The 71,788-nt window shown below is 45.8% G+C and overlaps 2 protein-coding genes across 2 annotated transcripts; one reads left to right on the forward strand and one right to left on the reverse strand.

Moving 5' to 3' along the window:
• Positions 1 to 15,635: 15,635 nt before the first annotated feature.
• On the forward strand, positions 15,636 to 18,273 carry GPR27 (G protein-coupled receptor 27). The gene has a single exon (XM_061362103.1). The coding sequence runs from the start codon at positions 16,254 to 16,256 to the stop codon at positions 17,394 to 17,396; it is 1,143 nt and encodes a 380-aa protein (XP_061218087.1). The 5' UTR covers positions 15,636 to 16,253; the 3' UTR covers positions 17,397 to 18,273.
• A 10,788-nt stretch (positions 18,274 to 29,061) lies between these two features.
• On the reverse strand, positions 29,062 to 36,868 carry PROK2 (prokineticin 2). Its single transcript, XM_061362104.1, has 3 exons — positions 36,608 to 36,868; positions 32,808 to 32,933; positions 29,062 to 30,004 (listed from the first exon to the last, which is right to left on the reverse strand). Exons 1-3 carry the CDS (start codon positions 36,704 to 36,706, stop codon positions 29,879 to 29,881), a joined length of 351 nt encoding a protein of 116 aa, XP_061218088.1. The 5' UTR covers positions 36,707 to 36,868; the 3' UTR covers positions 29,062 to 29,878.
• Positions 36,869 to 71,788: the final 34,920 nt, after the last annotated feature.

A 71,788-nucleotide genomic window follows, 5' to 3' on the forward strand; every position in this document is an offset into this window, starting at 1 on the left:
CAAACTGGTGAATAATATTCTCCCAAACACTTTCATCATGCTCACTTTCCTAAAGCATATATGGAGCAAGGTACAAAAGAGTGGTATCAAATGGCTGCTATTTCAGACACACATACCAAGAAAGGCTCAGCACTTACGGGAAGTGCAGACGCCCCATGACATGCGAAATAATGGCAATGAACCTGAACCTGGTCCCAGCATCCCAGCCTCCCCTGAGTGCCAAGGCACTCACAGAAACAAGTGCTGCTGCAGATAAACCAAAGGCATTTACTTCTAAAGCAGGACATGTATTGAGTGACTCCATGATAAAAACAAGGTCATGAACCCCAAGGGAATAATTGGTAGCATATCACTAGCTGTTATAGAAAGTACCATTCAGCTGATGGGTATTTATTTTAACAGTGTGACTTAATGAAAAGATACATTTTGGAGACATTAAAATGTATGCCGTGGATCTCTCACAGTAATTTAATAGAAGAAGATTATGTATCCATCTCTATTTATCCTTAAGCATCATTTCTCCCTGCTTTTCAGTCCAAGTAGAGGGTAAAATGTAGTAGCAGTCAAAAAATCAATACCAGCTCATTAGGAAACATCACTGCTCCACACTAGGAGTGGCTAAAGTTTAAAAAGTGGCCACACTTGTGTTCTGTGGCAAGTCCAGCCTATCCAAGTCTAAGCAACGATCCCACCACTGAACCTCAGTGGGCACACCAATAAACATCACAGCCACTTCTGTGGGACTCTGTAGAGCCATGAACCTCCATGTCTCCACACACTGTGTCTGTGCCGTTGAAAAGTTACAAAACAAACCAACAAACCAACGCAAAACCCCCAAACAAAGGAGGGTTTTACCAGTAGTACCAGACAATATGTTCAGCCGCAGAAAGCGTGAAAAGGAGAAAACTCCTGGAGTGGGAGGAGAAGAGAAATACAACTGAAAATTGAGAAAAAGGAGCTGTAAAAGATTAAAACCAAGACGTCAGAAAACACACCCCAGAAAAACAGTATCAGACTCAGGGTTTAAACCTGTTTCAGTTCTGACTTCAGGGCTTTCGCCCTGTACCTAGTTGCAGGCACCTCGGGGGTGAGCTCCCTCTGCACCAGCTTTCCGTGACCATTAGAGAGTGGAACTTCAAGCGTGTGAAATGCAGTGTGAACACTGCCGTTCGTTAAGAAATCCTAGTTAATCCTTAAAAACAGATCACATCAGATTTAAAGATCTCCTTGTCTACAGGAGCCAAACCTTGCTGTTAAAGCATTATAGGGGGACCTCGGTCCGTTTGGGCAACGCACCAGAGCCCCCAGCCTCCCGTCCGCAGGGCTCGAAGCATCACCTCTAAATTCAGCGTTTAAACGGCCACTGATGTTGCCTAATCAGTGCTCACCCGTTCAACTACAAACCCGAAAGCGTTTCCCAAACGCGCTTCATTCACTACCCCCCAGAAAACGCTAAGGCTCCCCCTCGATGGGAAGGAAGGAACACCGGCTGGCTCCGTCTCACGGCCGCTTTTCCACTCGCAGCACAACATAGTCTGCTGGTGTCCCACAAGAGAGCCCGTCAAAGCTTCCCACAGGCGGGTTTTGGGGGTTCCCCTCCGTAAGACCCCCCCCCGCCGCCCCCCGACCCCACTCACTCCTCCAGCCAGAAGGTCCATGGCGAGTGGAGCGGCAGCCTCGGCCGCCCGCAGCCTCCCGCTGGGGGGGCTGAGCGCCGGCTCCCCGGTCGGGAGGGGGGCGAGGGGCGGGCCGGGATGCGGGGAGGGGACAAGGGACGCGGTGGGGGAGGTTGGGGACGGGGAGCTGGGCGAGGGGCGGGACGATGGAGGCGGGTGAGCAGGGCTCGGGGACTCGGGATAGGGCAGGGCCACATCCGGAGGGACAAGGACACTGGAGTGGCGCAAGGACAGAAGGATGGGTGGTGTGGAGGGAGCCACGCTGATGGTGACAGCAGTGGACATGGGCAAGGCCCATCTGAGGGCATGGGTGGCTCCAGAAAGGGGCACTGACCCAGGCCCATGTGCTTACCCCCAGCCACATCAGGGCACAGAGGACTGGAGGTGTTCATCCGCCTTGTTAGACTCTTACGAGAGCCCAGGGCCAGAAGGTGTTCGGGTGGGCAGGGTGCCCTATGGTGCATCCTGCACCATGCACTGCTAGCAGCCCCTGCACTGCGCATACACAGATCTCACTAGAGACCAAACCAACCTCTGGGGCTGCCTTTCTGAAGACAGTGTCCTTTGTGCTCAGTTTGGCTTGGCAATGCTGACCAGAAAACTAAATCTCTCTAAAAATCCAAGTTTTGGGACACAAAATCCTTGCACATTCACAAACTGAAGGAACGAATACCATACACACTGACCATGGATGGGATCAATAACGTAACCATGAACCTTTCCAGACTTGGGGAGATAAATTATCTGTCTTCTTCTTTGCAGCCAATTTAATTTACATGCTTGGTTTTATAGGGAGATGCCCCTCATAACCCAGCATGGACATGTGCAAAAAACCTCATGTTATTTTTATGATAGTATTTTTTAAATTAAGATTCTCCCCAGTGGGACTATAAACAGTAGTAAAGTTAAACACCCACATAAGTGATAGCAGGATCAAAGACCATGAATCACATGGGTTTCCTTGCAAGCACATTTAGCAGGATTAATAGCTTTGTACATACTTCATCCTAAAAGAAAAAAATCAATAAAGACCCACTGCTTTAAAGAGAGAAAGCTGTAACAGTAGGAAAGGCCAGAGATCACCCATAAAAAGCAGCCTGTACAGTGACAATGAAGAAACAAAAAAAGTTAATCATTATGTTGTGCAGATGGAAAATGCTAACTGCTAAGCCAAATTAAATAAGATCTGGAAAACCAGTTGCACCATCTCTTGCAATTTAATTTGCTCCTCTTTAAATAGAAGGCAAGATAATGACGATTTGGGAGAGCTTGGAGTCTAAAAACTCACTGGTATGCCCACTCCGAGACTTTTCTCTTTATCTTGATGGTGAGGCCACCAAAAATATTAATCCTGGAAAAAAAATAAATCACAATCAGTTGCGGTATCCAGGCACAGATTTTCTAAGAAGGGCTGGAGAAGAGAGGAGGAGAGTGCTACTTTCTTATAACCCTAAAGGGCCACATCTTGCCTCTGTGATGGAGCCTCCATACCTAATACATAAAGCCAAATACACCAGACTGTAGTACAAAAACTAACTTTGAATCCAGCACCTGCCTCTGATGGGAACCACACACTTGAGTGAAAACCTCCAGATTCCATTATTAGAGAGCTGCTCATCATTTAAAACGTTATGGCTGAGGGTGAAAACAGATTATTCTGTATAAACAGCCTGAGCTGCAAAGAGCAAAATAGAAGCACAACCCCCTCACCTCCGAGACACAGAGCAAGTACCAGGCAGCAGAGCCTATACTGTTATTCCAAATGAGACATGTAAAGCCTCCATTTATTTCTTATTTACATCAGTAAACACCAGGCTTCACAGTGGCATAAGGTACATTGTGGGAATCTCAGTTAACAGTAAATTAATCTGGTTGTGGAGGAAGGGCAATCATAGGATGCATCAAATTAGCGCATCCTTTGCCTACAGAGATTTCTAGGGAGTCGTGACACAGAGGCAAGAATGAGCCTCCTGAGATGGATGTCATAAGAAAAAATGATCGTGAGAACAGCATCCCGATTCTGCTCAGCCAGCTCACACTGCCAGCACACCCTGAACTAAATCAGCTGAGATTGAAAGTCCCAGGAAATTACCAGCATTTTCAGAGAGATATTTATAGGACTTTAATTATTAAATAAATATTTATATTTGCATATGTCTTGAAGGTTGCTTTTAACAGAAACCCTGGTGACGCTGTCTCCTGTGCTTCTGTACCTTCTTATGCACATTTACCATAAACAGTGTTACGGCACAGTCCCATGCTACAGGATGCTGCAAAGGTGAGATCAGTCGCTTAAAGCTCACCACGATAGAAACAGCTTCTGGCGCCATTCCTTATGCCTTCTCCCAGCCTTTCACATGCAGAACTCTCCAGGTGAACAAGTAACTTGCTGCTAAGGCCTTATAAAGCAGGGCTGAGTGGGTGAGAGCAGGAGTCAGCAGTCATTAGCTCAGCTGATTTCAGATGGGTAACAGCTGAAATGTTCCCAGGTAATTTCTCTCCCAGGGGAGAAAAAAGCCCCAACAAACTGAAGCGGGGAATGCCATTCTGCCCCATTCTGGGTGTCCTAGCACTGCTTGCCTGCACCCAGTTTCAGGTACCAATGTGGCACAGCAGTCACTCCATGCTGGGGCTAATTAGAGCTGAAGAAGGCACACTGTAACCAGAAGAAACAATAAATACTTCATAACTCTTTCCATGGTTTTACTTGAGATCTTAATCCCTGCTGTTATAATCCCCGTTGATCCCAAAATCTTGACAGCAAGGGGTACATTACATATGCTTGAAAGATTATTTGCCTGTTCCAGTAGGTTTTCCCACAGCCCCTGCATCCAGCCAGAGAAGGAAATCCCTGTGATATAAGGAAGGGCGTTTTGAAGGGGCAGATTTACTCTTGAAACCATCAGGACCATCCTTTTGCCACTGACAGCTGTGTACCATCACTGTGGCAACTGCAATGCCTGCGTACATGAGAAATACTAGGAAAGCATTAGGCTTATTTTAGCTGTATTCTCATGCAATGTGGCACCTGGGAGGGAGGAGGGGAACAAGCACCATATGAGCAGTCATATTGCATTTCCACCCTGGAAGCATTTCACAGCTATTTTTGAGGCAACAGGTACCTCGCCTTAGAACAGATCTAATAGATAACCTGGGTCTGTTAGTTCAGTGCTCCCGATGCAAAATGAACTGTGTGAAATGTTGGGCTTCACCTTTCCCCATCTGAAGCTCCTCTTTCTCACTCCGAGGCACCTTCCTGGACTTGAGGGATGGCTGGAGCAGAAGCCTTGGCTGCTGTGCCCAGCTGCTGCTCCGCTGCCTTGCAGGCTGAGCCAACAGCCATGAAATGGAATTTCTCTACTAAACGCTGGTGTCACGATCACTTGCTCTTGAAACACTGCCTGGGACTTTGGAAGCATATTAAGTAACACAAGAGCTGCTTCTGAAAGGTTCCCAGGAAGATGAAGTGATCAACCGAGAGCCGAAGCAGAGGTGAGGATGGAGGTATTTTAGTCGATATTTGCTTCCAGAGGCTTAAATAAATGTTTTTTTTTAAACCTAAAACATGATATTAAAGTGTTGAATCCCAATGCTTTTGGCAAAAGCTCCCTCATCTAGGAATGATTTCATATCAGCCAAGCTGTTAAGTGGAGGTTGTCATGGAAACCAGTTATATTCAAATGATAGGGCCAGAGATATACTGTGTTTAGTGAGTTCTTCATTTGCTGCATGTTGGGAACATGTCAGAACTAAATGATATTGCGTAACTTTGTTTTGTTGAAAACAAACTGGCTCACTAGCCCTGTTTTGCTCGCAGGCTTGCGTCCGGTCGTGCCTGGGACAGAAGGTTTCCAGCACAGAATCAAGCACTGCTCCAGAGGAAAGGCTCCTCAAACAGCTGGCTCCTGCCACCTCCCATTCAGAGAAGTCTTCCTTCAAATACATGAGCCTGACAAAGTCAAACAAGCAGAGGAACCTTGCCTTAGCTTGTACAGTTGACATAACCCACCACTGTGCCAAAAAGAAGTCCAGTTCAAATGGATCTTTTCTTTCCTTACTATAAAAGTTCCTACATACACATTGTGAAAGTCTAAAAAACCCCAACCCTATACAATTACATAAAAGTAAAGCCAGGTCATGCATTCATGGACATCCCATAAGTGTCTATGAACTCCTTGCAAAAACAGGGCTCCTATTAACTGTCTCTGAGTGATGCTAGAACAAATCTCAGGAGAGGACCATGTGCATATTGAATTTGCATACCTGCTTTTTAGCTGTGGAACTGTTAAAAAGTGCAGGAACTTAATTCCACATGCTAGTAGCAAATGCATATTTTTTATATTTAAAAAATAATGGAATAGTTCTTGCTCAAGTTATAATCCACAATCAAATCATCTTTGGCCAGGACACTGTGTGGAAACTTCATCCTGAAAAGAGAAAATAAAAATGAGAGACAAAATTGGCTCCAAAATCGCTATCATGGGAACTGCTGTGCAGCTTTTACAGAGCAGTGTCCAAGTGCTTTAAGCAATATCCCAAGGGGTAACATTCCCGATTGCCCAAGAGAAGCTGAGCATTAAGTGAAAGTCAAACAAAAGTAAAACCTTGCCCTTAAAGTTACTCCGTAACTGATGTACATACAGTAAAATACTTCACAGAAAGGTGATGGCATCTCATAACCTCTTGGTCTGGGGGCCTGTGAAAATGGAATGGAAGCTTGCTAACTTTTGGGGCAGGTAATCCTAGATTTCTCCAAGCTTTCTCTCTATTACAGTTTATAAGGGAAAAACCATGGCCAAATAGCTCCTTGGTATATGGAAAAGCAAATCACAGGATGGGCTTCTGCCAGATGTGAATATGAAGGCGGCAGTACCAGTCCTCTACCTACATCAGATTGGTGTTCTAGCTGGAAAGGCATCGGTCTCTCCAGGATTCCTGATGCACTGCAGAATCACACTTTCTGGTTACCATCACTTGTGAAGGAAGGCTGAGCCTCATCCAAAGCCCTTTACAGTTAAGTAAAGGCATGTAGTGACTTCAATATGCTTTAGATTAGACCTTTATGCTTTACCTAGTCACCTTTGGGGAGCTGAACTGTCTTACCTCAGCATTCAATCCATGCATTGGGTATTAGGAGTCTTGAATTCCTTACTTACGTTTGGATACTAGGCTTTTTCTTTCATCCTTATACCTTCCCATTCCCCATGCTTGTAAGGCACTGGAGCTATCTTTGGTATTAAAGAGATGCCCAGCAAAGATGAAGTTATGGGTATTAAATGCAAGAAACCTCAAAGCTAAGTTGTATAATGGAAACAAACTCCAAACAGCTTGCTTCTCCTTATTTCCTAGTAAAATATCTGCAGAGGGTTTCACTTAGATATCACTCCCCCAAACATGAGGATCCCAAAATAGCACCGTCCACAAGGCTACTATGTGTTACATAAAAAAATAGTATTGGCACCACATCTGGCATTGGCTTTGATGTGGAACATGAGCTTAAATACTGATCTTTTTTTCTACAGGCATCCCACTATACAGCTGAAGGAAACAATGTGCAACAGTCACATCCTACACACCAAGCAAACCACTTTAGTCGGTACTGCAAAGCAAGCCTGGGATGGAAAGCCTCATCTACTACTGATACTGTAAATAAGAAATAAACTATAAAATATTAACCCCACCAAAAATATTTTATAAGTTTTATGCTCATCTCTTGAAAATGATGAGCTCGGTACTGCTCTACGGTTCAGCTCACAGGGGTCATCCAGCTTTCAGCATCACATTATGAAACCTGGTACCTGTCCAAGCCGGAAAGGCCAAGGGCCCCTGTGGAAATAAACCACTAGAGGGAGACGGATTGCAGCGATGTATCACCCACAGGGACAAAATCCTGCACGCTGCTTTCAAACACCAAGGCTCAGATCAAACGTGCTCCCTGCAGCTCAGGTCAAAATCACTCTTTGTGTTTCTTCCTCAGAAAGAAAAGTGGCTGAAACTAATAGGTCAAGTTGGTCTTCGTTACTGTAAATTGAGGGAGCGTTGTGTAAACAGAATCAGTCACGTATTCTCCTCCTGTTTGTAAGAGAGGTTAGGCTGACTCTGTTAAAAAAAACACACCAAAAAAACACCCCAGCCACTGAAAATACTAATAGCTGTATCCTAGCAACATCACGGATTCCATGTGGACTTTGTTCTGGAGTCTACAGTCTTATTCCATCAAAATTATTGACTTTCTCAAAGTCTCTGAACGACCATCAAAAACCAGTTAGTGCTTAAAAAACACAAACATTTAATTAGTCACATTAATATGAAAAAAAAAAAAAAGGAAAAAGCAGCATTGCATGCTAGCGCTCCCTTTTCATGGAGCTCAGCTTAGCTCCCTTTGAAATCAGTCTCAGAATTGCCACTTTATTGGTAGCAGAGCCAGGTCCCTCCTTCAAGAAGAAAACCTGGAAACAGCCTTTCAGAACTGGCAGGTGAGGTTTGTTTCCCAGCCTGTGCTCATGCACTGCAGGGATGAGCTCTCCATTATCCTCCAAGTCATCATGTCCTTATTGTAAAGGTAATCCAATTGGCAGCCAAATGATACACAGAGGCTTTCTACACGGCTTTTGTACTGTGCATATAACCAATGTCTTTTCTTTGTTTCCTAAGCTTTGTTTTTGTCTAACCACAACAATTCAAGATCACAAAAAATGGGAAATCCTGTTGGATCTTCCCAAAACCCCACACCCTGCTCCTCCCAGGTAGGAAGACTTGAGGTTCAACACAGCTCCAGGAGGTTTTCTCTCATCAACATTGCATCACTGAAGTGAACTTTATCAGAGAACATACAAGAGCAAAAGGCCAAATATATAAAAATAAATTAAACCACCCAATCCTCGCAAAGAAACACCCTTCCCACAAAAGGCACAATTAAGAAAGCCAACCTGGCCCCAAACAAATAAGCTGTTTGTTATCCTTAACAGCTTGCACGATGAACAAGGGAACCTTGGGGTGTTTTGCCACTTAACTCACGGTTTGGGCAGGCTGAGATTTTGGCCACAATTTTCACTCAGCTCCAAACTACATCACAGTTTTTCTGACAGTTTTTAATCTGTTATTTCGAGCTCTGCTTCAGTAAGCTAGCAAGACCTTTTACCAGAGAGAAAGTGCTATTAAAATAATAGATTGCTTTTCATCAGCCTGCCTTAAAAGCTCAGTTGATAAAGGTACTATGGTAAAAAAAAAAGGTTCTCACACTTTACTTAACCTCCTACAAAGTTGGTTGAGACCCAAGAGCACTCCTGAACTGCAAACCCTTTTTATGTTTCATTTCTATGGTTGAAAATTAAATGGCTTTGTTGAAAGAGTAATTTAAATACAGAAAGGTTCGTTAGTGACTTTCAGCCCTTGGACATGAATCCAGTGACAGCTTAATTTGGATTCCAGGTGTGGCACTGAGCTGTCTGTACCACTTCAGCAGCGGAGCCTTGAGCCAACCTCTGAACCAGCCTCTGGTCATGAGAATACGCTGCTGGATCATCGTCCCACTCCAGCATCCTGACAAGGGCTGTATCTAAACAGACAGCACCCACTTAACTGAGAATGTAGCATTCAAGCAGTGCTCATGGGCTCTCTGATATCGTTGAATCTCACTGCTTTAGCCACATTGAAGGTTTTTACATTGCTCATTCTTTCATTTTAATCAGCTATGGAGAAGGAAAGGGCCATAGGCAAGGAGGGGATCTCCATTTGTACTGAGTCCCAAAATAAGGGAATAGTTCTGGCTTCACTATGAGCTGTGAATAAGTATAAACCAACAAGAAAGGTAATATGTAAGGATGATAGAGCAGCAAAGAAATAAGCTTTCAGATTTTTATTTACTTGAGTTAAAAGATGGTATCAGAAGGTGCTTGAGCATCTCAAATAACTCTTCCTGAAGATTACATTAATTCCAAAACTGCTCCAAGGAGAGCAACTAACAAAAACATGACAGTTGCATAGCAATTATGTTCCTAGTTATACACTGAAAAGAGGGCTGTTGGGCTAATTTATACCTGGGTAATATATGAAAGAGGGGAAAAAAGTACAATACCCAATAAAGATGAAGATGCTTTGAGTAGCAAAGCAGATTTTCTTTGAAGTCTCTCTTTAGCATTTAGCAACTACAGCCTGTGGACCAGTTGCAGCAGGATTTCTTTTGATGGCAGACATTGTAGACAGCAAGTGGAGAACAGCAAAGGCTGAATTGATACTAAAGAAGTAAAAACCTGCTCTCACAATGACTCTGGAAATGAACTTTCAGTTGTGCATTACCTATTTTTTCCTTTTTTTACCCAGTGAATTTTCTAGACAGGAATTCACAGTAAGCCTATCCGAAGGCACAGCAATGGAAATAAGTTGTTTCATAATCAAAACAGCCACCTTTTGTTCTGAAGCTGCCCACACTGTCCACGGTGAATTTGCTGTTGGGTGCCAAAGGCCATTTCACCATGACAAGGGTGGAGGATTCATCCTGTATTGATGAGATGGTGCAGCCCCTGTGCAAGAAAGGAAGTTTGCAAGGGTTGAAGTCAGTCCTGCAGGGAGATGTGACAATACAGTGCATAGAGCCTGTTGTTACCTGTTTGTCCTGTTGTCAGGTTTTACCTCAGCCCATGGAGATAGCTGCAACACACACATGTGCAGGTAATTATGAATACACTTATTTATTGCAACACATTATAACTCTTCCTGCTAAGGAAGAACCTGGGGACTGAGAAGCACCACAGCAACAGAGCCAAGGACTGGCAGTGCTCCTAAAGGCTATAAGCTGCTTATCTCTAGCCTAAGGAGTTTATAGCACCCATGTATCTCTAAAAGCTCATTAGCTTCTCAGTAAGCAGCTGAGACATTAGATGCACAAGCAGAACAGCAGTGGCTTGAGGTTGCTACAGCACAGATAAAACTTCTGGGGTTGGCTAGCCTGCAGCAGGCTGGTTCAATAGCCTGAAGCAACTTACGTATAAAATGATCCCACTTATGTATAAAATGGAAAAGCCTGATCTTGTGAAATGCTCCTTAGTATCGAGCTTTGCTAGTAGTAGAGTGTACAGCTAAAACGCAGCCCTGAGGGGCTGCACCAGCCTTGCTGGTACCCACCAAGAGCCAAAACTGACAGGGCATGGTATCTCTCAGCATCACCTGCCATGGCAGCAGAGGAAGCCATGTACCCTGACATGGCCTTACATTGCATCTGCTTCCCCCTTGCCCAGTGCTCCTCTGGTCACTCACTGCCTCCATGGCAGAGGGGTGGGAATGCAACCCAAGCAGCTGGTCTCATCGCAGGAGGGTGAACCGAGAGAGGAAGAGAAGGAGCTGGAAATCTGTTCCCCTGGAGATCTGAGAGCAATGGCTTTTCCTAACTTTCCTGACTTACCTGTGGGACTGGATTGCAGCTACAAGCTCCTGTAGAAAGGCACTGTGTCAGGGACATTTCCTGTCTCACTGTGGCTATCCCCTGTGTCATCCACAAAGAGCTGCTTCTGAAAAGCAGCATGTTGCCAGCAATTCAGCAGGTTAAGTTTAGCACAGCCAGTGACAGAAGTAAGCAGGAAGGAGTTATTCTTCTCTGCTTTTCTTCCTTCTCCATTGAGCAAAGTCTTTAAAGACCAGGTCCCTTTGCAGAAGGCTAGAGAACTTTTAGCAAGTGGCATGCATGGAGTCATTCACAGCCATGATACCTGTGTCTGGTTATTTCCAGTCAAAATAATCTCCTACTCTATTATGGAGAAGAATAGAGAAGCTCAGCCTGACTCACAATCACATGGGGGAAAAATGAGAGGAGTTGTTCAAGTTCAAAACGTTCAGCTCACTGTGGAGGAGGATTAGTACCACTGTGGAAGGAGGTTTTCTCTCCCTCTGCAACAGTACAGCACTAAAGGACGGAAAAGACCCAAGTCCACTTCCCTGCTGTGCCAAATATACTCCTCTGCTCTTCACTCCTCCCTCCCCAAGAGAGCATATGAAGTATTAAACAGCTAGGAATAAGCCCTTGAAAAATGTGACAGCTGGCTGTCAAATACCTCTCTGCTGGATAGATGCAGCTATTTGACTGTTTGTCTGAGATCCTCTGCTGCCATCCAGGAAATAGGGATTCAACAGTGACATTAATACTGTCATCGGTGTCATCTGTACATTTTGCACAACTGTGTTAATATTTCCTTGAGCAAAGCCACATCCAAAATGCTTCATCAGTGCTTTGCTGAACATAGATCTGGCCTCTGTCAGCCCATACCCATCCCTCACATCTGGACCCTCTGCAAGCAAGATGTAGGGTGGGGGCTTCCAGCATTGCTTTAAATCTGTTTTCAGTTCACAGGCATGTACCATGGCTGTGCCCTGGTTACAGAGGGTAAGTGTGACTCTTGTGCAAAGCAGTTATTTTGGGTAGTACTGTAAATTTTGCAGATTTAAAACTTCTCACACTGTTTTCACGTTAGCTGGTGCCCAAACACTGCCTTAATGTGTCATCATCTGTTCCGTCATTGTCACAGAGTATTATCATGATCCTTGTAAACACCCACAAACCTACCTCATTATCTCCTTGCACTCTCTCCTCCCTTTGCAGGGATGAGTGATAGCCACGGTTACGCCAATGCCATTCCCTATGATGCAGCTTCACTGTTCACTCATTTCTCCCTTTCTCTAGAGTTCGTACCTCTCCCCCATCTCACAGTTGGATATTAAGCTCCCTTGGCAAAGGTACAGCTTTTTGTTTTGCTTATGCAGCACCCTGGCCCCTGACTCACTATGTTAGGAGCAAAGATAACACAAATAATGAAGTAATCTGGAGAGCTGTCTGGAATTACAGGAAGCTGGGAAGGAGGATCCATCTTTTTCTTGTGGCAGCATCCGACTCAAGCCTCTCTTATCCCTTTCTGTTCCAGACTGACCTTTCCAACTCCTTGATTACTGAGCCTGAAGACTTTTCCTTGCCTGAATTATCTGTGACAGCAAAATTGTTTTGCCTGGCTGCTCCCACCTGTCCTGCTTCCTCGTGGTGTCTCAGGCCACAGAGGGGCTCTTTGTCCTTCAGGCATGTCCAGACATTCCCTACTTCTTCCCTATGTCACATCACAGATAACACTGATTTTTACTATAGTAGTACCATGGGTACAGGACACTTGTCTTTCCAGAAACATTATACAGAGCTCCCAGACACAAGAACACCAATAACATCATCAATAATAAATAGCTAAGCCTTTAGGAAGAATACCTGTGACTGGTGGAAAGAAGGCAATATGCCACAGTATTTGCTGTAAATGTCTGTATTTCAACTGTCTCTTCCATTCAAGGCAACGAGCAGAAAACATGAAGAGGCAGCCAATTCAAGTAAAGCACACTGAAAGGTCAGGGGAATCCATGTAGTTTGTGCAGCACCATTTTGTAAGCAAAGAACAGCTCGTCATTAAACACATTTTATGAAAGTGATTGAGGTGAGAAAGGAAAACAACTTAACATGCTCATTACAATCTCTGGAAATTACCTGTTCCCCATGACTGCTGCCATGGATCTGCCTTTTGTCGGCTGTGCGCCATGGAGCAGCACCAGAGGTGAAGCGGATGTCAGGGCAGCCAGGGCAGTCCCTGCTGCTCCTCTTGACTCTTAACAGTGGACACGTCCCCAGGCACTGCAGTCCCTGTGGGCTGGAAGAGCTCCTCAAGCAGCTCTGCAACACCAGAGGAGTTACAAAATACTCTGTATCTCATTTTATAGTCAAATAATGTAAATGTGGCACTGTGCTAATGTCCGAACTGAGACTAAGCCTGGGTGAGAAACTTGCTTGAACCCAACAGGTCCGATACAAAGATGCCAGTGAAGCACGACATGATGCAGGTACGCCTGCATGGGGGCAGCTGGCAAGTGAAGAGCCTGCTCCTATGAAGACTGTTAACCCCCTTATTTTCCCCATTCCTTTTGGCCGTTTCTTTAGTGTCACACCTCTCAGCCAGCTCCACTAGGAAGCTGCCCTCAAATTCCTCACACCTGCTATAGTGCTATATAGCAGCCCCATCAGGGGAGCAGGCCTGGGAAGATGGATGAAACACCATCCTCTCCCCTCGCTACAGGTGGGAGAAAGATGAGCTAGCAATTTGCTGCTGGCCTGGCAAGATAGCAGTGAATTACAGCAGCTCCTGAGCCAGCTCAGCTGTGCTGGCGAGCGTTCAGGGAGAGGAGAAACCCTACCCGCAGGCATGGAGGAGGGAAGCAGGTGTGTTATTCTCTTTTGCTCACTTGACGGCAGAGATCACAGAGCTTACACAGGTCATGAGGTCTCTGCTCCTCTGAAAAGCCACATTCCCCTAAGGACAACCAATCCTTGTACTCATGCTTGGCAAGGTACTTTGGCTGCGGGCACCCTGCCATGGGAGAGCCCGTTAACACAGTGCTGTGTTGCACTGGCGGCAAGCAAGGTATGTGGTGTCTCCGGCTCCCCCAGAAAGCCACTGCTCCTGATGCTGGTGCCGTGGCTGCCCAGGGGACACGGTGCGCTGGGCTCTTAAGTCATGGCATGAATGTGAGAAATGCCTTGAAAATTGCACAAAGCACCAAACAACCCGTGGGCAATTCTCTGTCACAGGAAAACTTCGGTGCAAATGAGAAACCTAACAACTGAAAACAGCTCAGATGTACTGGTAGGATGCAAAAAGCAGACTCAATTATCTGCCACTTTCCCCCTCCTCCCCTTAGGATTTCTTTGCTCTCCTAACATTAGCAATAAACAGCAGATACAAACTAGATCCACGGACAAATGAAATCTTGCCTGTAATACAGATTGCCCTCAACACATATTTGGGGCAAAGTCTGGGTTTGGTTCCATGACTGTTGAAATACCAGGAGTTCAGCAGAGCTGCTCTGGATGTCTGGTGGCACAACTGAGGTCTGTGCCTGGCCCCTGCCACATGCCACAAGATTTCTGAAACCAGCCAGAAAGATCTGCTAAAAAGCTGCTCCATGAGCATCCGCTTCTGGGACTGATGCAAACACTTTCATTGCCATCGTTTCTGGAATAACACTGAATTTACTGATGGCTTTTAATAGATTGCTCAAAAAGGATTTCAGACATGTCCTTCACAAGAAGCCATGAAGGAAAATTAGTTACAGTGCGATAATTGCATTAACATTCCAGCGAGCACAGGCAGGGCTGCTTTACAAGGCACACAGAGAGGCCTTGCCCTACATACCAAGGATGGTGAAGAGAGAGAGAGGACAAGGATCTGCATCTCACTGGCCTACATTAATTAAACTGTAGGTGAAAACACAGGTGAAGCTCTATGCTGTCAGGCCAAAGGTCTTAAGAACTCCATTTCCCAAAAGCTTGCCAGGGCCCATGTAACTAAGCCTGGGAGCTGGTAAACCTCTGCAACACACAAAAACACAAGAAGCATCCATGTGGGTTAGAGACATTTAGCCACTTCCCCTCCCATTCTGCCTTCTCAGGAACCCAGACACAGATCATCAGGCTCCTGACTTGCAGGAGAGGCTTTTCCTTGCTGTAGCATCAAAACATTTGCCACACACACTGGCTGTAAACCTCCTTCCCCTGCAAACCTCCCTGCTCAGCAAGGGACAGCATGCCCAGATGCTCGGCTGCAACAGGCGCTACTGGACTTGTGTCCCCTGCGTGCAGAGAGAAAGTGAAATGGTTATTTAGTACAGGCAAACCTAGCAAAAGCACACTGGTGAATGTGATACAGGCGTATCACGAATGAATGGGTGTATGGGGTCCATACACACACGCGGTAGGTATCAACCCGTGCACATTTGGGCATATACCCCCCTGTGTCACGCACACACCGTCTCCATAAGCTCCGCACCGGCTTTGCCTCTCCGAGAGCACACAGCAGCCGGACACCCCGCGCACCCCCCGCTGCCTCCCAGCCCCATCTCCGCGCCCAGCCCCGCCCCGGGGGACAAGGGCGGGGACCCCGGCTGCGGGCGGCTCCGCTCCCAGCCCCGCTGCAGCACCGGGACCTCCGCGCCGCTCCGCGCCGCTGCGCGCCTGAGTCAGCCCCGCGCTCCGCAGGGGCCGGGCTGCGCGGGGGGCGGAGGCAGGGCGGAGGGGAGGAGGAGAAGGAAGGATAGAGAAGAAGGAGGGAGGGAGAGAGGGGGATTTACCCCATTGTCCTCGGCGGGAGCTGGGCAGAGCCGCCGCCGCTGTGCGCAGGCTCGGCAGGCCCCTCGCCCGGCGCGGAGGAGCAGCTCGCCGGCGGTAAGGGGGTGGGTGGCTCCGCGCCGCTCCGCGCCTTGTGTGGGACACCCCTGCACCCCCGCGCATCCCGCATCCCCCATCCCCATGGGGCGGCGGTGGCGGCGGGCGCGGCTCTAGCGCAGGGGATCCGCATGGCCCGCGGGGAGCGCGGCGGGAGCGCCCCGCGTCGCCGGGGCGGCGGCGGCGGCGTTGGCGGCGGGGGGAGGCCGGTGGTGGCGGGCATGGGGGCGCCGGGCGGCGCGGCCCTCGGCCCCGGCGCGCTGCCGCGGCGCTGAGACCCCGGCCCTGCCTGCGCGGCGCCGCCGAGGAGGAGGAGGAGGAAAAGGAGGAGGAAGGACCCGATGGCGAACAGCAGCGAGCTGGGGAGCAGCAGCAGCCCGCACCTGCCCAGCGCCGGCGGCCTGCTGAGCGCCTCCGGGCTGAAGCTGGCCACCCTGGGCTTGATCCTCTGCGTGAGCCTGGCGGGCAACGTGCTCTTCGCCTGGCTCATCCTCAAGGACCGGCACCTGCACCGCGCTCCCTACTACCTGCTGCTGGACCTCTGCCTGGCTGACGGGCTCCGCTCCCTGGCCTGCTTCCCCTTCGTCATGCTGTCGGTGCGCAGCGGGGCCGCCTGGCCCCACGGGCCCCTCAGCTGCAAGGTGCTGGCCTTCCTGGCTGTGCTCTTCTGCTTCCACGCCGCCTTCCTGCTCTTCTGCGTGGGGGTCACACGCTACATGGCCATTGCCCACCACCGCTTCTACGCCAAGCGCATGACGGGCTGGACCTGCCTGGCTGTGGTGTGCATGGTGTGGACCCTCTCCATGGCCATGGCCTTCCCCCCTGTCTTTGACGTGGGGACCTACAAGTTCATCCGAGAGGAGGAGCAGTGCATCTTCGAGCACCGCTACGTCAAGGCCAATGACACGCTGGGCTTCATGCTCATGCTGGCAGCTGTCATTGCTGCCACCCACCTGGTCTACATCAAGCTGCTCTTCTTCATCCATGGCCACCGCAAGATGAAGCCAGCCCAGCTGGTACCAGCCATCAGCCAGAACTGGACCTTCCATGGGCCGGGAGCTACCGGCCAAGCAGCTGCGAACTGGACGGCTGGCTTTGGCAGGGGGCCCACACCACCCACCCTCGTGGGTATAAGGCAGGCCACCCACAGCCAGATCAAGAGGCTGCTGGTGCTGGAGGAGTTTAAGATGGAGAAAAGGCTCTGCAAGATGTTCTACATGATCACTTTGCTCTTTCTGCTCCTCTGGTCCCCCTACATTGTGGCCTGCTACCTGCGGGTTTTCATTAAGGCCAGCTCCATCCCCCAGGTCTACCTGACCACCTCTGTCTGGATGACGTTTGCCCAGGCAGGGGTCAACCCCATCCTCTGCTTCATCTTCAACAAGGAGCTCAGAGTCTGTCTCCGAGCCCACTTCCCATGCTGCCAAAGCATCCAGAGCACCCAGGGCACCATCCTTTGTGATCTCAAGAGCTTTGGGATGTAGGGGGGATTTTCTCTTTCTAAAAAAAAAAAAAAGAAAGATGGATATAATTTTCCATGTTTCTGCATATGATTTCAAGAGTGTGACCTGTGGGGGACAGACTAAACCACCACCCAGCACCCAAACCTTAGGCTGTAAGAAGCTGTTTTATTTATTTTTCTATATTTTGCTTATGCTCTCTTCAGAACATAAAAGGTTGCTGTCTACGGGACAGGTACTTGAGCAGAACACCCCCAAACCTTAGGCAGTAAGAAGCTGGTTTTCTTTGTGATTGTGTGGTTTTTAAAAACAAAAACAGGGCTCCAAGTTTCTGGTCTTGCTTCTAACCTTTCTAGACGTAATTCCAACAGATACGGATTAAGGCCATGACATGTTTTTTTGTTTCCCTATTCCTGTCTGTTTTGATAAAGGCTTCACAATTTTACTCATGTAATATTTGATAAGGGCCAAGACAATTTTCTACTAAAGTTATTTTTGATGACCTCAAGAGGTGTTGTTCTCTTATTATTTGATCTTAAGTGAAGAACAAGGAAAGGACATTCCTAATGTGGTCAGAAGTTAGTTTTCGATGGGAGCTGTTGGGTTCATTCATTCTCCAATGGTTTGAGTATTTGAAGCAGTTACTTATAACTTTTGCTTGACATGCAAACAGTGTAGAACTAATTTCAATTTTCTTGTTGCACTATTCATTTGGTAAGATTTCAGAACTATTTGTGAAATGTGATTTTAAAATACCAACTTTAAAAATAAGCAACTATAGCAGTTTTTAAAACCTAGATTGAAATTCATATTTTACTGCCTTTATAGGAAGTTATCTACAAACCTGGGTAATACTTGTACATTTTGACTGTTTTCTTTAATAAAATATTGAAAACCTTTACTGTATGTAATTGTTTCAGAATGGCAGCATTCTGCTTTGCTGGCAAATAACTTGTGTATGTGGAAGGTTGTATGTCTTGTGTCTGAGTAGATTTTGCAGCTGAGGTTATTATGGACAAGCACAATCCTTATTTGCTGTTAGATCTCAATTTAGGTGTTTATACCAATAAAAGTGACTAAAGCTATTTTTAAGAAGACTTAAGTTCATGATGGGCAACAGGTTTAAATAGCACAATTCTTTGTCTCCTGAAACCAAATTTCTGGTTTAGCTAATCACTCCTCTGTTAATGATGGAGTTTGTAATTATGGGCTGCTAATTTTAGTTGGCAAAGCAGTTTTTTGACATGGTGGCTTGGTTAATACTGTACTCATTTGTAAACTATATTTTTAATGGGTAATTTACATTTATTAAGCGTGGCATTTTAACCTGCTCTAGTGTTCTTCAACTTCTTTGACAGTATTTCAGCTGTCAGCCTGATGGCGGGATCCTGACACGACTTTATAGCCATCTCAGAGAAAGCTGTCCCTGACGCGCTTTCATTCTGATATGACATTTAACAAACACTGATCATCACAGTGCTGGAGCAAATTGCACACAAATGACAGAGGGAAGCTCAGTTTCCATGCAGCATTCTGTGCTAAGACTGTATCTGTAGGGACTAGTCCGAAGTTGTTAGACACGGCCTGAGAAATAGTTGTCCTGACTGTGAAACGAGCACAGAAGAGGTGTGTGTAACAGATCAGAAAAGGGCTGTGGCGGCTTTAGATTTAGGCAAGGAATTGAGTGAGGTGGGGCTTCTAGTTTGGTTTTATGACTTGCTTTCCACCCCTAACTCAGATTTAAACACCAGAGAGGCAATGTTTCTTAAAGTGCTTCAGAAGTTTGCAATTTGAACTTTTCAGTATAGCAGCATAGAAGGTAGGCAGGAAGAAGATGGAGCTGTACTGATACTGCCAGATCTGGGCTAAGAAATGGATGGGGTTATCTTGAAAACAAAGTGAGACTTAATGATCAGTTCCAAAGCTGTTGGAAAATGCATCTGGGTACAGAAGGAAAGCTGTCAAGAGCTTCAGATCACAGCAGAAGTTGGTTATTAGTGCTAATTATATTTTCATCCTGGAATATTAGATGATAGCTTAGTGAATCTTAAAGAGTACTGGGGTAGAAATGTGTTACAAAGACTTAGGGGCAAAGCCACGATGCTATTGCTAGGAATTGTGTTCCAGTTATACCTTACATGACTGTTTTACTGTTAGGTCTTTCTGGCAGGGTTCCAATTTTTGCGGTATCATATTTTCTTAAAGCTTAAGAAGCTTCTTAAGTAGGGGCCTAAGGCTGTGATCTCTAACTCAGATCTTGCCTTCTAATCCTGCTGGTACCCAACCCAGTGTTTTCTTTCTCATACTCTGTTAAAAATGCCTGATATTTTAGCATCCTCTCTCTCTTCCAGGCTATAAGTAGTACGGTTGTGATTCTATTTAAACCACAGAGATGGAAGAATAGTTATTTTTAAAACCTCCTTAAAAGCTGCAAGGACCAGATTTTTCACTTCTAGAAGAATTAAGTACAAGTTGTATAGTCAATCCTATATGTGGGGGAATGAAAAATCACCTTTTGGTGACCTGATGGTTTTATTTAGATTCAGTTTATCAAGCTGTGCTGCTGTATTAAATGCTGATATCTGTGCATAGGCATCCTCCATCTCAGTGATGCCCTCGTGAGATGGGCAAGTCCAGTTCTTAGCCCCTGAAGATAACAGATGCTTTGCTATAACCTATCAATGGCAGCCAAACTCAGCCTTACTGTAACAAAAGGACACAAAAAAGTTCCAGAAGAGTACCTTTATGCAATGCCTTTTTCTTGCATGTAGGTTCTGGGGCTGTGTCAGGACTTCTGATATACTGCGGGCAAAATCAGCTCTGAAGTTAATTTTATATTTTAGGTACTTGTAATATCAGGCAGATTAACATCCTGGCCATGCTAGTATAAAAAGAGAAGGAACTCCAGTAGCTTTAATTCAGGGTTTAGAGGGTGTTGAACAATAGGGCTTCATTCCAGAAAATGTGAAACTGAATATTAAGGGACAGACACGTGGCAGAAAATGAAACGGTTCTTGGTGCCAGCACACCAACAAACACCAGTTTGCAAGTCTGTCCTGCTGGCTGAGAGTACACCAAGGAAGTATGGAAAACCAGAAGGGGCTGGAGAGGCACCAGAGGATAAATATTCCTCTGAAATCTGAGCAAAGATAAGAGAAAAAAAAGAAAAAGAAAAATAGTATTTCCAAAGCACAGCATTAACATGTTCTAAAAGCATACTTTAGTCTGCATGTGGGGAAAGTGGGTCACAGAGATTAAATGTTTTGGCCAAGATCAGGGAAGAGTACTGGAGAGGATGAAAACCTGTTCTGGATAACAAATAGAGAAATAATATTAGTGAGAATGGGCTGAGCACAAGGAGCTGTTGCTGATGCTGTTGGGACCTGCAAGGTATGGCTCTAAGTCTCTATACCCCCAGCTGCCCATTGAAACCAGAGTGCTGCTGGTCTCAGAAGTGCAAATGGCTGAGACTCAGTGGGAGCTGGGTCTTAATAATTACCTCCCACATCTATGTGGGAAGCTATTGCAGCTTATGCAAGTGCTGATCTCACTTGCAAAAACTCCCATGGTCTGAATCCCTCTCCTCATCCCCACTGACCAAAACTCAAAAGTACTGGCAGGGTTTGGTGAGCTGCATGGCAACAGGGATCTCCCAGCTCTTCCATCTACCTGTGCTTGACCAGAATATAGATTGAGTGTTCTCTATACCCCTCCAGGCAGATGTGTGATAGTTTTCCATATTCTGGGCAACACAAGTGCAGATTATCACAGGAAATACCAAGGTATCTCCCCCAGGGATTCTCTGTGGTCTGGCTCAGAGGTCACAGTGTGCTTGCTTTTGCATATCTGTGGTGAAGAATTGCAGTTGCACTGAGAGCTGCTCTGGAAAAATCTTGGTTGCTGCTGGCATCTTCCCTCACTCACCAGCTATTTAACACATTCCTTGCAAACATTCCCAGTCAAAATCTTCAAGTCAGTGGAGGTTTTTAGCCTAAACTTCAATGTCAGGTCAGCTTGAAAAATCACACTGGGTAGTGCCTGTGGCAGTCTGATATACAACACTCAATGCTTGGAATACTGTGGGGTGCTTCAAGCTATACTGTTAGTTTTGGAAAGAGTTTGTTAGGAAAGGGCTGAAATATTTGGCCCCAGCCAAATACCAGAGGTCTGGTAAAGGTCTCATTCGGTGGTCGTGCTAGAGGTGGAAGATGAGCAGGGGGATGCGTAGCCCACAACCTGTTAATGTTTGCTTTTCCATTACCAAGTATGTACCACGGAGACAGAGATGCCTCCCAGAATGGTGTTGGCCTGTAGCCTTGAGGAAAAGGGCAGGAGTTTGGTTTAGTCTGATAGCAACAGTTCTTTCCTTGGGCTCTACCTGGATGTGGTACAGCTACACCTCCAGAAGGCTGCTCTGGGTTCTGCCCTGGGGCATGTTGTGCTGAGCTCAGAGGAGAGCAAAGCTGGCATTTTCCCTCCCTTCCCAGCAAAGGATGTGTGGAGTTTGGCTGGACCTCTGCCACTCACCCCACAGGGTTAAGCAGTCAGTTTGCTCCTTTCTAGCATCTGCACTTGCTCAGGATTGCCACAAACCACCCTGAGAGAAGAACAGGCTCTGGACAGAGTAAGACACATTGGCAGAATGCTATGCTAAGTATCTCAGGGCACTTCATCAACTTAGGCTTCACATTAGATGATTCTGTGCAGTATCAGAATACCCCAGAAAGCTGATTAGATAGTTATGCTGCAAACCAAAAAATTATTAGAAACATGGCAGGGGGGCTGTTTTCCAATAGAAGTCCCTTAAAATCCTCTCTTTAGCACAGCTTCCTTTATGGCTGCTCAAAACACTGCACAGGCTACAATTAACTCCGTGGTGATACGGACCAGGAATCTTCTCCCATGCTATCGTGTTCTTAAGCTTCAGGATATTGTGACATGTCCAAGAGATGGAGAGAAAATTTGTCAGTGAAATTGTCTCTTAAAAACTGGTGCAGAGTTCTGCTGTGCTGGGGCTGTGCCAGTGGGAACCTTACCCGAAACCTGTTTTTATGCTGGTGACCTCTGATGCTGTATCATTCACCTTGTGTGGGGTAAATCCTCCCTCATCCATTGGCTGTAGGAACAGTGACCAAGAGCTGATTTTCCAACAGACCTGACGTCTGTGGTGCTCTGATTTTCCCTAGAGCTGATGATGCTGAGCATCTTTAAGCCTATTTTCACTTCATACAGCTCATTAACTGCCCCACACCTCGGTACTTTATCTGAAAAATGATTAATTATTCTTACTCACCTTTGTAAAGCACAGAACTACTGATGGCAAGAGCAGAGCATTATCTCGGGTGAACAATCGCTGACTACATAAGCTTTCATCACTTAACTTTAAAGTCAAGCTAAGCCTTTAATGCAAGCTGTTGCATTTCTGTATTTCTATTCATGTTTAATGACCTCGGTACTTGCACTCTGCCTTTGATCTCGAGTCATGCATGGTTGTACTGTGGATGTATTTATTGGAAAGCCACTTTCTTCAGTGCCACATTTTTCACATCGACCGTGACCAGGTTGATAGCACAAATCACTTTGTGTAGGAGGCTTTCAAGTTCAAAGCTAGTCTTGCAAGGGCACAGGGAAGCTGTGAAGTCCCAATTTTAGGCAGTCATCACAGTGCTGATAGAGGAGGCAGAAGTCAAGAGATCACCTGGTGAAGAGAAAGCCCATCCTAAAGGTTGTGAGTGTTATTTACTGGTGTGTCATTAAAACCGAAATAATCCTGTGTTTGTGTGAGGATGATTAACCATTGGAACAAATCACCCAGGGAAAAAAAAATGGATCCCCCATCTGTGAGATGTGCAGTGTGAGCCTGCGTGCCTGCCCACGGCACACCTCCCCAGAGCCAGCTGCCTGCCCAGTGCCATCCCTGCGCCAGGTCTGGGGCTCAGCCCAAGCACACCAGAGAAGAATAAACCAGAAACACCAGTGAGCAGCACCGGAGCCCTCTCTGTCGCACAGTGATTCGCTCCTTCCTTTTGCTAACTGTTTTACAACGCACGTTTTATCATACCTTGTAAATACCAGTGCTTGCTTCCTTCAGGAACTGTACCAGAGCTAAAGCTAAAATGGCTTTGTCATTAAAAACATCCACAGAGGGAAACACAGGAAGATTGAGAAGGAAGGGATGAAGTCTGGGTGCTTTCTGACAGTGAGAGAAAGAGGAATGATTTAGTGGAATATTACCTCACTCCATCGAACCACTCAATCTGCAGGAGGGTGATGGAAAGGAAACAGTTGAGTAGCTTGATAGTCGAATAAATCAACTGGGCTTTTTCCTTTTCCTCCCTCATTAGGCCTTGCATGCTCACACCACACAGCAGGCTGCCCAGTGTGCTGTGCCAAGGGCAAGGGAGGAGAGGGAAAGGCAATGCTCCCCTGGGTGCCATGGGGCTGCAGTGACCCCAGGCAGAGGGATCAGCTCTGTTTGCCTGCGGGGCTGAGCTGCCCTGGGGAGTGAGCTTTGGGAGAGCCTCAGAAGACATCTGGGTGTGGAGGAAGGCGGATGAACGTGCAATATGTTCAGCCAAGCTGCAGTGTGACTAAAAGGGGGAGAACATGGGCAACCGAGCCAAGGAGCCAGTAGAATTGCAGGCAGAGGTAAAGCTTGGAGCCATGGTGTGAAGGCAAAGAAGGACACGTTTAGGCTGAGCATCACCAGAGTGCTTTCCAGCAAGGTGATGAAGGATGCTGCAGAAGCCAGGCTCTGCAGGATCTGCTCACTGTGCTGCTGGTGGGGATGGAGCTCCCAGTGCTAGTTTTCCTAACCCGAAAGATTCTAAACTCTCAGCCAGACTGACTTATTCTTACTCTCCATTTGTGCAATATCTAAGCATAAGTGCTGATGTAAACCAAATCCAAACAGTTGAAGGCTCTGTTGCAATGTGCGGGAGGTTTGTTAGTGATTTGGGGGAGTTTAATGAAACCAGGGTGGGGAGGAAGTTTAAATTATGACCCCATTACGGTCAGGAAATTTTACCATTGAAGTTGAAGGGGTGGGGAACCTTCCTGTCAAAGTTTCACCCACGTGAGAGAAGAAACTGGGGAGGGGGAAAAAACCCTACTGATTTGACAGGGTGTAGTGAAATCTTTGGGAAGGGTGAGCATGTTCACAGCTGCCCTGCCAGTGCCTCTCCCTGCGCTGTCCTTGCCAGCAGGTCCCATAAAAGCATAGTCCCATAAGAAAAGTTCTCTAGGCTCCAGTGTAGCCTAGAGAGCTAAGTAAAGAGTGGGGCCAAGCTTTGCACCCCCTGAAAGTAGCAGCAGCTTTGTTGGTTTGTCACTTGTCACAGCAAGAGGTGCAGCTGCCTATTTGTGCTGGAAGAGCCCGCAAATATCAGCACAGAATGATATGAGTGCACTCACATGTACAAGAGCAAAAGCAAATAAAGAAGGCTCAGCACTGCTCACTTGGCTGGAACCAGGCCATATTTTCAGTCTGCTTCTGAACTGTGTTATAGCCTTGGGATTTACAAAGCTGCATTACATTTAAACCCAGATTTAATCCCTTCCACGTGTTGTGCTGCTGTGGTGGAGGCACGGTGCCGGGGTTTGGGAGGAATGGATGGGATTCCCAGCAAGTGAAGGGATACGCTGAGCACTCCTGGTGTACAATTAACATGAACCCACTACACCAGGCAGACTGGGGTTTGCAGAGAAGAGTGTCAGTTTTACATTGTGCATGCATTAAAGCCCCCCCCATACTAAGCCGTTTACACTCAGACCTTTGGGAAACCCCTGCCAGGGGCGTGTTTATATTGCTCATTCCCCCTTTCCTGCACACTTTGCTGTTACCTTGCACTGTAATCGCTGCCATGAAACACGCTACCACCCACTCTCCCTGCAGTGCACCAGGCTTACTCAGCTTCAGCCCTCCATATTCAGCCTTTCCCAGCCCAGATGGCCAGGCAGTGACCCAAAGGTTACAGCCATCCTCTAAGGCAGCTGGACCACACAGGGGAATATGCCCTGCTAAATCACTGGGATGCATTCTGCTGCACTGAGCTAGATGTGCCCGCACTCAAGACTCTACTTGAAAAATGATAAGTGATTTATTCTATGTTTGGTGTGTGTTAAACTTGCTTCCATTCCTGTGCTCAAAATTATTGATTAGTCTAACAGCTGTACACCCGCTGGTTTGGCATTTCATATCTATGGAGTAGAAAAAGGCACATTGATTTTGCTGTTATCAAAATCCTCTTGTATTTGTAGAGTCTTTTTCTTTCCTGCAATTTTCTAATTCCTTCTGGAAAACATGTTACACATTGTCAAGATCAAATTCCTGAGACATCTTGTTTAAATCAAGGGATTCTTAGCACCTTCTGTTTCTTTTGAACATCCATCTGTGCAGTAATAACAAATCAGAGAGATACTAGGGCAGGGAAACATTAGCAAGGACCTCAGTCTGTGGTCATACTTGCTGTTCTCATGCATCATTATGGTGCATTATACTATGAAGCAACTTAGCAAAGTTCCTTTGACAAGCTGCGCTATAAGAACTCCCAACACACCAGAGCTTCAGGGTAACAAGACTAACATTTTCAGCCCATCCATGAGAAAATAAACCAATGCTAACTTGTTTCTTACCTTAAGAGTGCTCCATACCAGTAAGTGTTGTCTCAACCACCCAGATAGATAATTTCAGCCCTTGTATTACCTCGCTTCACTTCAACTACTCCTATAAAACCGGGGTTGCGGTTGGGGTGACCAGTCTCCTGAGTAAGCACCCATACAGATCAGAGCTTCGCTTGCACACAGCCGCCCCCTGATTCAAAGGCTTTATAACATATTTTTTTCCTAGTGACAACATTTCCTTGAGGGAGAACTGTGGGCAGGGGAATGCAGATGAAGCTGAGCTTCATCTAGATTTTATCCTGCTCAGCAACAGAGCTTTCCTCCCAGGCTTACAAGTGCATGCTTGCTCAAGCAGCTGTGCACCCACAAACCTGAAACACCTTGCTTCACCTTTCCTAATGAGCAAGTAATCAAATTAAGGCAGCAGCTCGTTATATGTGGTGGTATCCTTTCCTGAAATGGCTGCCTGCTAACCCAAAATCTGGTAACAAACATGGGAACTCCTACAGTGTGGTGGGATATCGTCATTATTCTATAGCATATCTGTAATATCAATATTCATATAATATTAAAAATTAATGCACATGTTTCTATTAATAATTAATTACTCCAATATTAATAAAATTAAAGCAAATGTTGGCACAGATCTCCTAAGTGGAGTGAACAGAGGAAAGCATTTAAACCAGGCACTTTCTTAACAAGCTATGTGTACTAGAGAATGAGGCTTTTCCCTTTCACAAAGATGTTTCTAGGGCTGCACAGGTTTTCCTCTCTTTTCTTGTCTGATTTCTCCGCCCAGGCAGGTGAGGAAGCTGTTCCTGGCCTGGGGTTATTGCCAAGGTGGTACTGAGGAAAACTGAGCAGCACAAGAAGCTGCAAAAAGCCTTGCATGGCAGAACAGGTTTGAGGCTGGCCACCTTTTCCATCAGTCACAATGCATTGAGTTTCCTGTGCCCCTCAAATCAGAAGCTGCCTCAAGGGAAAAGCAGAGGGGCCATCTACATTTTGAAATACTTCTGACAGTCACTGGTTTACCTGTTATCACTGTAAAGCAAAGGTAAAGGGTTTCAACCCTACCCCTTCCACAGCAGAAAGAAGTTAAAGGGACTATGCAGGTGTGCTTGGGTTAGGAAATCTCCCTCAGGATGGGAGAGAAGGTAATTGATTAGGACAGCGTTTAGAGAATTATTGGGGTGCAGAAGCTTCATCTTCCTTCCAGAATGATCTCTCAAATCAGCTAACCTTCATTGTGTCAGATAATGAGAATTAAATTACTAAAAGGGGAATCATAATAATTACTGCCAAGTGAATATAGTGTGAATGTAGGACAGTGAGGTTTTGCCTTTAGCTCTTCTATGTCATCAGCCACACTCCAGCAGCAGCAGGGAAGGTGTGGAAAAGCCCCTCGAGGACAAGTACAGGATAACATCTCCCTCAGAGAAGCACCTTCCTAATGCCCTGTCCAGGAGTGTCTGCAGGACCCCAGTATTTCAATCTGCTACAGATGGTGTGAACTTTGGACTCATGTAATTGAGGCTGTTCTCATTACCCACATAAATGCCTAATCCCACAAGTCAATTGGCACAAATTACAACTACAAAGTTGCTCTGTTCTTGTCTGATAAACTCTCCTAGGAGTTCAGTTTGGCAGGTCTAAGGCAGTCATCAGATATAATTGTCCATTCATTTACACTGATACAAACCAGGGTTATTACCTTCAGTGTAGTCGCTGGTGATTGATGCTGGTAGGAGATGTGAAGCAGAACCGGTGTTTCCTGCTATGGTTCATTGTTTTGAACATCATGACAATGTGCTTTGATAATGAATACAGTAAGAGATGGGACACATACAGATTTGGGCTGCTTCTATTTTCCTTCCTGAATTTCCCTTTGAGTTTAAATCAAAGTCTATAGTATTAAGCTAATTTTATACTGCTAGACATGGACAGAAAAGCAGCTCCAAGCTCCCACTGCATTCCTACTCTGCAGATTCAGACTGCATAGGGTGTTTGGGGAGCCCCACTATTGAGTGACACTGGTAGGATAAGGTTTTGGGTTTGCTTTTCAATCCAGGTTATGGGAATTTTTCCAGTGCTTACATTTCACTGCATTAACATGGAACAAGCTGGTCTTTCACCAGCCTAAGCCAGCCCATTGTGTTTGCGATGAGCCTCTCTAACACTTCAGACCTAATGCAGGCACTTTGTACCTGATCACCTTAATGCAAAGCACATATAAAGTTACCATTTGGTGGCACCGCACACTCTTTTTTTGGTTGGTTGGTTGTTTTTTTCCCCTACAGGACCTGAGTCTGCTGCCACTTGCACAGCTGCTGTACTGCCACTGCAGAGGGTGACACAATATATATAGGCTTTGGAGTAGGAGCCCTGGGGTTGGGCTGTCTTGAGCTAGAAAGATGAAGTCCTGTCTCTCAAGACTTTGTTTTTTCTACCATGTGCAGAATCCACACGGATTTGGCAAAATAACAAGCCCAGTTGCTTCTTTCTGTCTCCTCAGGGAGTCTGTGGACCAAGTGGAACATACCTGCTAAACTCACTTCTCGTCTTCTTCAAGTAACACACGTGTGTGCCTTAATACAAGCATGCTAACTTCTCTCAACCCCCTCTATCGTCATCAGCAGCAAAGCACTGATTGTTGAAGGATGAATGACTTCACTTCTCTGCTTCCAGCATATGTTTGCATGTCTGAGAGTAAGAAATGTGTGAAACTCACACAAACTATTGGAATTCCAGCTCCAGGGACTGACAAGTAAACATGAAGTTGCACAGTATGTCATAGAAACCCCACAAATTTTATGTTTGCTGGGCTAAAGTTGATTCTTTGAGGCATGTGCCAAGAAAAACCTCTCATATTAGCTACACCAAGATTCCTCCATCGTCTGAGACTGCAGCTTGATTGAGGATGTCATGCCTGGTCAACTGCTGCGTTGCCCTAAAAGCAGCCAGTAGCGTATAATCCTTTGCTAAAGTATCCATAAGGAGCTCTGCTAGCTTGGGTGAGTTGAGTGTGTGATAACAGATTACACTGAATAAAAATGGAAAACCACAATGACAAAATAATGCTGTAATATTAAAATAAATCAAATCATATACTGCCATTATTCTGATACAGAATTTTTACACAGCAAATTTGATACATATACAAGAAGTCAGGCAGCCCATTAAAATAAACTTCAGGGTTCCTTTTTTAATATAAACTACATCTTAATACATAGTTTGAGATGATCAGGTAGTTTTACACCAACTCAAGTAACAATAACTTCTCATCTTAGAATACTAAAATAACAAAATCTTTTAATGCTTTGAATATTGAAATGCTTTGGTTCCACTGTCCACTTTTTGAAAGTGTAAAAACTACATCTATTGTTCTAACTTTTACCCTAGACATGTGCCTAACTTAAAATAGTTATTTTAATAAAATACGAAATGTAACATAAATACAGGGTTTTGGCAGTTGTCATATGCTTCACACTATGCAATAATTCAACTCTCAGTTCAATTCAGACATTCCAAAGTGTAAAAACATGGCCAGAGTTTTCGAAAACTGACAATAATCTTGGATGTTTTCATTCTGGGGATAAGCTGGAACTGTGAAGAGCACAAGATGGTTCAGATATCATAAAGTTCCTGCCCTCAGAAAGCAGCATTGCTTTAGCAGATGTCATTTTGCTCACCCCAAAATGAAAGCGTCCACCACTGCAAGTCCCTCCTGAAAACCTTGGCCAGCACAGCATCTCATCTTCAGTTTTAATGTTGGTGAGGCAGGAAAGTATGGTAAAGGGTTTCCCCTGGCAAGTACCTTGTTCATCACAACAACAAGAAAACAAATACATTGAGAGGCTCTTTCTAGTGCAGAAAAGCTCCTGCTAAAAAAACACATCTTCTTTTCTGAAGTCTGGTAAACATTTGAATTTGGTGGGAGAAGTCCGTACGCAGGCCAGGCTGGGCAGGCATGGGCAGGTATGGTGCATCCGCCGCCCGGAGAAGGGAACCTGGGGATAAAGAGAGGAGACATCAGGGACAGGGAGCACAGTGGCGGTGGTGCTCATGGGGATGGATTTAGATGAACAGTAGGGATACTGGGAATGTCATTCCTCTCCCCACAGCAGGAGATCCCCACAAGCTGCAGTACGGGGGGTGGAGGGCAGATAGCAAAGCCAACCCCACTGCATTCCCTAGTCAAACCACAGTTAAGAGCAAAATATAGTGGTCTGTGTTGCCGTGTAAATCTCTATCTGTGACACATGTTCTGCATTTACTCCCATTTCATAAAGGAGTCTGTTGTGTAACTACACTGGCCTTTAGCATCACGTTTTTGTGGCGTGTACAGTGCCTACTTGCCCTGACTCCTGCATTGTCATAGGGCACAGAGCAGTCTGTCAGTTGCATAGCAGGACCTGGGAACCTCAGGATACCGTGGTAACTCAGGCTGGAAGGGACCTCTGGAAGTCATCTTGACTCTCATTGAGCAGGATCCTTTTTGCCCCAGGGCGGAGGTTTCTCGTTTCATCCCACCCTCCTCCAGCTATACTGTATTGCAGGGAGCACACATATGGACTGCATTAAACAAATTCAGTTGCGCCACAAAATGCACATGCACTGACACTCTTTTAACAACTTGATCACAAGTTCTGTCTTTTACAGGAGCTGTGCCTTTGCCAGCATGAGCTGAGCCAAGCAGGACAGCCTGGTGAGACAGCACAGCCAGGAGCCACAGTGCTGCTGGCCAGCAGCGTGCACTGAGCATCCGGCTGGATGAAGCAAGGGAAACACAGAGGTACAAAGCCACTGCTGGGCAGGCAGCCCTAATTCCCTCATTTCCAGATTTCTGGGTGTTTTGGGCCTGTAATTGTAACAATCCAAGTTTGTTTTGTATCAGTGTGCCAGTTTTCTCTGTAAGAAAGCTAAAGGAAAGAAGTCCCACACGTTCCCCTGTTCATCATGCCAAGGACCTCCTGGACTCCAGTGATATCCCACTGGGTGCAGGGGGTGAGTGGGGGTCTCACATTGCCTGCAGTGCCCTAGGCCAGCCACAGCCCCCTGCCTAGCACCGTCTGAAAAGCAGCCCCAGAGCGAGGGCTGCTGTGGGCTTCCCCATGCCAACCACCATGGTCCCCTCTGCCCCAGAGTGAGCAGAGAGACCACCAGCCGTGGGTGATGGGGACTCCCTGTTGGGAATCACACCTCTCGGCTGCCCACGCACAGCACTGCAGAAAAACCTGAGCTCCTGGGGCTGCTAAGTCTGACTCAGAGGTACTGCTCAGCCCTCTGACAGCAAGACTGATTTATTCCAAACATTAAAGTTGCTGCAAGGAAACGTTCCTTTCAGCGGGACTCCCACACCGAAGATGTGACTTTTAACAACACACCCGGCTGGGGACAGGCAGCAGGTGGCAGCTCTGCAGGACAAAGCTTTGCCAAGGCATGCAGCTTCTGCCTGCTCAGGCAGAGCCCGTGTCCCCGGAGCTGTTGCTGGTGATGCCGGGTGATCCAGTGAGTGTGAACATGCTGTGTGCCCAGTACTATTTTTAATGAGTACGGGGCATTGGGGTTTGTGGGTGAAAAGGAAACATGGGACCTCCTGGGAGAGATGTGGTGGTTATGTGCAAGGTGCATAGCATCAGCAAAGCTACCATCGTGCTGCCAGCTCTGTGTGTTGACCTGCCAAACCTCCCCTGCCTGCAAACCCTGCCTCTGCAATGCCAGCTGAGATTGTTAACGGCATCAAGCCAACGCCATCTAGTTGCTGAGAAGGAAACTAGAAGGTAGAAACCCAACTGCCAACCATCTCCTCCAGGGTATCTCCATGCTCCTCCGGAGGTCCCCAAGGTGGTGGCATGGCCATGGTGGTGCCTGCTTTGTACCTGAGCTGCAGGCAAGTGAAAGGCTTTGGTGCTCAGGGCAGCTAGTGTCCCAGCTGCCCGCTACCCAGTTATTAAGGGGAGAGAAACTGCCGAGTAAACTCTCCATCCTTAAAAATAACTAATTTCACATACCACTGTAAACCAATTTGCTTCATGTTTTTCATGAAGGGCAATGGGGTGAGTAATCTAAAATTAACCTCATAAAGCTTATAAACATCAGTGACTATGACTTTAAGTCTGGGGTGGACAGATCTTCTCTGGTTGTAATTATGCAGGCAATTAGCTTAAGATAGATCAGACAGTATAATTTGCCCAGTAGCAATTTCTGTTATCCTGAGACTTCTGCTAATGTAAAGAGCCCTCACAAGAAAGAACCTGGTACTTTACATAGTAAAAATGAGAATTTGGTCCCCAATATCACAGCAGAAGATTTAAGAATTTAACTGTAATGGAGCAGAGCTTTGAACTTCTCAGCCTCTGGAGCACAAGGGGACATTGCTGTTTGATGGCAGGGACCATGGTGCAATGATGCACTGGGTGTCCGAACACTGGCTGGTGACATTTTCGTTTGTGACAGGATCTTGTTAAGGGTTGGTGGCACTTGCTTATATTCTTGCTAACACCCATAGCATTGGGCTTGGGAACTGCTAAAGCTGGTTTGGATCATGTAATGAATCAAAACAGCAACAACAAAGTAATCAGTAAACAGTCTGGAGCTGTGTAGTACTTTCATCCTCGGATTCTCTTCAGCATAATTCTGACAGTAATGTACTTCTTTACGTGGGTACCTTCAGCGCTATTTCCATACAGATGCAAATGGGTGGGTATTGTAACCCATGGGATGTTTCCCTATTTTAATACCATGTGAGGTACAGTGCACTATATTCTTGTTCCTTTCTGTCCTGCCATAGCTCCCTGGTGACATACTCACTCGGTGACTCAAAGGGTGGCACTCATCTCCCAAATTTCCCATCGGCGTGCACATTCGCAGGCTGCGGATCCAGAGGCTAACCGCACAGCACATCCCTCCTCCGCACTGATGGTCCCGGTCACAGGCCTGGAATTCAATACAGCGTTAGGCAAATGAAATTAGTAATAAATATATTCCAGAAATAGGACAGATCAGGTGCTCAGGAGCTGCTTCTGACACCCCACAAGTTATCATGGATCATTAAGGCTGAATAATCAGATTTAAGGCTGATATGCAATACTTATAGCTCCCATGGATCTGAACGTACAGGCTCCTGGCATGTTTCAGAGTTGAGCTCAGGATGTCTAAAGCCATACCACATACAGAGCTCAGGGCCAAATCCAGGACTGTCAGAGACTTGCAGTCCCAGCTTCTGAGTACTGATGGACCATGGCATGTGCCACTTTGCTTTCCCAGATTGGAGCCTGAGTGCAGAGTGCACTCAGGCAGGTGCAAGGACCATGTGCATCAAGCAGTCAGGAATCCTGTCTTATGGAGAAGCTAAGATAGGATATTATGCATTAATTTAAAGACTTTTAGGTAACTATTCCTTCTATTTTCTTATGATAATACCTCGTGGTTGAGTGCCTTTGCATTGCAGTACTGCATGATAATTTTGTTAGAGAAGTCCAAGTAGAAGTAGCTAAAATAGAAGTTTAAATATGGGTTCTGTGGTTGATATCTAGAATTACATGTAACTAAAAGTGGTCTTAAATATGTAACAAGAAAAACCTTGCTTAAGTGTCCAAATCCAAGAAAATGCTGCTGTGGTAGCATTCCCCCAGCAAGGCAGGAGGGAAGTATTTCAGGCATTTACCTAATACAGCTTAGATAAGCACAAACCAAAAGGCAAACTATTGGGTATGTTTTAAAATACAGAAATGATGAAGAGCAATTGACATGGTAGGGTTTGGAAACAGGCTACTCACTGTATGTCTTCTGCCTAATTTTTAACCAAAATTTCATATAATAAAAAGTCTGATAAGCTTAATGCAAAAACCAGTCCCCTTTCTCTGATGAGAAATGCCATTAGTTAAAGGTTCCAATTACACCCCAAAGGAAAGCTGAATTAACTCCCCACTTTCTTAATGTCTGACAGGAGGACTGATGGACCAAAGGCACTCATAAACAGGCAACCTGTGAAAATGGTCAGAGAATGTGATAACGGCTCTGGGGGAAACTGTATGAGAACAAGCATTCGCTTACAGATCTTACCTTGGGATTCAAATGATAAATGCCATTAGACTGTATTCCACTGGGTAAATATTACACAAGTTCAACCAGCAGAAGCCAGATCAAACTATGCATTTACAGACCAGCCAGTAATTTAAGAAGCTTTTGCATTAGGGTCAAGCCATTAAATAGTGTGTGCTACTCAAACAGCTCACACTCCTCCTAAACACACATTTAATGAAGCAGAGAGCTCTATGCTACAGGTGAGCCCAACATGCAGAGTATTTACTTATAAGACTAATATGGCCATAAAACTACTGCCTGTCAGGTAGATAATGTTTGCTTTCTAACCTCTCGCAAAATAAAAGTACTGTAATGGTCTAATTTTGTCCTAGTCACAAAAAACCTTCAGGTCTGGTGATTTCTGCTGCTCCCAACATGCTGGTTGTCCAGCTGGTGTCCACTGCTCAGCTGGAGTCACAGGCAATGCTATTCCTCACCAGACAGCTCCTGAACTCCCTTTTTTCCTCAGCTGTGTATTTCAAACCCCATTCATTTCCATGGGACTGGTCCTGGAGGGAAGTACCACTCAACCGCTAAACAGGTCTGAGCATGTCCTAGCCAAGCAAGGGTATCTGTGCTTTCTTTTACAGCTCACACACACATATATACATCTGGCAGAACTTTTAAGGGTCCCCTTCCAAAAATGTATGTGAGTTCTGAAAAATATTCAACCCAAATGCTACTGCATATACCTTATCTGCAATGTGTAATTCATGCCACTACTCTAAATCTTCACAGGACGTGACATAAAGGACATTCCTCCTCAGCACCCCACTTAAACCCACTTTTGTGTAAAATACAGCTTAAGGAGAAGGTCCCAGGTGAAATGCCAGCTCCAGAGGCAACTTAAGTCAGCACATAAACCACCACTGAAGTAAGAAAGGTTCCAATCAAGTCCCTAAATTGCAAAGGAAAAGGAAAAAGGGAAAAGGAAAGGAAAATAAAGGGAAAAAAAAAAAAAAAACAACGGGGGGGGGGAGGGAAGGAAAACTTTTCAGGCTCAGGGGATGGGGGCAGGAAAACCTATGTCAGTTCTCATCTGAGATTTGCTCATTCATCAAAACCCAAAAATGCATCCAAGTGGTTTAACTGGAAATGCACTGCAATGGTTAATAAAGTGTCATTTTCTAGTTGTAATCCATTTTTACATTTTGAATTTTCTTTGTCCTTGATCAGTTTTTCAGTGCTTAAAATTACTTTATTTAATGGATTCATTATGCTCTCAAGGTGTAGCCACAACTCTGACAACAGACATACAAACTGGTCCTCCACTGCTAGGAATGATTCTACTTAAAAAGAACTTGAAATTCCCAAGTTTTAGAAAAATCCCTTCACACACTGCTCTGAAAATTAATCAGTCCTGGAACTGATCTAACTTCCAGAGAAATGCTTATGAAGCCTTCCAGACTTCAGTGGGGTCTGGATGGGGAGCTTGGACAACCATGGAGTAACTGGCTACTGGGAGCACAACTTCTGATGCTTACAGAAGACATGTAACCTCTTGAAGGAATGCAAGCACTGGCTTATTAATCCAAAGCAAACACTAAAAAAAACCGTTTTCCTTCAGTGTGATGCAATGCTCAGAGTTAAATAATGTCTCTGGGAAAAAAAATACTTTCACAACCAAAGTAAATTTCAAGTCTAAAAACAACAACAACAACAGAGGACTCATGTGCAGGGGTGAGTGTTGAGGAAAGAAAGCAGCACAGTCATACCCAGGAAAGAAACCCCAGAAGGAGCGTTTTGCGGTGGTTGCAATACCAGTGCCTGCCCTGCGAACAGAGGGGCTGGAGGAGCGGGCATCCGGTGCACAAGCCGGCAGCGCCGTGCCCGAGCCGGGCCCTCTCGGGACATGTTTGCGGGCAGCGGGGCTGCGGGAAGGGAAGCAGGAGGCAGCATCCAGCGCTAGAGAGGCAGCTGAGTCCCTGCACACTCACGGACCAGCCTGGAGACAATCCACCGCCGAGTGCAGGCGTTCCTCACCCCAGAGGGACAGAACCCTCACCGTGGCAGCCCTCACCCCAGAGACCCGCAGGTCCTGGTATCACCTACTGCAGAGATGCCCCATATTCTGGCATCCTTCCCTTCTAGAAAGACCCCCAAGTTTTGGTATCACTTGGTCCAGAGATAACCCCCAGCTCCAGCATCACTTAGTGCAGAGAGACCCCCGCGCCCTGTACCACCTATCCCAGATCGATCCCCGAGCCTGTCGCCTCTCTTTCCCTGGCACAGCGCCTCTTCCCAGCCCGGCTATCACTTATCCCAAAGAGACCCTCCTCTCTGATCACCCCTCACGGAAGAGCGATCTCCCGTACACTCGGCACCCCTTCTCCCGGGCGGCCCCCACCTCCCGCTGCTCCTCACCGCACACAGACCCCCAGGTCCCGTCCTCGCTCTGCCGGCGGAGCCCCCGCAGCCCCGCACCGAACCCCGCCCGGCTCCAGCCCGCCTGTGGCTGCCGGTGCCAGGTCCCGTCGGTGCCGTCGGTCCCGGCCGACCGCGCGGTGCCGTGCGGCGGCGCTCACCCCGGTGATGACGGCTCCGTGTCCCGCGGCGAGCAGCACCGCCAGCAGCAGCAGCAGCAGCAGCACGGGAGCCGGCGGAGCGCCGCGCAAGCTCCGCATGGTGCCGTCCCGCGGCCCCTGCGCTCCCCGCGGCGCGGCGCAACCGAGCCGGTGGCAGCGGCCGCCCCAGCCGTTATAAAGCCGGGGGCCGCCGGCGGCGGCAGCGTGAGTCACCCCCGCCCTGGCAGCGCCGTGGACCGCCGCGCGCACACACCGAGCCCAGGTGCGCGGCTGCGGGAGCGGGGCGGTGAGGGAGCATCCTGCTGCACCCCAGGGAACGTCCAAAGGCTGCTCGGGGAGTGTCCCGCAGCAGGGCTGGGGAGGACGTGCCACAGCGTGTTGGAGACATGCCACAGCATGTTGGGGACGGGCCATAACAGGTCTAGGGCACATCCCATGGAACATCCCAGGGCATGCTGGGGGCATTCCACAACAGGTCTGGGGGTGACATCCTGCAGCAGGTCTGGGGAACCATCCCAGGGCTGGCTAGGGGACATCCCACAGCATAGTGGGCTTGTCCTGCAGCGTGCTGCGGACATTCCACAGCACGTCTGAATGTGATATCCCTCAGTAGGTTGGGGACATCCTGCAGCAAGCCTGGGGAGTCATCAGGCAGCAGGTAAGGGCAGCACACAGAAGGTCCAGAGGGGATCCTGCAGCAGATAGCGGGGGATCCCATGGCAGGTTAGAGCCCACCCCACAGCGGGGCACTGATAGACTGCAGCCGCTGGACCCAGTCTGGAGGCCTGTCTCTGCTCCAGTGCCCATGACCTCTCTGCGTTTCTCAAATCCCTGCCCTGCACCAGAGCCAGCAGTTCTCCTGCAAGCCCTGATGTTCCCCCTTCTCCCCTCCATGGAGCATCCTGTGAGCCCCAGCAGTGCTGTGGACATAGCTGGTCCATAGCTAGGTGGGGGGGAGAATGACACACAGGCTGCATCTCACCTTGTCTGGGACACGGGAGCATCAAAGCAAATTTACCCCTGTAACAATTGAATCAACCTCAAGTCCTGTTTAGTGCACTTGGCCCAAGAAGTGTCAATGCCAAGTAAAAAAGTAATGCTCGTGTACTTTCTTCACCCCACTCCTCTGTAGACCTTTCATGGTCAGACATGCTCAGACAGGGCAGGGCAAATGGGACCTCCATTTCAGAGGCAGTGCACCACTAGTTGCTACTAGTGCTAATGCCAGGCCGTGGTCAATTGTGTCGGTGAGCTCCTTTTCCCAGACACACACCGCTTAAATTCAACACAAGCCAAATGGCTCTACCTTTGGGCACCTCTGTCCCCTGTGGAGGGAGGACATCAGAGCCCAGTGACTGTCAGTAAAGCACCTGCAGAGTTTCCTTCCTTGCTTCTCTCTCTGTTTTTCTTATTTTCTTTAGTTTTCCAGCTCTATATACTCAATTCTCTTTCCCCTCCCTTTAAACTCCATTTTTGCCCCTTTTCTTGCCTCTCTGTCCCCACTTCCAACTCTCTGATCCCTTCATGCACCCTCCTCCTCCTCCGGTGTGTCCTTGTCTCACACATAAGTCCCTGTTTTGTCAGACTTTTCAAATTCTCTTTTTCCAAACAGCAAGGCTGAGCTTCTGCAGAGCCCACGTTTCCCTGAGACCTCAAACAGTCTCATTCTTTGGCTGAGGTAAGTTTAAGTGCAGCTGAAAGGGAGCGTATAACTCACCGAGTGTCTCGGTATGCTCCCTCTTGGTTCAGTCCCAGTCAGGAGCTGTCGTATCGGTTTGTTAGCAGCATCCCCTCAGGGGGGTTACTCTGTCTGGCGGTGTTTTCATTACAAACCTGGCCTTTTTGGGTGCTTATGGCTATTTTGTAAAAGTGCACTCAAATATGGGCTGAGTAAATAGAGCCTCCTTCCAAGGATGCTTTAAAAGCAAATTGGGATAAGCCAATTTTGATGTGAAAGTATTAAAAATAGCTGGGATGGATCCTCAGCTGTTGTAAACTCACATGGCTGGCCTGAACAAGGTAAAGGGATCAGCTTGTTTTATTTGTATCCTAGAAACTAAAACTGAATGGAAACCAGGAATGAGTATTTTTACATTCCCAGATGCCCACTTTAAAGCAAAATGATCATTTTCAGCTCTAAACCTCCTGCTCCTTCAAAAACATTACAAAATTGAGGGGAAATAAAAAGGGAGAAGGGAAGAATTTTGTGCAGTCTTATGTAGACTCAATCATTTATTGTAAAAGCCTCTTTACATAAAAGGTATCATTTATGAAAGGTTGCCAGTCATCATCCTGGAATGGCAGTATTACGCATTTAGTTGGGTATGCTATAGACTTACTAGCATCCACTCTTATGTCAATATTCTTACTTTTAACTTGTACTAAAAACTGGTTTGCTATTAGAAGAGATCTTAAACATCCATATGGCCTTTATGTGATTACAAAATTGTAATGAGACATTAATTAGGTCCAATTAAGTTATTTCTGTTCTTAGAAGAAGTGACGTGAAAGCTGAGGAGGTGAATGTCTGAATTTCAGCGTTGTTCCCTCCTAGGTAATTGTTCAACTACAACAGTAGTAAAAATCTACAGTGTCATATATGTGAACCTTCATATTGCTCATCTCAGAAATGCACCAGACTTTCAGAAGTTCTTTCTTCTGATCCACTTTAAAGGAAACACTCGTATTTGTTAGTTTAAAAGGGTTTTTTTGCATAGTTGGGATTTTACTGAACCAGTTCATTCTGAAACATGCAACATTTGCTTTAGTATTTCTTTCTGTCTTCACTGGTACAATACCTAAACCACCCTGAAGTGCACATGAGGATAGGAGGGACAGCACAGCATATAACCCAGCCTAGTGCAGGAGCAGCTTTCCAGCTTCTCTTACATGGCCACAATTAACAGACAGCTTCCCCATTCCTCCAGCAGATACTTGTCCAGCTGACATCTGCGATACTATCCCAGTGTCAATGAATCTACCCCATAAGAACTTTTTTCCTTCCATAGGAAAACACACAGCAGAAGGATCTAGTGTCATCACCTGTAGGCAAGGCTTCAGTGGAGCTACAGCTTTGGCTATGCTGGGTAAGCTTAGGCTTCTTCTCAAGAGGGAACCCAAGAAGTGCTGTTTTGAGATCACTTTCACACTAAACACCTTCTACCATAAAAACTCTAATATCAGAATTAGGAAATACGACTCCAAATTAATCATGCTAACATTAGATTTGACAATCATCAAAAAGTCCCCAGTTGCTTTAAGAACCCAGAACAAAATACCTATTTTTAGCTTTCAGTGCGGTTGGTAGCTCTGGTTCTTCTCAAAGCCTCAATTTTACTGAAAGCTAGCTGTCTATGAGTAGGCATTCAAATAATTATTTGGCCTATTCAAGTGATAATGCACTACAGAGTTTACAGATTTTTGAAGACTAAGAATGTGAATACATCAGCTATCTAAAAAGATAATTTTCTCATAAAAGAAATGAGAAAAAGCATGTAATGTGAGACAGGAGAATTATCTTTTTGTCCTAAAATCTCTCTTAATAATGACAGTATCTAATTTGTTTAATCTTTCACACTGTGTATCCAACAATGATCTAAATTCAGCAAAGTGGTGCAAGTTTGCTGACTTTCGTATAGGAAAAGTACACTTATCTATATCAGATGCTTATACAGATTTATAGTTTATAGGTGTGGAAGTCACCCAAGGTATGGAAGACCTCAAATCAGTTGTCTGTAGTGCCTGGAATAACCTGGATATACAGTTCATGCAAGAATATCCAAATTTCTAAGCTGTCACCTGAGGGTTACACCTTGGGTCTCACTCAACATTTCTGCTTTAGGTCAATAATTTATGTTCAGTGAAGCAGAAGCTGGCCCAAATAATTCTCTTGGGCAACCCACACAAAACCCTTCTCAATCTCTTGTCCTCTATCTTGGAGATGGTACAGAAGGCAAAGAGGCCCTTTCTGCTTGTCTTGGCATTAATTTGGGTCCCCAGAATTTACGCAACTACCATTTGCATTTATGTTGCAAAGATTTTTGTAAATTACTTCTAAGTTTTCTGCCTCTCTCTGATGTGGCTGAAGTTGGCCAATGCCTTCACAAGTTACCAGCAGTGGGCTGGCTGAGAAATGGAGGCTTCATACCTGCAACTCTCTCTAAGACTGTAAAACTCAGCTGGGATCTGAAGCGCAAATGTCTTAGCAAGTCTGGGCACCCACTGGTATGATCCTAGGTTGTATAGACAGCAGTTTGCATCATTGAGTAACACAGAAAATGAAAGGCAATTTAGGTGGTAATACGCAATTCTCACACTTGTAGTTGCTTTTGGAGGTGTCCGTGAGGCTGCTGCTTGCGTGAACTTGTAGGCACATCTGAGAGGTCAGCACGTATCTGCCCTGGGATGGGATGCAAGCGAGGAAGCAGCATGGAGAGCAGCAGCAGCAAGTCTACCCATAGCCATGCAGCAGCCAATCATACAAGGAACCACTTACTGTGAAGGGGATACCTAGCACCTATGATTCAGTGAGCGACAATGGTCTTTCTTCATTACCACACCCCAGGCTCATGTTTGGCCTCTTCTGGCATCAAATAAACTAATTGTTCTTTAACAAGTCTTAAGAGACATGCAGATTTTAGGGTTAGAAGAGGCACTATAGTCTGAATTCCTACTGAATCAAGCCATATGTTTCATTACTAAATCCTAAATACAGGAAGATAATTGTGTTTTAAACTAGCATGTATCTCAAGAGCATAACAATGCTTAAAACAATGAGGAGTTCTCCACTCCCCTCAACAAACTGCTCCAACTCTTAAGACCTCATTTCCTGTTTGAATTTCACTGTTTTGGATCAATGGATGATATTATACCCTCTGACATCAGGGATTTTCATCTTTGGCATGTAATTATAAGCTGGGAACAAATTCCCTGACACCTGTTTATTAACACTGAGCCCTCTTACTCTCTCGCTATGAAGCAGCATTTTTGACACCCTCAGATTATTCTGGCAGCTCATCTCCAAGCCCTTTCCAATAGATCAACAAACTTTGATCTATTCTCACCCATACAATCAGCCACACAGCTCTATTCTTAAATATTTTGCAGACTGAGTCAACCATCAGCATATAAACAAAGCCAGCCTTGTGAATACACTATTAAAAATGAAACTGATTTTCAAAGATCCTCAGCAACAGACAAGCATCTCAAAGTGGTTTTATTCCTGAGGTTAGATAAGAATAGTTGTAATGAGCTGTTGTTATAGTGGTATGTTCCTAATGCTCCTCATGTCTCATTACGCCGCTTTTCAGTGCTGCTGTTGTCATAGTAGTCCATGAAGAACCTTACATAAGGAATAAGATGATGGTTCCGCAGTATGATTACAAAAAAAGCATAACAGATAAGTGCTCATGTTCTAGATTAGGGATTCTTACTCCCTTACTCTGCCCTGGATCATGTAACCGCATGAATCATTTTGATTGCGAAGTACATGTTCTCCCGTCAGCTCAGAGAGATAAAATGGAATATTAAAGAGTCTACTCCTGAAACAGTGGCAGTGGTAGGACAAGAACAAGCTTCAAACATACAACCAAAACCAATAATTTCTAGCTGCTCATGAAAATTTACTCCTTTGACTTGTACACATTTTATTTAGAGTTCTACATATCCGTGTGACTCCATTTGCAAAGTCCAGGGCAGCTCAGTTTGGAATGATTCAGTGGGAACTGCAGGTTTATGATGGGCAGGGCCTCAATGCCTTTCTGTAATTTTCAGATATGTCTGTAAAATATGTAGAATTTTTGCCAAGGAGATGCAGTATTTGGGGATTTAGCTGGACTTCGGGGAAACATTCTTTCAACCTTTTTTCTTCCTGTTGATTACTTTTGGTAGGAAACAACTTTCCTTTGCACACCCAAACAGGTCAGTAGCTGCAAGCTGTGGGTAGGGGATTGGCTGGTGGAGCCATTCTCTCTCCCTGTTCACCTGAACCTACAGAGCAAGGTAACTTTTCATTGAGATGAGACTTGCTGGGCCATGGGGGAAGGAGAGGGAAAGGCTTCCACTGCCGTAGAAGCCTACCAAACACAAGAACTGCAGGCGAGTTATTCAGGAGGGCATCACTGTGGCATTCCCCATCAATGGGAACTGGCTAAACCAATGCCAAGCAGGCTTTGTAAGCCCATATTTAATAAACAGCTCACCTTTCCTCCTTGACAGGGCCCTCATGGGTCCCTCTGGTCCCTGCCAGTTCTGTCTGCACCTTCAGCTGGAACATGGCAGTGGCCAGTGAGAGAATATAAGGCAGGTTGTGCTCCTGCCGCTATTAGCATGTTGGGTCAGGTATTGCCTTGAAGGCAATGCACAGGAACAACGGTCAGTTGGTTAATTTTTACATCCTGTGTTTTGCATGTTCCCAGAATCAACTGGGAATCTCACCCCTAAAATCCTCTGACCTGCGCCTTCATTCTGTCCTGCTGTCTTGGGGTGTTTGTGTTTGGTTTTGGTGTGTGGCAGGGAGTAAGGGAGTGATCTTTAGGGTGGGAAGTAGAGTGGGTAGTGCAGCTGGGGTGGGGTGTTCACTGGATGGGGTGTTCACTGCTGCTAATGAGAGATTAGAAGCTCGGTGGCTCTCCAGCCTTCCCTGATGCTCTGAACGTTGGTTATCCAAGGCAGAAATAGAACACATACCACAGAAAGATCTCATCTGCTTTCTGATCTGTCCTGGACTTCAGCCCCCCCCCTCCCCTAAGTTTTTTATCCCTCTTACTTTCTTTCCTATTTCTCTCATTTCTGCCTTTTTCTCTCACCCCTGTACTTTGTGCTGCTTCATCTTTCACTGCCACTGCCATGGGAAGGCAGATCTTCCCAGCAGAGTACAGCTGAGGTGCCTCCAGGCCCTGCAGTACCACTGAATTCTTTTTGCTCCTTTTCATCCATATGCAACACTGCTCAGAAAGGTGAAAATTCCATTGAAATGTCATGTTAGCAAAAAGCACTCATTAAAAACCCTGTGGGGATGGCTGCAAAATGCTTCCCCTCACCAGAGCCGCTTCCAACACAGAAACTTTGGTTACTACTCTCTTACCTATGAACTTAGAAAATTATAATGTCTCTAGTGACTTATATTTCTGAGAATCCCAAAGCACTTAGTAAGTCATATCCTCCTGAATTACTTTATCTGTGGCTGGATACAGCCAGATCCGGGGTGACAATTGGTAAGTATTTAACTTCACATGCCCATATTAAAGAACAGCTCTGGACTCAAAAAGAATCTATCCCCTGGTCTGCTGGTGTTGGGGGTTATTTTTCCTTTTTTCTTAGGATGCAGAAAATGAGGTGCTAGTGCAGAGCTTCTATCTATTTAGGCTATTCTCAGGAAATGCCATGGAGCCTTCAGCATCACCTGGATGTCAGCACCCTGGCTTTATCTTTTCCAGAATACAGGGACCCTGGCAAACAGCAGTCACTAGGGTGAGTCCTGCACACACAAGTGAGGAGCTGCAGCCCTGCAAACACTTTAATCACTGGGTTGGTCTGACGGAGAGGTTCACACAAACCTGGGGTCAGGGCAGAAGGAGGTGGCTGTGGGCAGGATGCAGGCAGGGAAGCCCTGGCTGCATCTGCAGCTCAATGAGCCTGCCAAGCCCTGGCTTTCGAGGGAAGAGTGTGACCTAACTGCGTCACCTCCTGAAGACGAGCTGCTACAAAGGACAAATTATCCACCTCATCCTCCTACTCCCTGCTCCACTGTCTTGCCAGCTCACTTTTCAAGAGCCACTAGTGCAAAGGGCAGCTAATTATTCCAGGAATTCAAATTGGTTGCTTTCATGGTAAAGATCAAACAAAAGCAAACCCCCAGCAATGTGAGCTGGTGTTGGCTGCCTGCCCCAGCGGCTAGCCGAGTGCTGGGAAGACGCATTTCATCCTCTTAACAGCTCATTATCTGGATAGAAGTCACTAGACCACAGATGGTGGAAGAATGAAGAGGAAGACAAGGATGGCATGAGGCTGAGGGAAAGGAAGCAGCAAAAAGGAGCATGACTGGAGTGAGACGCAGGAGATGAGGCAGAGGTTGCCTTGGACATGCAGAGTGGCAGCACCCCTAACAGCAGCTCTGCATTCTTAAAACCACTTTACTGGGTACTGCATATTGTCTTAATTCTGTTTCATGGGTCACCATGGGACATAGCACAGGGTTGAGGCCATGCACACCCAGGTGTGCTCATCTGCCCCCACCGCAGACCTGCCTCCTTAAGCAATATCCCCATGCTAAGGACATGGATCTGCACAACCTATTTCACTGGCCAGGATCACATGGTGCATCTTTTCCCCTTCTACTCACTATGCCAAAATACCAAAAGCAGCCCAGGGACATGTGGCAATGACATTTCCCATTCCCCCAAAAGCCAACCTCTCCTGTCACTGAAGAAGCCTCTGTCCTGCGACCAGGGCTCCACAGAAATAGCTCTGCCTCCAGTTAACACATTTGTGGAGAATGGCTGAATAAGACCATAACATTGTTTCTTGTAGCCTTGACAATACACTCAAGCACAAAAGATCTATTTTAACCCTGTGCTGGGGTAATACCAGCTGATGTAACCCTGCTGGAAACAAGGCAAGTGACAGAATGGCAAACCCAAGTTTTCACACATGTGGTAGAATCATTAGGACTTTTGCCCCTGGAGTGGCTGTTTGCCCAGCAAGTCTACAGTCTTGCACTCTAAAGGCTGGATTTTCAAGTACTACATAGCGAATCCTTTCCCAGTACACTGCTATTCTTGAAAACAGGGCTTGAAAACACAAAAATAATGCCAAATGTTCAAAACACTCATGTTCTTTAACTAGAGCCTCATGCAAAAACTGCTGATCCTGAAGATGAGCTGCAGCCAACTTCCATGGGCTTCAGGGCTGGATAACCAGGAGGTTGTTGCTTACACAGAGCTATAATTCATATTTTGCAGAGTGCTGTTTCTTTTAAATTGCTATTAATTCCAATCACATCATATCTAATTTTGGAATTCCTCAGTGACCGATATATTTTGGTGCCATGACAGCAGCATGTAGCAGTGAGAAACCAATTAAAAGTGGTTTCCTAAGCTCAGTCCATTACTTGCTCTCCACGGAACAGTGCCATTTCCTAAAGCAACTCCTCCCTTGATCACTCTGTGTAGCGACTCCATGAATAAATCAGAAATGGGCTTTCTTATGACTGTCATTGCCCAGCCAGAATTGTCCTGTAGTGCTGGAGGTTCAAGAGTCCTGTTTCTGAGAAGCATTGAGACATCTGCTTGAGGCTCCTCCATGCATGGTTGCATGAACAATGGTTTTCAGACCTGTCGGATGCATTGAGAGCGGAACAGGCAGGTACTGCTCTAGCTCTTTCTAAATCCGACTCTTTCTAAATGCAGTTACTCAACTTCCTGTAGCAAGGCAAAGCAATTACACTACAGATTATGAAATATTTCCTTCAGTTTACCCTAAATTCCAGCGAGTGATGTAACCAGCAATCCCTTACTTTTGCATTGCCAAACACAGTAAAGAGCAGGAACGAATCAGTTCTCAACAGACCACTTGGGTATTTAAATCCCCTAGTAAAGCCTTTTCTGTTTTACCTGTTTCAGTTCTCTTTCACATCTACCATCATGGTGTCCTTACACGCTTCATCCTGCCAAGGTTAATAGTCAGAACTGGGAATGTTCCAGCTCATTTCATTGTCTTGTCTGAGATGACATTTTAAGTGGCAAGTGCTTTGAGTTTAACTGCCGTAATGTCAAATGACTTACCTCTGGTAGCCAGTGCTGTTAGCTTCTTCAGTCAGAAATCAGCTAAATGCCTTGTTCATGTAATTACGATAATTGCCTCGGAGAAAAGATAGAGAAGCGTATCTTCCATTGAAGAAAATGCAGAACTGTTAGCCTACGCTCACCTTTTCCTGCTGTTTCCTTCTCCTTTGTGAATGAATGTTATTAGTGGAACCTTCCCCACGTCTGCTCCTTGTTCTGCCCTTCCTGATTTCATATTGGTGTGACATGGCCAGCAATTTGCATGGATTTTTAAAAAAAGCAGGAACAAGTTTCATGGGCGTGGATTTTACTTTTCCTCAACTGCATAAACAGGATATTTTGTTGTAAAGAAGGCTAAATGGAGCAACATAATCATGCACATGGTTTTGTGTTTGCTTAATACTGAACACAAACTTAGGGGAAAACAAAGTCAAATGTGTGTTTCAATAAATCAGGAACTTAAAGAAATCACTTCATACATTATCAGCTTCATCAGTATCTTAAACAACTTCCCCTACCAGAAAAGCTGCCCAGAATAAGGACAGGAAGAGCAAGCTTTGCCGCAGCCAAACCCCAACTTGAGTTTGACCTAATCTCCAGAGAGCTGGGGCTTTCCTTTGGCGTTGGGAAGGCTATGGTTGTTTATGCTTCTTCCTCTAATCCAACATAAGCTGGAGAAACTCTTGGGGTTTCTATGTACAAGGACAAATTTATCACTACTCTCCCCGTAGAAGGACAGAGCAATCCCCCTGCATGAGAAACACCAACTCCCTTTGCCTTAGCTTCTCCACTGCAGTCCCCAGCACGCTGGGCTGGATGCCTGCAGTCTTCTAAAGCCCTAGTCTTTGCAGCACCCTAACAGCTCTCGTTTAAACAACTGAAACCCCACAGATTGCCCTCAGATCTGCAAGCCATCAAGAGACACTGAAATAGGCTGCAGCAGGCGAAAGCCCTGGCCACAGTGCTGGGAGGCCTTTGAAGCTGACATCACTTGGGCTGGAGGTGTTTTGAACTGCAGAAAGGAAACGATATAAAAAGAAAAGGCTTTTATTCTGACAGTCAAGCTTAAGCCTGCCCTTACTGTATGTAGAGTGCAAAGTCAGATCTCAAAGAGGGAAAAATAAAAGGGCTGGATTCAGTGGACAGTCAGATTTGACTCCAGCTCAGTTGTCAAAGGAATAAAGCCTTTGAAAAAGAACAAACCAAATCCTCAGTTCTTTCCCCCAGCATCAGCCCCGACCGCTGCATCTTCAAAGGCTGGACTATGCCGTGGAGGTCCCAAAGGGGAGAGCAGGGCCATCCCAGCACCTCAGCTGCTGCTTGGGCTCTTTGCACGCTGAGCCACACTATGGCTCTTTGCTCAGCACCATGGGACCTCCAAGCTGGTTCAGCTCCCGGGGTTAGGCTGCTGCCCACCTACACCCCCAGAGAAGTTCTCATTGCCTAGCCCTGCCTGATGGTATTTCTCTCCTTTGAGGTTACTCTCACAGCAGCGCTGGGTTTGGGTCAGTGCCGCCTCTCATATGCTGATTTGGGAAATGAGTAATTGCCATCTCCTCCAGCATCTGCTTCTACACTTCCAGACACGCACGGGTGCTCCAGGCGTGGGGGGTGACCTTAGCGTCAGAGCTGGCTTGGCAGTCCACTGCAGCTCCAAAGGCAAAGGTGTGTTAAGAAAATTTGCATGTAGAGGCAGCAAATAGAAAAGGCAGAGCTGGACGTCAAGACAAAAAAAAAGTGGGTCCTAATTACTTAGGTTGTATTTGCCTTTCCAAAGGGCATAACATTTTATGTGATTCATTAAGATTAGAGCCCTGGGTATATTAATGAGGGCTGTGTTAGTATGGAAATTAATCATTTTAAGGCGCGCAGCTAAGCTCTGATGGTGGCTCACATGAGGCTGCTGAGGCTAGCCCTGGGGTGACATGAAGATGCTGGTGCTTAGCATGGCCTGGCCAGCTCCAGCCTGCAGCAGGGGCTTGCTGCACTGATGATGTGGTAGCTGAGGGCGCTGGCAATCCCAGCTGCAAGCTTGGCCTGCTGGGGCAGGAGAAGGGAGAGCAGCATCCTGGGCCCTGCCGTGCACCAGGCAGGTATCACTCAGTGGAGCAACGTCAGCAGTGAGCAAGACCCAAGGTTTTTGTGTGTGCCTGCCTCAGCCCTTGTGGTGGTTTAATAGTGGCCAAAGCAGCTAAAAGGAGAACACTGAACCATTGCTACTGCTGCTGTAATCTTGCACACTGGTATTTTTGGTCCTAATCCCCATGGGCTGATGCTTCTCCACTGGTAATGGTGAGGATGGGATCAGTGAGGCAATGGGTAGGATGTTCCAGTCTGTGAAGACCTGCAGAGATCAGGTGTTGAGAGTGCTGGTCCTTTCACAAGTTGGACTGCAGGAGGAATAGCTGCTCCTTTGGCACTGGGTCACATACAGGCAGGAGCAGGTCTGGGTCTGGCATGCAGGATGCTGTACACTGGATGCACATCCATCTCTGCACCTCGAGCCACCTATCAGCCCTTCCTAACGTGGTATTTAGTCATTACTGGGAGAAACTAGTTCACATTTTTTAAGTTCTCTGAATATAAAAAACCCATTTGAGAGTACTTTAAGGATTGCTGTATAGCAAACTCAAAGATTTATTACTATTATACTCCTGCACAGACACAAAGTTCATGAGTAATTGCAGCTTTACAGCATCCTAACCTTTCACATATTTATATTTCATGTTGCGTCCTTACCAGGAATAAGAGATAACTGCAATCATCTGCAAAATGCCTTGGGTGAGACAAGATCATCAGGAAAATGGGAAGAAGTAAGGTGCATGCTCCATGTTGCACTGACTTCCCTGTCACTTTATTCCGTTTATTAGCAGAAACCATACTTCCACTGCACTCCTGCTTTCAGATTTAATCTAGTGCAGGAGGTGCACAGCCACAGAGGGTTCTTTATTCTTTTCGCTTTGCGATATGATACTGATCACTCTGAAAAAAAAGTCTTTCCTCTGTGCTGGCCTGCTGGCAACAGCAATTCTACCCAGTGACGCAGGGAAGGAGAATAGCTGCGTGTTCCCAGTGTCTCCAGCCTGACCTAACCCGTCAGTTAACCAAGGCTGCTGCAAGCATCTATGGGACGACGTTTCTTTTGGCGTAAAGCGAATCTCTGGCAAGTTTGCTCAGTAAGATCTCACAGACTTTCCACAAACACAAGCCTGACGTAGCAGAAGTCAGGGGACAACGCCAAAGACCTTTACAAAGGTGGCATTAGCTTTGTTCTTCCATACAGAAACGGAGCTTTTCAACCAACTTCAATACCTTTTTTTGATCAGAAACATCCCACACCTTGGTCTTTCTGACACAAGCATCTCTCTCCAACACTGAATCTCATTATGAGTTGAAAAGACCGGCGGAAACCGCACAGCTGTAAGAGGAGGAAGTGCTAAGGTTTGTTGCTTTTGTTTCCAAAGCATGAAATAAGGTATTGAATAATGAGTTTTTCCTCATGTTGCTTGAGCTCTGTGGGGAGATTGCTACAACTGATTCCTAGTCATGTATTTAACAGACTTACAAGCAAGGTCACTTGGTCACATATCACGTACAGGAGCCCCATGTGTTCTTTGTGCAAAAAGAGAATTAGAAGCATAAAAAAGCTCAAGCACCAATCTCTGAGTTCATCAGAAACCCAGCCAGAAACAGCCTCTGGAATAAATGCTGTAATCCCTCATCTCCTGGGGAAGGAGCGACTGTCTGACCCAGGGCATTGCTGGTTAACAGGATTAGCTTGGGGAAGTTTTGGGCTGGGCTGCCCAGAGACTGCATGTGGTCTGCCAAGGAAACTGTTTCTCTCAAAGCTGAAATGGTCATCCACAAACTCCCCATAGGAGGAAATAATAACCACAAACTTTCTCGTTTTGACACCACAGGACTGGCCGCATTACAAATGAACTTTTCCCATTCATACTCAAGTTTCATCACACTAAGAAGAAAGAGAAAAAACACTGCAACAAGGGAGAGGCTGGGAAGAAAGAGCAGAGCAAAGTAGCAGTCATTATAAACAACATTTCAGGTGGCCCTTTTCAGAAATAACACAGGCAGTTCACTTTATGTCTTACGTCTAAAATGGTGATTCCATGTCTGGTATACTAGAATAAGGACCATTAACTATTAATAATTATGAGCTAACAGGCTGACAATACATCATCTTAAACAACTCTGATTATTACTAAGCATTCTAAAAGCCCTTGATCAAACTCATACCAAGACACAAACTCTCCATCAGGAAGCTGTGATAGTACCAAAGACAAAAACAACAAAATCAGGAAAACTGTTACAGGTCTCTGAGCACCGGAAGGGGACTCCCAAGAGGTCCCCATTCTACCTCCAGCTGCACCTGAGTGCTCAGCACTGGCTCTTGTACACCCCCAAAGGATAAGATTTGACAAACAATAGAAAAATTAATGTCACCACCCCCCAATTCCTTCATTTCAGGCCTGAACAGGTTAGTGCTGTCAGGGACATCCTGGAATGTGCACCAGGGGTGGGTATAGACCTCCCTCCATTTGCACCTATTTGCCTGCCAGGAGTAGGATGTAAAACAGACCTCAGAAAGAGGCAGGAGCTCTTCATGGTTTTACTTTGCTGTTCAAACTTTTTCTTCCTGCCTTAACTTTACAGCCCTGAGTCCATTACTCAGTCCGTGTCTAAAATTGAAATTAGGGGGGGAAAAGGCATCAGTTGGATTCATTATCTGTCAAGTGTTATAGAGGGATTGAATTGCGAGGGAAATTTTAAAACCATTCTTCTGACATGAGTCACAAGAGTAAGCTATCAGAAGCCACGTCAAAGGCACTGTAGCTGGCAAGAAACATATAGCATCTTTATGATTATTCCTTTTATAAACCCCAAGCCATAAACAATAGAAAAAAGGGAAAGGAGAGAATGTAATTTCATTAGAGGAAACGTGACATAAATTTAATAATAAATAATAGCTGTTATCTAGGAAAATATGAAAAGCCATTTTCAAAATCGTTAGCTCTAATCACAAACGAATTTTTGCAGCTTCTTTTCTATTTTGCACCTCTGTAATGAACTCTGATGAATTCAAGGGACTGCATGTTAAATAAAGAGAGAGAAGGGTCTAATTTGCTGCTTCATTAAACCGGCTTATTTCTGGAACGCCTTGCATATTGCTCTGAATTTCCCATCTCTGAAAGGTGAAGACAATGGACTATCTGTCACTAATGTAGTGTGGCACACAATTAGGGATTCAAAAGGACGTGAATCTCTTTCCATCAGAGATACATGCAGCGATTATTATTTTATTACCAAATACTGTCAGCATTACATATTTCCAACAGCTACTGTGACACCTGACTTGCATGTTAAATTTACACAAAGTGTTGCAAAGAAAGTCAGGCAGAGCTTATTTACACTGCATTATTCCTTCTTACTCAGGCCTTTAGTGAGTCTGGAATGGTTAAATATACTTGGAGTTCAGCACTGAAGATTTGCAGTCAGGGAGGATATATAGAAGATGACCTGACATTCGGATGTATTTTTAACACAGTGATACAGCACAAACTCAACTTTACAAACTCTGCTTGCAAACCAGCACAGCCTTTAAGAGCACCTCTGAACTTATCTCTGGCTATCAAAGCACTGACACATGTGGATCTGAGATGCTGTTCTTCTCAGGGATGAATTTTAATGTAATTAAAGAGCTTTCAGCTTCAACTGAAACTTAATTCTTTTTTCAAAACACTGATTAACCCAAAAGTTCTGTAGCCTCTGCTTGGCTTTGGCTTAAAGTGGACATGCAGCAGGAAGGGGGTTGAAGCAGTCCTGGAAACAAACAGACAAACCCTGACCTGAGAGAACAACACAGATGTTTCCTTAGATGCAGTATGAGCTTGGGTTTTACCTCCACAACCAGAATATACGTAGTTATCTACAGGATCTGAGGAGCAGCATAAGGAAATGATTGAGACATTGTATTGTGCCTTCACATATATACACCTGGCATAAATACATACATATAGCTTCACACATATACCCCATGGTCATGATTACTGCTCGTGTACCATGCCAAAACAGGTCTGCAAAACCTTGCTTGCATTCCAGATACTGAACAGCATCTTCCCTCGATTTCACCCTCCTCTCATTGCCCTTCTCAGTGTGAGATGCTCATGGCTGGAAGGGAGGCAGCAGATTTTGTACCCAGAGCTGACAAGTTATCCTAACAGTTTAACAAATTTATTTTAAAGGAAAGCCAGGCAGTCATTATTTTATACTAGGGTTTTTTTATGATAATTGCTGTGAAATTTATTTTAATGCTGGATCAGTATCACTAGTAAGAGAACAGGGTAGCTATGCCAGGGATTTATTGAAAGTCTTCAGTATATACTCCTTAGGATACCAAGTCCAATTGAAATTCAAAGCACAGTAGACTATTTCTTTTAATGACACTTAGCGAATATCTTCCAAATGTCTGAAAGCCTCATCTGGGAAATAAAGTAGGAGTTTAAAAGAGATGTGCAAATTTATTGGCATGAAGATGATAGAGCAAACTGGCGTGACATAACTAAACCCAGCTCTGCCCCACTAAAGGTACAAGTGCTAAAACTCAAAGCAGACAGGCAATGTGATCTCCTGCTATGTTTTTTGCTTCACGGACACCCAGGCATTCTGCTGGAGGACAGTCACCTCCACATACGTGCCCATGTGTGAGTCGGCTCAGGAGCAGCACACACATGCCCATGTTGAGGGCCATCAAAGGCTCCCATGCAGATTACTGACATGTGCTGTCCTGATTCACCTTTCATTTTAGAGGTGAATGGCAGTGATCAGTGTATAGGTTTGTGATACAAAGAAAGCTGAATCCAGTCTTGAAAATCTATGAATAATAATTGTGATCACCTTTTCATGAAGAACAGTTTCCAGCCACTTGCAGGATCCAAACTGCTGTTCCAGCATAGAGGAGAGAAAGAGTTCTAGTACACTTTAGAACTACAGGATGCAAAAAGGAAAGAAAGAAACTACCTAGAATATTGGACTAGGGAATTTAAACTCACAAGTCAGGACATTCAAAATCATGGCTCCTGTAGCACCCATAACTTACCTCCTTGCACATACGTCGCGTGTACTGCTGGGTATGAGGTTATATTTATGTCTTGCTCTTTCACTGCCAGGAGCAGAGTTATGACTGTTGGGGGAACCATAAGTTTGATTTCCAGACTTTTGTGTATTGGATCTTTAAGAAAGGGAGAGAAAAAAAACTCAAGCACACATTTGGATGGAAGGAGCTGTGTCTCTGTTTGCCTTTACTTCCACTTTCTTTTCTGGTCCTCTGCCTCTTCACAGCTAGTTAGAAGTCTGGACTTTACACATGCAAAGAGGAATAGTTGTTAAAAAGAAGCAACCTGTGCCTACATAGGAAGAGGCAACACCTTCCCATGCAGTCCCAGTCCATAGAGGACCTTACTGGGGAGGGTTGCATTGAAAAAACACACTAAAGCCTTCTGAATAAATTTTCATTACTAAAATATTGCTTGCAGACATCTTTTAAGATAAAATCTACTCCTTTCTAGTGAGTGACTTGCAGCAATCACTAAGACACAGCTATCTCTGTCTGGAAGGTGCTTGCAACATCGGTGCAAAGTTTATCAGAATAAGACTTATTTATAAAAGGAGGAAGACATGGAGCAAGGCAGAACCCCTGTTTCAGAGCCGTTTACCAGCGCTCATTGCACTGTGGCACTGAGGAGTGAGGAAGAATTCATTTTCCTCTTCTCTTTGCAAGGTTAGTAGCTGTTAAGTGACCTTTTTGCTGGAAATAGTATTTGGGAAATTGGCACATACTTTCAAGAAAATTTCTTCTTCTGTTCCTCTGCTCAAATTTATTAAGTAACGCCTAAGTAAGTTGCACTTACTCAGATGTGGTTACAATGAAGGGACTGTGTCTTTGCGAAGGCGGTGGGAGCCCATGTAATGGTTCCCATTGACTTTGATAACCATCAGATTAAGTCCTAAATTGCTTCACCTCTTTGGCTTCCCCGCTGCCTCTCCAGCATTCCCAATTACTGTGCTGACACCCATCACGAACAATGGCAGCAGTGCGTGTGTCCAGGCATTTGGTCACAGCTAACTGTGATAAAGAGAGAAATAATTAGCACTAACAAAGTTAATACTCGGCATTTTGATGTTCAGTAGAGCACTTCTGTAACGGTTCCCTCTGTAAAGTGACTGAGGCTTTTCATTCCCCTTGGTCATTTATTTATAGGAGGAAAAAAAGAAAAGAAATTAACCTGGATGGTGCCACTGTGTCTCTACTCTGTGATACTTTCCTGTGGAAGACCTACCGATTAAAAAATGCTCTTGATTTGATTTCCTGGAACATTATGTTATTTTCAACTTCAATACGGGTTTATTTCAGACATATTTCAGATGCTTTGAATGAGCAAAGATGCAAGGAAATGTATTCCATTTGGGGAAAGCATACAAATGGTAGATGTCTTTTCAAATAAGTTATAATGATATTTCAAGGGCAGTTTAGACCTATTCAAATTGCATATTCTCATTACCATTCTTAGCAATAGGCATAAGTCCTTCAATCTCCACACAGTTTTGTTACTCTCTCTCCACAATTTTCAATTTCCTTACAACTATTCAGCTGATTTATTATTTCCCTCTTGTACTTTAAATGCATTGTAACCCCATACATTTGTTTCACTCTCTCAGCTTCAATACTCAAGGTCGTTAATACCCCCAGAATATCCTTTGCTTATACCACAACTTAAAGTGTGCTCTTTCTTGCCCAGTGGCTTGTTACACAATTACCAGTGGCGATATCATCTTGTTTTTATATTTTTATGATTAAAGAGATGAAAATGAACTCAACTGAATAAAATGTAAGCAGATACTTGCATTCTCTGTGCCAATGCTGCTGCTCCTGTTGCACAGGCAATACAGAGATGCAAAATTAATCTTTCTTGCTGTGCTGCTTGAAAGTTAACTAAGATGAAATAAATTATATAGCATTAACATTTGACCCTTCTGATTAAGTGCTGCTTAAACACGCATCAAATTTTAAATTGATTTCATTGTACAGAGAGGCAAAATACATGCCAGCAGAAATGGCTCAAATTCCTCTTAAAGACGCAAACATCTTTGCCAGCCACATTCCCAGCTTCCCCACCTTAACCTCTCTGTGGGTCACTCTTGGATGGACACCATCCCCTTGGTCCTGTGCCCACAGAGGAGCTGGCTCAGCCTCCACATACCGAGGAGCAACCCTGGCCAGTTTTGCTGTAAAATGTAAATTTGTGGTTCACCCAAGTCTCCAAACCCGGCAGTGGAAGCAAGAGGCTCATGTGAGGCCACTTATCCCTGGCTATGCTGCAAACGGAGGGCACACAGGCAGCATCCCTCCCCCTCACGCAAAGCCAATCTCCTACACCCCTTCAGAAAACATAACACGCATCCTCTGATGGGATATATATATATAAATGGGCATATACCATTTGTGGGAATATGCGGTTTTCGTAACTCTGCTGATGGAGACAGCCTGTCCAAGTGAAGCCAGTCGCACACGCACAGCAGTATGTCACTGATTTAACGCAGGGTAATGGCTGCTGCCCGCTGCCATATGGGAATGTCAGCAGCGTTCACAGTGTAGAAACACTGCGGGGCTGGAAGGGACCTGGGTAGACGAGGCAGCTGGTGCCTTGCCCCGAGGCAGGATCAGGCCCTGGCAGACCCTCCCTGACAGCTGATTTTCCAACTTGCTCCTCCTGGAGAGTACTCCTGCCACCTCTCCAGGTCAACCATTCAACACTGCCTGGCTCCACCAGCCAAAGGACTCTGACATCCCTGACACCCCTGCCTGCCAGCTCTGCAGCCAAGCCTGAGGAGCACCGGCTCCTCTGCAGCAACAATTCTGATATAGGCACACAGGGGAGCAGTGATGCAGAACACTTCTGTTGTGATTATTTTTTTCTCTGTGTTCCTTAGTAACCCATTTTGTGTGCTGGAAACAGCAATGTAACTAATGTCTGAACCCCTTGTGAATCTTTAAAGAGATCAGTACAAAGACTACAAATGAAGGGCATTAGATGGAGCCACGCAGGTTCGTGGCCAGAGTGGTCTCCCAGGACTCCTCACCTCATGCACATCCTTTCTTCTCCCAGCCCCCTTGCACCAGGTATAAATCCAATGAGGGAAAAAGAGGGATCAGTGTCCCTCCTGAGACATCCCTGATGGGGCTGAGATCACTACTGTGTATTCCATTGCAGGCTGGAAGAGGTGTGAGCGTAAGACGTGCCAACCTCCTGTGGTGTGTTTACGGGACGGATGAACAGAGGAGCTCAGACAAGACAGGAAAGTATCTGCTTTCACTCTCTCTAACCCAGACCCTACCCTTGAATCACAGCCTTGGCTTAAAAACAAGAGGTTTATGTAAACATATAGCTTGCTTTTAATTTGAAGCTACAATTCCTTCTTCTCTACTAAAAAGGTTTGGGTTTTTTCCATGTGACAACCAGACATGGAGCCTGTCTGGTGCAGGCATGGAGGGTTCTTGGAGCTGGGCTTGCGGAGAACCAAGTAAAAACCATTGCTGAGAGGCTGGTGCTGAAACCCCCCATCCTGTCAGTGCCTGTGACCCTGTGGGTCTCAGTTCCTATGTCTTTGGTACTTTTCTGGGTAAGAACAGTCCTACACACCCAGGGGAGATGCCTGATGCCACTCGGGAGCTGTGGCCAGTGGGGGGTCCAGGGATACGGCGCAGCCCCTCCAAAGCAAAGTTCAGTCTCACGTTTGACTTGTGAAAACAAACGAAAGAAGGGAAAAACCTATCCTATTACTCACTCCCGGGGCAGCGGGGCTGTGCCGCCGCGGGTGTGCTGGTTCGCACGACCTCAGGCAGTGCATCCCAAGCATCCCAAGCCAGGCGCAGTGGGGGCCACAGGCTGATTCACACCCGCAGGTGTCCTGTGGCTGGCCAGGCCGTCTGCATCACCTCAGGTACAGTAACCGCTGGTTCCACCCCACCCCAGCGCTGCAGGGAAGGCTCAACACAGAGCGAGCCTTTGGCTCTCCTCTGCAGAGCCACAGGAAGCTTTCCCATCAGGTTTTCAGCTTTATTCTCCTGAACTGACCCTACTTTACCTCTGCCACAGCAGGTGCACAGGATCCTGCTGCACCTCCAGCAGCACAAACACCCCATCTCCCCACTCCTCAATGTTTCAGCATCTTCTTGCACATTTTATCCAAGTAAAATAGCCTTTGACTCGTTTTTGCTGGGAGTTGCAGTAAAACTGCCAGATAGACTTCATTTATTCACTCAGGTTGGTGCAAAAAGTACATCCTCACAGATGCTCCTGGACTGAATACCTCAAATACTTCAGTCTTCCACACCGGGCTTTCCTGGAAGAGGCTGCAGCAACCTCTTGGGTAGCTTTTATTGCCAAGAGATCATTGCAGCTGAGACCCTGCTGCCATACCTTGTACCCCCGCATGGGGTGGTTTTAAAAGGGGAGTTTTAGTGAGCTAGGTACTGAGAAAATACAAGAAATCAACCCCAATGCCTGCACACATATACACAACCTCCCTCCCATCACCCCCGTGCAAAAAGCAAGCAAGTTTTGCACACAGTTACTCATTTCCATCAGTGAAGAAGCCACCACTGGTGCATCTGCTCTCTCAGCACGACCCCAAGGAGCTGGAGCTGCCATCCTCAGGGACCTGCTAATTCGGCATTCCCTGACGAGAGCTGCAGAACCATGCTGCTGACTTGCTTTATGTTATCAGAACTATTAAAACGCTCATTAGAGAAGGTCTGGGTTTGCTCTTTGGCCTATGGAGCTCAGCTGAGATGCTGAGTAGCTGGTCAGGCTCCTGGAGGAGCATTCTTAAGAAAATAACGTCTGATGATAAACTCCCAGTTACAGCAATTGCATATTAAGTGCATTTTACCCCAGCTAGTTCTGTGTCACAAGTTGTCAGTACAGACTGGTGGGGAAAGAGTATGAAATATTCATGAAGTTATCAATGGCAGTGAGATATCTAGTTAATTATGTTGCTTAGCACATCCTCGCAGGCTCTGTCTGAATACCCAGCGCCGACTGGCTCGTTAGTGTAACTGCAGTTTGATTGTGCCTTTGTGGCAGTGTGTTCTCCGTACCAGTGACACACCACTGCGCTCTTGGACCAACTCCATCTTAATTAGCTTTGCTGCCACTGGAATTTGCAGGCATGTTGTAGAAGTCACTGAAATTAACTTCTGACTCTTCCTCAGACAGATGGGACCTCGGTACCCGTGCCTGCCTCTTACATTTGTTTAATCATCCTTTAAAGGACTGCCACAAAAAGACAATGCACCACACCGTCTGGGTGCGTCACAAATGAGGCCTTGGCTTCAGCACTGGGTTCTGAAAATGAATGCATTTCTTAGAAGGCATATGAATTACTCCAGGCAAGTTGATTAGTAATTTGGATCAAGTGCAGAGGTTTCCAGGTAGTGGGGCTCCTTTGGCTTGTGTTACAACCCAAAAGAGCACCTGCTTCCAAACTGGCATCCTGCCCTGTCTCTTGTACCCACTGCTGCTCCTCAGCACAGGCTGTTGATGGGGCTGGGGTTCATGGTGGTCTCTGCCATTAGGGTCCTCACCACTGCACACACTCTAGTCCATACACAGAACCAGGCTGATGGGCTTTGCATGAATGAGCACAGCAAGTGCAGGCTCTCCATGCTCCCCTGGTCATGCAAAGCTTTCTTCAGAGAGCTTTAGCTCATGACTGGTCTTTGACACTCGACAGACAGAATGTCAGTGCCCTCTGGGGCCCATTCCAGCCGTCAGCTGTTACACAGGAAGAAGTGGTAGAGCTACGGCATGCTCACACCACACGTGCATACTGACAGCATCACCCTCCCAAAGCTGTCTGTGCCGTGCTAGTGAGTACAGGGAAGCCGGAAGAAGCTGTAACAGTGCAGGATGGGATATTCTGGAGTATTCCAGCCCAAATTCCAGTGCAGAAAACTTTAAGAAGTTACTACAAACATTAGCAGTGCTTGAAGGGGTCTGTGGTAAGGCTGTTTGGTAACTGGAGGTCACTGTGATGGAGACCTGGCTCCACTGCATCTCCAGTCCCATCAGCGAGAGCTTTTGCCTGCCACAGGCATGGTTCCCTCCCCATCCTAGGAGCAGCACACAATGAGGATCCTTTTACTCAGCCCTTGCTTTACTCTGTCTGGAGCAACAAAGGGATGGTGCAGTTTCAGCTGTAGCCCTGTACTGAGGTGCAGGAGTGACAAAACAAGGTTCATATTGATTCCTCCCTGGAGGTTTGCTTTCAAGTTTCAGCTTCAAACAAGCCCAGATTTCAAAGTTCCAGCGCCTGCATTGCTCTGCATGCAGGGTGAAAGGTTTCCCTGCAGTTTCCAGTGGTGTTCAGCCCTCACTGCTCCCTGCCTGGTGTACTGCAGAGCTTCATAGCAACAGAAATAAACCCACATCACCTGCAGGAGCCGAGCTGACGTACATGCATGTACATGGGTTTGAGGACATTTTCCTCAATTCTCTCAACATATTTTGTAAGGTAGCAGCAGCACCATTGCTCTTTTCTGAAGTGAGAGCATCTTACTGATAGGACCATATTGTGGCATTTGCGTAGCTCACAGCTAGGAGCTCCAAAAAGCAGTGCTTCCGCCAGTCTTTTGAAACACTTCATCTTACTACAGGCTTACTTTAGTGCTGGCACTAGTGTAAATTTCATTAGATAACTCTAACTTTTAAAGGCAGGCTTAATCTGCTGTAATGTGACCTGTCTGTGTCAAGTCATAGAATCATAGAATAGTTAGGGTTGGAAAGGACCTTATTTCAAGCAATTTAGACCCTGATGCAGCAAGGAACTTAAGTGCATGCGTGTCATCCAGTTCAATGCAAGAGCTTTATCTCTTGCCAAGACAGACCTATAATGCCATAAAATCTTCTTCTGCCTTTTGGCAAGCCTTTATGTGGTGTGGTGCCCCTTCCATGAGGTATGTGCTGCCACAGGGTCATGGTCTTGCTGACATGGAGCCTCCCAGCTGAGCACAATGACTTCCTGCGGAATTAGGAAGAAAGATGTTTCCTAACCACAACCACATTTCTGCAAACTCTGGAATGAGTCTATCAAACTGAAGTGGGTTTGGAGGCTACGCTCCTAGTCCTTGCTCTGCGTTCTTTAGTATTGAGTACTATTCGCACAGAAATAGCCATGGTTTGGCATTTATTCCTAACCCATGCTAAGCTCTTCTGTTATTCTGGTGGTGATCTCTCAGTGTTGTTCCCCCCCAGTGAGATCAGTCACTGTCCACAGACCCACAGGCCCATCCACTCACTTTTCATAGCTCCAGGAACACCATTGCCCTCCCCATGCAAACTGCTTTCTCCATAAAGGAAAGAAGCAGCTATCCTCCTCACAATAGTGTGCAAATAAGGACATGATTAAACTGTACTGGATGCTGAGAGGCAAACTACTGCACTATGGTGTTCAAAAAGCCAGAATAATGTGATGGTTATAAAGACAGACAGCTCAGGCAGAGACTGCCTAGAGCACAGAATGATTGTCAGGATGGGCAAAAATGTAGAAAATCATGTGAGTGTGTACGCTGCCAAAGCCAATTAATCCAAAGAACATTTTGCAACCATTAGGCTTCTATTACTGTGCATGCATCGTAATTACTATGGGTCTGCCTGGATATGATGGCAAATCTTTAATGATATCAAGTTTCTATTTGAACTTTAATTATTTTCATTGCATTTGTTTGTGCTGATTTGTTGCAGCATCCAAAGTTGGGAAAATTGACTTATTTTTCAATTTATCATTTCAAGTGGCACTGCACCCTGACTGTCCTACAGCAAAGTAAAGGAGCCTGGAAGGGCTGCTTGGAAGAGAAGAGAGATGCTGTGGTGTTCTCCTGTCTCGTCTTTACAAACAACTTATGCTGTTAATATCAGAGCAGATAAATAGCAGGCACATGGTGATCAAGGGAACTTCTGCTGATAAAAAGGTACAGAGAGCACTTCAACAAGCTGCTTTCACTGGATCATCACCCTCTATGGTAAGATTAAAGCAGCTAGAGCTTAGGAATAAAGGTGAACCCAAACCTTACAGAAAGAACTGGATCCACATTTAACATTGGTTTAAACCAATGTTGCAACACTAGAACAATCAGAAATACCATGTTGGGTAAACATGAGATTTCAACTCTGTTATTTGGATATATCCTTTCCCTAAAGACAAAAATCACTGGTTTATGTCAAATTTAGTACTTGATTGGCAACACATCCTCCCCATTAAGGACTAAAAAAAGCTGTTTATTCAAAGTAAAAACATGATGATATTTATCAACTTGCTCTATTGCTGCCCTCAGGAATGTGCAACTTATGGGTTTTTTGTCACTTTTAGAGAAATTAAAAGGGGCCCATTTTTTAAATCTAGTGAATATTCTTTTATAAGTTCTATCCATGTCATTGAAACTACTGCAAAATGCTGACAGTAGGAAAAAGATACGACAGGGTAAGATAGCTACAGGGGCTTTTAAGTTCGATCCTAAAAATTTGAGACACAAACCACACTGACTTGCCACCAGTTGAAGCATCTGAAACTTCTGAATTTCCGGTCTGTAAATTTCCCACCAGATCTTGACATGTATGGAGCTGACACCTCTTCCGTACTGTGGGTTGCCTGCTAAGGGTATTCATTTTAGTTTCCTGGACAAAAAATGCTGACCTGCACTCTTTGAAGTCATTACTACTTTCCTAAAACTCTTCCAGCCCTTTTTAACTGATTTTTATCCCAAAATTCCTTCCTGGCTCCTCCTGGCTTCAGACCTGCCCATCAGCTGGAGCAGAAGGAGCCATTTCCAGCTTCCCTTCAGACTCAGTTCTCACCCTTAAACATTTTCCCTCTAGGGCTGCTTCCACAGCTAACCAGGTCTGTGCCCCACAGCTCCACCCTGCACAGACACCCCACAGGTGAGAGACTTGGGCAGAAAACTGCAGACACTTGGGGCAGCATCAGCCCCTTGGGGTGTTTGGGGTGCCCAACCCACCATGGTCTCCACACCTTGCAGCACAGTGGGAATTAAACAGAGATCAGACCATTCCATTCGGGCATCATTACCTAGGCTAGCACATGGATTTCCAGCACAAATTGCTGCTGGGAGAGACCAAGCTCTTTGTTCCCACTGCCAACCTCCACCTCTGTCTCCTTTTTGCTTACAACTATTCAACCAAACAGAGGGTCTTTTCAACCCTTTGGCATATAGCAGAGAGTAAAGACAGACTGGTGGGACCAGAAAACTTGTTTTCTCTCTCTTTACTCTTTGTTTTCTTGCTGTTATTCCTGTTGTCTCCTTGCCCCACGGAAGTTCCAGGCAGGTGGAGAACAGTCTCTGGGAAATGGACTTGAACACTGTGCAAAAGATCTGCTTCTTTCTTCACCACCATCTACCCTGAGTTTTACCTCTCCAAACCTAGATGTGATAGCCAGCCTGCAAGAGATATGCCAGTCCTTTGGGAAAGGTTGTGTTGGACCAAAAGAACATACTGAAAGGATCTCTTAACTTCCTGATTAAACTAAGCAATCAAGAATGTATTTAAGACACATCAGACAGCAGCACTGCTAGTAGAAGAGGTTACCTTAGGGCGTTCTCCTAGTCTGGCCTTTTTGAATTCTCAAAGCCATTGAAGAGATGTATTTCTTTAGACAAGCCATTAGCTGCTAAACTCTTCTGGTTTGGTGGCACCGGCTTGTGAACTGTAGGTTACACTTTTTTTATTTCTTTACCCAGATTTTATTTTATTTTTCCAGGTTCTATAATTGCACAGTGCTCTGAGCTACTGAGAGAGAGAAACACCCTATGAATATGGCTACCTTGCCTTTCTGCTAGCATTTACCCAGCTGCTTTATAAGAAGAGCAAAAAGAGGAGAGACAAAGAGGGGCAGGGAAGCCAGTGAAGAAGACACAACAGCCATAGCAGAGAGCACTGCAAACAGGCAAGGACACCTCTTCCAGGAAGGAGATAAACAGAAAAAAAAACCCCAAACGGAGCTCCCTAAAGCCCCCTACCTTTTGCAGGCCAGAGCATGCTGCTTTGTTTGTTTGTTTGTTTGGCTTCTGAAAGAGTTCAAAGAGAAGGACTCTGTTTATCCACTGCATCTGCACATAGCCAGCTGAAGGTTTTCAGCCTGATAATCACGTATAGAATCATAGAATAGTTAGGGTTGGAAAGGACCTTAAGATCATCAAGTTCCAACCCCCCTGCCATGGGCAGGGACACCTTGCACTAAACCGTATCACCCAAGGCCTCATCCAACCTGGTCTTGAACACTGCCAGGGATGGATGTATAAGCAGCTCCTCAGCCAGCATGAGCCTGGGCAGCATTTGGGATGATTTTTAATATGTCTACATTACATAGGAATGCCAAAGAGATTTGTATTGACAAAACTTACAGCATTGCCTCCCACCTCCCTTGCAGACCAGCCATGACCTGAAATCCTGTGAAGCAAAGTGAACCCTCAGCTGCCCCCCTCCATCCCTGCCACCGTGGGCTTCTCTTCTGGTTTCTTTTCCCCATTCTGTATAAAACACACAGAAAAGTCACAGGCAGTTCTGTAACCACCAAAATCTCTGCCCTGCGCAGACCTTCAGGGCTTGTCATTGACCACTGTGTCATGGGAATTTACAGCTCAATCCAGACACACAACTTGCTCTAAAGATAATCACCGACTGCAATACATCCTCATGACTAATAGGAACAATTACTTTAGATGAAGGCTCACAGGTATTTAAACAAGTTAAAAGTGCTTCGGAAGCCTGATTATAACCAGCAGGCCAAAATCCAAATACAATTTTCTCCCTGGCCAGCCTTAGAAGTGGTCATAAAACACGACTGGTTATAATGCTATTAATTATTGTTACAGCTCCTTTAGCAGCATTGTGGAGACACAGTACAGAGATCTCATTACAAGTTGAATGGGCAGCTCTGAAGTGATCAGAAAGCCAATGAGCACTCATGGAAACATCTTTTCAAGTTATTATTTAATAAATCTGTAAGAATACAAGTTGAATTGTGCTGGGAAAGAGAGAGTGGCTAGCTCCTCACCATGCAGAGAGCTTTCCTGGTTTGTCTACATCAAAGACTCATATCTGCACCTCCTACTCATTTGATCTTAATTCAGCTGAAAAAAGCTCAGCTTCATGCATTTCTAGCTATGACTTAGACATGAAACATGACGCACTGGTCTTTGATGAATAAGGAAACATAGACTGGGAATTGTCTGTGCCAGGAAGATTCGATCTGATTTTCGGAAAGGAGTGAACATGTAGCGATGCACGCACATACCTGCAGCTATAAATAAAGCAGGAGCTGTTTGCAAGGGAACAGGAGCTGAAAGCCACTCCCCTGATTCAATTCATCGTCCCAGTTCATCTCTATAATTGTATCACCATAAAAATATCCATGCAGCCAGCATTCTCTATGCAAATTACTTCAAGCAAAGCACAGGGCATCAGCAGCCGCTATGGCAAACCCATGGGGATGAAGCCAGACTCACCTCTTGCTCCCGAGCAGTGGCTGGTGGTGGCTCCATGGGGAGCAGAGATGGTGGTCCCCAGGCAGCAGCCTGGGTTGCCAAAACTCCCAGTCTGATGCCTGCCTGCTTCCCACAGTCCCCCAGCAGCCACAGCTTCCAAAGGAGAGACTGCAAAAACCTGCCAATAGGTCCCGTGAGACACGTTAAATAGTTTAACTGTCTTTGGAGACTTCTCAGTCACTTGAATATGCTGGAATGAAATAAATGCTGTTTCCAGTGCTACCTGACAGTCTGATGGGCTGTAAGCAGGCAGTGTGGTGGGAATCAGGGCACTGAGAACAACCCTAAGTTTGGGGTCCACTGCTTACCCCAAAGTCCACCAGGCTCTCTCAAACACATGACTACCCTGTTCCCACCCTGCTTGCAGAGAAAAACCCTGATTTCTCCCTCATGATTTTCTTCTGAGACAGCTAAATAATATTTCAATCGAAATAGTTAATTACCTGAGGACTCTTTTCAGCTCCTTCACTGGCAATGTGTCTGCTGTCAGTGTCTGCTCATGGGGCTGTGCCGTGTATCTCTCAAAACAGTGATAACGAACCTTGGCTACTACTAATCTACTACTAATCTAGTTATTAAGTCTTGGCTACTGCCACGCAAAGCAGAAAACCACGGGCCAATGGTTTCTGTCTGAGAAGCAGCAAATTTTCTCCTGTGTGCCTTTTGAAGCAGGACAGCCAAGGTAAGGAGTGCCCAAACCACTGAACACAGAAATTGAGGTGAAGGAGAAGATTTGGCAACCACCAAACCCTAAAAGGTGTAGATACAAGACATTTCCAGGGACTCAGACATATGACAAAAAGGTATGCTTTTACAGCAGATAGACCATGCTTGATGGATGGACAAACTGAAGAGGCCTGTGCACACCAGGGGAAGAAAGATTCATTATTCAGAGGACAAAATACACCAGGGACTGAAGATCCTCCTAGGACATGGACTTCAGTGCAAAATGGGCTCCAGAGTGGTGGAGAACACACTTCACAGGAGTTTGCACAAGCATGGCTTTTTCCTCTGGCAGTGCCTCACTACAAACCAGATCAATTGGTTTATGGAATCTCTGAGAACGCTTGTACCCCAATTATCCTGTTCATGGGGGTGACCTAAAGGTTTTGAGAAGAGTATGTCACAGTTAAGTGACCCTTAGTGAGTGGAAAGAGGATGTAAAATTGGGGCAAGTCATTGAGGCCATTTCTACAAAAGAGCAAGGTCCCAGAGCACTGGCCCAGACTGCAGATGTGGTGGAGGATGGCCACTGCTGCAACCTCCCTGGAAGTAGGGAAGGCGTCAGTGGATGCCTCAGCAGGTCCTGAGCAATACCTTCTTCCATCATCAAGGAAACCTGCCTCAAACCAGGGAGAGCCAAGAGTCAACAGGCCTTTCTCTCCCAGGCAAGAACAACCAGCACCAGCTTTCATCATGAGTGGCTTCAAAGATTCCAACTGCTATAGAAGCCCACAGAGCTCTGGTTAGCACCATTTGGTTGGTGTTTGTTTGAAAAACATCCCAGCAAGGCTTGCAAAGCAAGCATGCTTCATAAACCACCATAGAGCAAAGCTCAGCTTGGACTCAAAATGCATACCCTTCTCAAAAGACCACTCCAGTGATCAATTAGATTACAGTAGTTTAACCAAACGAATACAGATATTTTTAAGTTCAGAGTCGTGTGGTGAAGTACTGCTTGCATTGTGGATATACTGCTCTCAGTACATTGTTCCCCATCTGTTATACCCTAACACAGTGAGGGTAACTCCCAAAACATCATTGCTAACAGAACTGCAAGAGCCAGTTGTATATCCTAGAAATCTGTTGGATTCTTGCAACAAACTGGTTCTGAATGATGACAGTGGGCTAACAAGGCACTGTTATCACATGAATGCTTGATCCAAAGCTTGCTGACACCCACAGAAATCTTTTAGTGACTTTATTAGGCTGTGGATCAAGCCTGTAGAGAGTATCACCCACAGTGCAATTCAAAATCAGGACAAACTCAATTGCCTTTGTGAAGTACCAAGATTTACTTCACTGCAGCCTCTATAAACACCTTCTAATGCCAGGGTGCAGGCTTTGGGGTCAAATAATAAAGGCTTCTCTAACATGCAAACCAGCAAGTACTAATTTTTGCAAACGTCCTCCAGGACACAGGCATTAGCTCTGGGGACAGCTGTGTGCCCACTGCTCCTGGAAGTTCTGTCATTTGTGTCCTTATTTCAGCTTTCAATAAGCTTCACTTGAGGCAGATTTTAAAATAAAACCCAAAGCTTGAGCGAAAACCCTTCATCCCATCCCTGTCCTGGGCAGCACTTATTCGCTGCCCTCAATCATTCCATGTCCACCTCTGATGCCAAAGGCCATAGGGTTGTATCAGGCCCATTCTGTGAGATCAGGTCCTATTGCAGTGTGTTATTCACTGGTTTATTGAAGATATGGTGCCAGACCCCATAATACAAATAATTTCAGAGAGAAAATTTATTCTCTACTGGCAACAGCACAGAGCTGCAGGTAGGCCAGAAGAAAACAACCTGCAAGGCATTTTGTGACCGTGAAGAAATGAAAAGGCTGTTTGCCTGCATTTCACCTTGCACAGATGAAAAAGTAGTACATGGGCACACTGACACTCATCACCTTTAATAGGTGTCCTAGGGCTAAATATTCACTCAACGTGATGGAAATGTGAGGCAAGCCTGCAACCCATATACTTCAATAATAGATGAAACCCTTTATAGAGAGTTGTGAAGTATTTAGACCTAAAATGTTTCATTTCACTTAATTTAATAACACTTAACACTTGGAAAACTTCTATAACTGAAATCACTAGAGATTCAGATCCCTACTGTGTCCAAATGTATCTGGAAAAGAAATGTGTCCATTTTCTGTGCAACAAATGCTCAACTGCAGATTTTCTGGATAATAAAACTTCCAGCCTAGCTATTTAATTATTCAGCTGACTGGTGGAAGAATATAAAGCTACAGAAATCTAAAGCCATGTGCTGGAAACTCTGGAGTAAGTTCTAACAAATGTTTGCTTTAAAAAGACACCAACTAAGCTATTTAGGAGCTCATACTTATGAGATGATTATTTAACAGTTATGCAAGAAAGTGCCATCTTTGTTCTCATAATCTCTCCTCATACAGTAAAACAATATTTTCTTTTTTAAAGTTACATTAAGTAAGAGAAGTCTTCACGCCAGAATTTTCAACCAAGACCTTAATCCTGTAACAGGCAGCATATGGCCAGACCCAGCCATTTCAATGGGCGTCCATACAAGCATAAATCACTGCACTGAAAAATGCCCAGTCACGCTAATTAGGTGCACCCTCCCTTTATTGTGCTCCTTGCTCCCTCTTCTGCCCTAAGGTGACCAGGAAGGTCATCACACCTTTACCACCACTCATGACACTAATGGTGGAGACCAGCCAGCTTGTGCCATCTCTGCAATGTACCACAGAGAAATGAGAATGTTCACAGGTTGTAATGCTTAAAATCCCCATACAATACACACCCACAGTCAGTAACATTCCCTGCTTGCAGAAAGCCTGTGATCTCAGGGAGGGGAAGGGGAAAACGAGGATGATGTCTATGGTCCATGCAGCTGGGATTTCAAGGAGAAAAGGAAGAAACAAGGAGAACATTGTAATGCTAACCCAGGCCATACTGCTGGAGTGTTGCAGGAATCGCTTCACCAGCCGCTCAGCCAGAGGTTTCCTGTGAGTGAAGGGTCCACCAGGATTTGGTCTTTTCTACCTGCTGGTGGAGCCATGCAAGCAGGCAGCACACAATCCAGGGCCAGAACCATGATCCAAATGCATTCTCATGGCACAGACTGCTGTTAGCCACAATATACTCCTGGCGTTAGCCAATTTATAATTACATTACTAATTACATCACCAATTGATTACAATCTGCCATTTCTGGAATTCTTTCCCTAGCCAAACACTGCCCTTGGGGCATTAAAAATATGCTGACATCCAGCAGCAGAAGTGGCAAATCACAGCATCCTTGTTATCACAAGATCCCTGTTGAGCTACTGCTGCTAAGCCTGCAGGAGCTGCAGTGTGCTCCAGCCAGCTCAAACTGTGCCTTCCCTCATGCTGTGGTAGCCAGTGCCACCCAAATCACAGAGGTGGCATATCAGAAAGAAGCATCGCCCACACCAGGGCAAGCGCCTGCCTCCTGGGGCTCACATCAGGTGATAAAAGTTCCTGGCTACCCACAGAGGTCCAAAAGAGACTGAAAACTCTTCTCCCTCCACTGAGTTTTGACCATCTGGTTCAGGCCACATTTTCCATAGACTCCTCACTACTCTACAAGATCATTTTTTCCTACAGCCTAGAGACACGGCTGCCCTGATGAGCAGACAGCACGCAGTGGCAATCAAGCACTGATTTGGGACAGACAGCGCAGGATGTGCGGTGTCATGTACATAAGCATCCTTCTTCAGAAGGACCTTGTCACAGCAGCCCAGAGGCCTTGGAAGAGGGATAGCAGCAACCAGGCACTGGGCCAGCCCCCCTGCTAAGGAGGCAGCTTGCAGCATCTCTGGGGAGAAAGCCAGCTTCCAGCTAGCCAGCATGCTGGCATGTTTACCATACACCCCAGGCCTCTTTGGCAGCAGTGAACATGCAAAACGTGGCTTTGGGAACAGCTTCACTGTCTTTCCTCCACCACAGGCTAACCCCACATGTAGACACCCTGAGCTGGCTCTTCACCATAAAAAGTTCCTCTGTATCACTTATGTGGATCTGGAGATTTTCTCCATCCCTGAAACACCCTCCTCAGAAACAACCCAGGAGAGTTATCTGCTTTTTCAGACTATTTTGCCCTTGGGGGACAGGCCCTGTTAAACTGCACCTCCTCTTCTTCCACCCCACCTTGCCACCAGTTTGTGCTTAGCCACTGATTGCTCTATCATCACACACTTCACATCCAAACTGCTCACGGAAAATCTCCCACTTGCTGCTCTACACCTCCTTCCACCAAGCTTGGTTCCTCCTGGCTTGTTACAACAAAGCCAACCAGTCAACTTCTCTTAGCTGGTTTATTTTTAACACTTATCTATCCATCACTGCTGTTACATCACTGCTCCATGCAACAGGGAGTTAACTATTTAACTCAGATAACTCTTTTCACCCAGCTTTTAATGACTTCTGCCCCTTCAACATGATCTGTCTCCAGAACAGCAAGGGCCAAGTGAAAAGTCATCACATTTGTAGAACACTTCCCCTCCCTCTGCATTGATCTTTCCCGACTTGACACAGTTTCACTCCCTACATCAACTGGCTGCCCAGGAGGTCTCAGTAGCTTCTAGAGTTGTAATATTGACTGGTTTTGCTTCAATACAACTTGTTGGAGGCAACATTAGGGCAAATCAGTAATGGCCTTGGGACTACTGAGTCCCAGTGTGGACAATACCCCTGTGAGAAGAAACCTCCACTAAAATATGAGAGACAGCAACCCAAACACATCACACGATCACAACTGAGGTGTGCTGAGGTCACCTGTGGCCTGCAATCCAAGGGGGGTGCCATGTCCTCCCATCCCCAAACACTGTCCCTGCTGTCGTGGGTGATGGCACAAGGCATCTTGGGGAAGACTTTGCCCTCTCAGGTACAAAAGCTGAGCCTGGACATGAGATGTTTTACAGAAGGACTGATTTAATCTTTCTTGACAACTTGTCTCCTATTGTGTGAATTTGTTCAAAAGGAAGAGAGCAGTTGTTAAAGTCTGTGGGAAAGGAAAGAAAACAGTCACTGCTCCAACAACCGGTCCACTGCTCCAACAACCACTGGTCCAACAACCCTGCTGCTGCTGCTGTCTTGTCAGGGGAAATTAAGCTGGAGGGATACGAGTCACACAAAGAAGTTGTGTTTTCTTGCAAAACACTTTCAAAGACCTCAACTGGCCCCTTTCTGACAGTGATACTTTCCTCCAGACGTTTCCACTGGCTCAGATTTCCCTCGGAAGCAGAAGCTGGGCTCTTCAAAGCTGGGGGGGGCAGAGATGGCTCCCTGGGAGTGGGTTCCTTAGCAGCTCTGAGCATCCTGGAAGCTGAACTCTACACGAAAGGCACGTTGAGGACAGACAGTGAAGGAAATACAGATAATTTGCCTAATGAGCAGACAAATTTTTCCTAGCTGTTTTCACTGTATTTCCAGTGGAATAATCCTGATTTCTCCTGCCACACTTCTGCTATTGGTCTGTGCTCTGCCTACCATTGCCGTCATTCCAGCTAGCCCTTGTCTGCTCAGGAAATTCATGGTATGTGTATTTTTGTGCATGGTGCTCTTGAGATGTCTGAAAAATGTTCCTGTGAACCAGGCACTGATGTATCACTCTCTGGAGAAGATAAATTTCTGTCTGCTTCCCGCATCTCTCTGTTAAGATACAGTGTGAATACAAATTCGCTTAGAAAGGTTGCGTTAAAACAATAATATGCCTTTCTCTTCTTATATTTTATATAACACAGCTATTCCCATTTCACATTGAAAATACAAGATACCGGTATTTGAACAGAAACCGAGCTTTGTTAGCTGAACATGTCTTATAAATGGCTAGTGCTAACCTTGCCTTTAGGATTTTCTGTCTGATTTTCCTAACTAAAACAGAAGAAAATGCTTAGTCTTTGGTGGTTACAGCTGCTCTGATCAGTCCTGCAGACCCCCTCATCATGTCCCCAGCACACTCCCAGATTTCATCGGCTGTTCTGAACCCCTCCTGCAGTGAAACCCCTGGGCTGGGTCATATCTGGCTAATCCTCAGCAGCT

Source organism: Neopsephotus bourkii, unplaced genomic scaffold, assembly GCF_033783945.1.
Source record: "Neopsephotus bourkii isolate Nb327-2 ecotype Australia unplaced genomic scaffold, CSIRO-AGI_Nbou_v1 NB_1080, whole genome shotgun sequence".
Classification (NCBI taxonomy): domain Eukaryota; kingdom Metazoa; phylum Chordata; class Aves; order Psittaciformes; family Psittacidae; genus Neopsephotus; species Neopsephotus bourkii.

What these genes read in the sequence shown, in the direction of transcription:
- GPR27 (XM_061362103.1), top strand. Translation starts at nt 16,254, where the DNA reads ATGGCGAACAGCAGCGAGCTGGGGAGCAGCAGCAGCCCGCACCTGCCC.
- PROK2 (XM_061362104.1), bottom strand. Translation starts at nt 36,706, where the DNA reads ATGCGGAGCTTGCGCGGCGCTCCGCCGGCTCCCGTGCTGCTGCTGCTG. An exon ending in ACGGAGCCGTCATCACCGGG is followed by an intron (nt 32,934 to 36,607) that starts GTGAGCGCCGCC and finishes ATTGAATTCCAG; the next exon opens with GCCTGTGACCGGGACCATCA. An exon ending in GCCACCCTTTGAGTCACCGA is followed by an intron (nt 30,005 to 32,807) that starts GTGAGTATGTCA and finishes CTTTATCCCCAG; the next exon opens with GTTCCCTTCTCCGGGCGGCG.